We start from the raw sequence: 72,089 nt of genomic DNA, 5'->3' as shown, positions 1-72,089 counted from the left end.
GCGCATCGATCCAACATTGAGTGCAACCAGAGTGCGCATCGCAAGCTCGACTCGAGGTCAATTGTCAAGGGCGGGTGTTTAAGAGCAAGCGACAACGTGTAGGCTAGTGAAAAGTAAAAAAAGCCACATGTCACATTGCATGTGAGGGCATTGCAGAGGGGCAAAAAATAGCAGGAATGCCCATGGGTTTAACAACTAAAATAATTTGGTTACATTTATGAGCTACCATAATTAAATATCTGAAGAATTTGATAACTAATATATGTACAATCTGAAAAAAAATTCAGTTGTTAAAAACTACCTTTTAGCAACTAAAATTGATCATTTAGATTGTGTTTGATTTTAGAGTTGAGTTTAGTTGAGTTTTAGTTTTAATTGATTTATAATGATTGTGTTGTTAAATTATGAGAAAAAGTGTGAAAAAGTAATGAATAGTTGAGAGAAAGTAATGATTGTGTTGTTGAATTGTGGAAAAAGTAATGAAAAGTTAAGAGAAAGTAACGATTGTGTTGTTGAATTGTGGAAAATGTAGTGAGTAGTTCAAATAATTTAGTGTTAAAAATTGAATTGAATGATTAAAAAATTGAAAAAAAGGGAATAATTGTGTCCTTAAATTGAAGATAAGTTGAGTAGAGTTAAAAAATATTTTAAAACCAAACAAGCTTGGTTAACAAACAATTTTGTTGTAGTATAAGGATTTATTTATCTTAGAAACTCTTTGGTAATCCTACCTTACCACATAACATGAGGAAGTACCAATTAAATTACATTATGAGAATTGGTGCTAGTCACTCGAACATTTATCATAATTATTATACACTAAAAAAATTTTATTGGTTATTTCTCACCACGTTAATGTGAGGTAATATCATTTAACATTTTCTCCATTTATCTATTTAGTTGCCCCGTACCGCTAGTTAGGAGTTAAAACATCCTCTTGACCCCTGAATGATTTTCCCGAGTGCAACTTGTTTGTGATTGGCAGATCGTGGAAGATTGAGCAAACAGTTTTTTCTTTTTCTTTAGTTGAAGAGCAAAGAAATTCATCCAAGTAATGACTAGATATAATAATTTCCCGCTTTGCTTGACACTTTTTTTTTTCGAGTTATAAAAGAGTGTCAGTGCCTAACTTTGCTTGACACATCAATTCAATTAATTTGTATGTCTAAAAAGTTGCCAGTCTTATTCCTTAATTTCTTCCATCCATATGGTTTTGGCACTGATCAAATATCAATTCGCCCCTACACCGAAAAGAAGGTATCGTAACCAGCGTGGGTTGGTTCAAGCGATTCGGCACTTATTTTGCTTAAACAAGATCTCAAGTTCGAGTCACTATAAATACAGAAAATTCACGATGAGAGAGTTTTATCTCTTAGTTGGTCGAACTGGCTCGGTCGAATTAGTCGGGGTATAATTGGGCTTCCAGATAATAAGGTTCATACTGAAAAAAAAAATTTAATTGGCACCGACACCGGAAAAAAAAAATCAATTCGCACTAGCCTGTCACCTTATTAGGAACACAATCTATTTTCAAACTCTTTTGTATATTTTTCTCTTTTGGGTCACTAGAAATGCCAATGGATTTAGTAATTGGATAGAGAGAACATTCTCGTGATAGGACTATTTGTACCTCTTATAACCGAAAAAGTATATCATCACAAAACATTTTTAAGCTTGAGCTCTATTTCATTGTAATGGAGCTCTCTTGTAACCCAAATAAATAACTAAATAGAGAGGGCAAAAAATAAAATCATAGAAAAAGGCTCACTGTCAAGAATTACACTTGAAACTTCTACTTAAGCTTCATACGAGGGCCAGTGTGCATCATTGATCTGATGTGGACAACTATTCTCGCAATGGCATCTGTCTATATATGCTTTTATCATCTTGATTCTTTCCCATGACTAGCACTAGCGCTAGCCCTAACAGTTTCTCACGATAATTTTTGTTTTTCTTTTTGTGTGCGGCAAATATTTTAGAAATCCAACGAGCCCCAATTGATTCAGGTTCTAGTGGCTCATGTAAAGGGTAAAAATCTCCTGATCATGGATTTTTTTTTATTCGCAATACTTGAATCCAATATTTTATTTCGATATCTTATTCAAATGAATACAAGTGTCAAATCATTTGAATTAATTATGTTAGTTAGTTTCCCAATTTATTTAGGTTTCTTTCAATTTGAAATTTATATAAATACAGACATAAAGATTTATAATGCACAATTCCATTTTCAGGTAACTATTCTTGCCAACTGCATGTCATGATCTTGCTAGTCTGTTAGGTTTGCAGAATTTATGATATCAGTGATGAAAGACTTTATCGTACTTATGCCAATAATAGAGCTGGTTTATCATACTCACAGCAATAATAGATTTGTGGTACGATAGTTGGGAGAGGTTTACCATTTAGTGGGTGGATCCGATTCAAATTGTATTAATCGGAATATATATGTAAAAGAGAAAAATAATCGTGATCAAATTAAGCGTTGAAAAATTAATTCCAATATAAGGTCACTTGGATCTTCAATATAAGGAGTAATATTTACCAACGTGGGTTAATTCAAGCGATTTGGCTCCTGTTCCATTTAAGCAATGCCTCAGATTTGAGTCTTGTGAATAGAGAAAATTCATGTTGAGAGAACTTTATCCCTTAGTGGACTAACTCGGCTTGAACTAAATTACAGTCAAGACTATTATTATTGGACTTCTTGATGTTATGGTTAAAAAAAAAAAAGAGCAGCACATTTAGTTAGCAATATTTTGCTCTAATATATAAACATGTGCGGATGCACAATACCATTAACATGTAGTAAGTTTCTTTTTTTTGTGATATATGAGGTATCGCGAGATTATTGAGTGAGACTAATTTGGACGCGAATGCCAGTTTAATTTTGGGCACTTGATGTTAGCAATCAATGTCAAACCCCTACACCGTAAGTAAGATTCCCTTACTGTCATGGCAGTTTAATCACGGCACTACGCCTTGTGTTTACGAAGTGTGGGTTTTCTATATTAGAATTAACAAACCATACTATTGAAATGCACAAATGGGACACCTGAAACCTGAGGTGAGGTGGGGTATGAAGCACGACAATGAAACGTGTCTTTCACTCTCCCCGGATTCGAAGGTCATGCCCTTAGTGGGTATGCACTCTCCACGAATTCGAAGGTTATTAGGGTCGTCAAATGTCAGCTTTGGGTGAGCGATTAATACGATAGGGAAAAATCACAATATTTCTCAAGTTTAGAATCTGAATTTAAATTTCAAAGGAATAAGAAACGTCTAAATCTTATGAATACACACACCTAAATAGGCCACAAGATCGAGGATAACTCTCAGCTTTATCAAAACAATATTATCAATCTCGATTATCCATCATTCTTCCCGTTCACTTCGTGAGAATCATATTATTAATTTATTCAAAGTATACTTATTTGGACTTAACTTAATTATTTCAATTCAGCTTATAATTCCTCCGCTCTTCAGCGGCGGTGGTAGCGACTGGAGATCCACAGGAGATGATGGCATTGTAGCCACAAGAATATACAATCCATGCAGCGTCACGGGGCTAATAGGTCATCTTAAAACTGGGTCGAAATCAATGCGACACATAGCAACTCCATATCCTCATTTATCCTCATTTAAGTCGAATTTAGCTGGCCATCTAATCACGTGCCATACCAAACATTCCAATCCTCCATGCACCACATGTATAACTTAATCGGTAGGGTTGCAAGAAATCTTAAATCGTCCTATTTGATCATATTGATGTAGTGAGAAAAAATCAATAACATCATTATAATTAAGAATAATTAAAACAATTATTTGAGTGGTTTATATACTCATCCTCTTGTTGTTACAATATCATTGGTGCTTTTTCACACCATGTGATGAGATAGGAAATAAGATCACGGAAATAATTTTTTTTAATTGTTATAGATTTTAGCAATTATATTTCGCTCTTTAGTAACTAAAAAGTTTAGTTGTTAAGTTTATTAGTTGCTAAATAATTTTTTTAGCAACTAAAATTTTCACTTTATTTAAAAGTAAAATATAGTTATTCAAACCTATAAAAACTAAATAACTTAATAGTACATCAGCTGCTACAGCTCAGTAGCTAAAGAGTTTGACAACTAAATATTTGTATGATTGAAAAATTTTTTAGTTGTTAAAGGTGACTTTTTAGTAACTAAAATTGATTGTTTAGTTGTTAATTAACTATATTGTTGCAGTGAAATAATAATGTTATGATGCCATTTATAATGACCTTTTTCGACATTTTCTTTTTGTATTCAATAGCAATAATATCTTTTTTGGTGTGTATCATGGCATTTAGAAATCCAACAGGCCTTAATTAATTCAATTCGAGCCGAATCGGTCTACTAAGGGTTAAATTTCTCTCAATCAATGATTTTTTTCGTTTACAAAACTCGAACTCGAAATATTATTTAAGATAAATAAGTACTGAATCGCGTGAACTAATTATTATTGGTAATCGCAATAATAGTGTCCAGTGTACTTTTACTAACAGCCCTTGAAGAAATAGAAAGAAGAAAACAAATGAAAGTTTAAAAGTGGTCTGTCGGGGATACGAAAAGTCCACCTTTCTATTATGTTATCCCAGCCACCATCCATTTCTGGCCCTGTATTATTTAAAAAAATCTTAATTCATCATACCACATAAAGAGCCCTAGCTCGAAAAAAAAAATTATTGTGTAATTTTTTTAGTTACAAGGGAGGTCATGTGTCTAATATAATAAAATAAAAAATTAATGACTTATAAATAAGACGGATAGTCCCATCAAGTATCGAATCTAGAATCTTTTTATTGTCAGGCGAGTGTATGCACCATTACACTGCACCCTCTTTTGATAATTAATAGAATTATTATAATTAAGTACACTTATGCCAATTCATTGAATGATTAATAACCATTCTGTCATTTCTGACAATCTAGTTAGTCATTCGCACATCACATGGTGAAGCAAGATTACAAACAATGTTAATTTAAATTAATAAGGTACCTATTATTTTCTCTGTCATTGCAAGTTCTCTTAACTACATCTCTATATCATGCTTGTGATTGATGATGCTTTTTTTTCTTTTTTGGTTGAGGAAACGGGAAAAAAACCCAATAAAGGAGTTAGCTAATATAATAGTGCGGTATGGCGATCCCATAATTATCGCCCAACAGTAAAGGACCTAGAATATTGGGAACCATCGTGAGGGTATGTGCAGTCCCAAAGACATGAATAACTCTTCGGACAAGCCAGTCAGCCCAACAATTACCTTCTTATGCTCCACCAAGATATTCTAGCTTCTCGATAGAAATTGTTTTATGACTACCAGTATTAGACAGAATGGAGGGGCACCAGGATCTGACCCCATTATGAGTCCTCGAAGAATGGTCGAATCAACTTGGAGGATTAGTCTTCTGCAACCCATACTCCATGCTAGTTCACCCAACCAAACTCCCCATAATTCAGCAGTAATAGAAGAGGCAAAGCCGACTACTACTTTAGAACTAAAAGACTACTACTTTAGTTCAGAATTTGTTCTTGAGCATTTTATGATCAACAAAATTTATCCCTACTTTATGTTAAGCTTCTGCATATAAGCGGGTGCACAAAAAAAAAGGATGATAAATTGCAAACCACGAGATATTGTGCGGTTGACAAATTGAACTCCCATGGACAAATTTTGTCATGGGGTCAGGAGTTTGAACTCAATGGAAGCACTTCATAGTAAGGCTCAAGCAAACGGCTGCTCAAGATTAATCTCAAGTAAGAGATTGAGGATTAATTACAGATAATTTAATTTAATTTGTAATATACCTCTTTTGCTGTCAGTATTGATTCTTATGCCGTATGTGAGTTGATTGGCTATTTCGGTTATACAAAATTAACAAAAATTTACGTCCCAAATTGTGGGTATCAACTAGTTTATGTAATCTCACCATTTACATGATATATGGAAAGGCACGGGGGAGCAAAGTACAACAGAACAATTTATCAAAAGCAAAAAAAAAAAGTAAAATGCAGAAGAAAAGTAGAGAAACATCGTAGACACAATTGGTTCATGGTACATATTACGAGTACTTTTGTATTTTACGGGGTACTTATCTTGTACTTAAGTATTTCCTTGTAAATTAGTTCTAGCTGTCTTAGTTTTAGGCTACAGAATTTCCTTCCTGCTCTTGAGGGATTTACCTTCCCGTTTGATCAGTTTGTACAACGTATATTTACGCTTCTACAGATTCAGTGAAAGTTTAGCTCATTCAGCTCAATTCAGAATTGACAGTACAAGATCCATATTCTCACTAGAGAAAACATTACACCCAGGGACACCATCGAAGATGCGCAATCCCCTTAAGTCGATGCCCTGTGGACATGGGCATCGATATTCTGAATCTCGCTGACAACAAAATCCATGTAAAAGTACGAAGCAGAGCAAAAGCAGAGAAACATCGTAGACACAATAGGTTCATATCATGGTACAGCATCCTTATTCGTACTACAGAAAACATTGCACCCAGAAACATGATTGAAGATGTGCAATCCTCTTAAGTCGATGCCCCATGGACATGGGCATCGATATCCTGAACCACGCTGACAACCAAATCCATATACTTGTTGGGAATCGGCATATCCTCGTTCAGCCTCTCATACTCTATGACCAGCTTTGCCACGGAACCATTGTTCTTCGGGACAACCTTGATTGTGAGCTTGTAGAACTTTAACTCGTTGTAAAGGTCTCCCTCAATGCCGTGGCAGGTAATAGTCATGTTCGCATCGTTGAACTCCACCTTCTCCTTCCATACTTCTGGTTTCCCATCTGCATACATAGACATAATTGCTCAAAAAATAAGGCTATTCATCGTCTCAAGATGGAGATCCTTATGCATATTTTGGACGGAAGGCTAAATAAGTTCAACGGCGCTCTGCCATTACGGGGTTACATCCTATACGTGCCATATTGAAATATGCTTCTAGGAAAGTCGAACCCTATGTCTGACCTTATTTATGTTTTGCATACATATTAAGGATCCTACAATCTTATATGGGAAATATAACCCCCCAAAAAAAAAAAAATTTATAATACCACCACCACTTGGGAGTCTGAGTTTTTGGGTTGGATGGACCAACCATTTATAAGCTCAGCCCATCCGGTCGTGTCGGATACCACAATACAAGTGAGAGCAGGGGTTACGATTCCATGTCCCACACTGAAAATATACAAAGCGAAGCGTAGCCTACCGATGGTGTAGTTCCAGGTCTTGATAGCTCCATGTGTGTGCCAGTCACCTTCATGAAGAGCTACTGCCTGAACGTTTGGTGAGGAAGCAGTGGGGATCTTGTGGGTCTCCTTCCTCCACAGCTTATAATAATGGGCTGCACTCGATTTCAGGTCGATATCCTTCTGCAACTTCCCGAGGAGTGCCTCCGGCGACGCCATTTTAATTGTTCGTCTCTACTTATACAGAATGACCTGGGCTATATTTATGGTTTCTATATTTTTGTATACACGTACACCAATCACCTGATCTTGAGACGCATATTAACAGCAAAATTGCCCTTATATATAGATATATCCCACCCTTGGAGTATGTGTTTTACAAATAATTATTTCAATTTACGTTCAGGGCTTCCAAAAGTCATGATTAAGTGGTTTGACGCTTGTTTTGCTTAAGCAAGCTCTCGGGTTCAAGTCATTGTGAATGCAAAAAATCCACGCTAGGAGAGCTTTACCGCCCAGTGGGCCGACCCGGCTCGCTTGGATTAGTTGGAGCCTAATTGGATTTCCGGATACCTGGGTTTACATAAAAAAAAAATTGGTCGTAATCGGAAAAAAGGGGTTTAGTATTAATTGTACTTGCCGGTCTTACATGTCCCATAGGCTTGCAGGGTGTTCACGTCGACCGAGATATTAGTCGCGCGAAACTTAGATACCATATTTATAAAAAAAAAATGCTTAATTTAGAAGTAAGAGATTTTGGCTTCGATTCCTATGTTTCTATATGTATCCCTTTATTCCTCTTCTATCCCTTATTGGGAGTGCACTTTAGCTTCATTTGTAATTGAAAAAAATACTTCTAGTAATCTTACTTAATATCCTTTTTAGAAATAACGATTTTTTCTTAATAGGGGATTCATGGGCCTAGAAAGGTTAGGCAAAGAGAGAGGGAGCACAGGAATTTCAGTCAAATGAGACTCGGACTGAGCGCCTCTTATTATTTCAACTGATAGAGGAACATATTGCAACAGACTCTTTCCTGGACAACTACAGTTCTTTTCTCATTATTTTTACATCCATTCCATTCCAAACATTTGCTCCTAATTTTTTTGGGTTAATTGCGATATACACCTATAGTTTGAGGACAATTGATCTCACCTGTAGTTTGAGGACGAAGAGTGCTTTACGTTGCAGTAAAAGCGGAGGCGAAGAGTGCTCGACAAGTGAGGCAAGGGACAGATAGCTCTATTTCTAACACTGTGGATGATGTTCGACAGCAAGGAAGAGAAAATAAAGAGATCGAATCTTTTTCAGTCTTCCTCGAAGCAATAGAAATGAGATCTGATTCGAAGATTAAAAGATACGAAAATAGATGCAGGCTCTTAAAAAAACTATCTTTTTAATCTTTTGTTCAATATTGCCCTTATTAAGACTCATGTGAATTGCAGATGAAGCTCTTCCCATTCCAAACATCAACGTTTTCAGCTGTTTGGAGCATATTAAGACGATTTGACTATTCTTAGGGAGAATATTTTGAGACAAATTAAACTATGTTATGCAATTTAAGACCGTCTTCAAACTACAGGGAATATATTGAAATTAATTCTTTTATTTTTTCCCATTCGCTACGTGCAGTTGATTACGCACATGAACATTATTCTCCTTTAATTTCGCCGCAACTCCATCATGTAATTGCTGGATAGGCAAGTGCTAATGATGAAATTCCCACATATTTTGTAGGGATTACCGCCAAACTTTTGACACATTTTACATTCACTTGACAAAATTTGTGTAGTGGTGTACCGATAAAGGATGCCATGGAATTCCCGGAAAAACACATTTGATAACTGAACTAAGTCGTATTGTGCATTATCTATGCGGCTGAAAACCTCGACGTAGTTCGTATTAATAAGTTGCACAGGATATATTAATGCCTTACAATTTTGCTAGCTATTGCTCAATCAATAAAAAAGAATAAGCATAATAATCACCAGTTCATATTGATGCTATAGCTGGTGAGTTGGTGGCCCTGTGCTGTGGTTTTTCGGTGATGGCGCGGCGGTGCTATGGTAATTTCGTTTGTAACCGACTCCTGCTGATGGGCTTCAGCTTTATTTTTCTTTGGTCCGGCCCACTAGGGCCCAATTCCTTCAGCACATTTATCCTATTTTAGTCCTTGCTGGTATGACCTTTCTCAGTTTCATAGCGCTGTCAGCCACGACTATTGTCTTTAATCACAAGGCAATTCTATGGATATAGCACAAAAAATGGGAAGCTAGATAAAAAGGCACTCATAATCCCATTAGCAAGTATTGAACCTACCCGAGTGAAAGAATTTGTAATGAGAAATGCACCGGCAATTAATTTAATGCACGTGAGAGGACATGATGGGCCAGAGAAATAATGACGGAAGATATCAATTTTGTTGTAGTGTAAGGATTTATCTATCTTAGAAACTCTTTGGTGATCATATATCAACTTATAGCATGATGAAAAACCAATTAGATTACATGAAATATGGAAATGGTACTAGTCACTGTGCGCATCCGAATTTCAATCTCGTCGGGGTGCGTAATGCGCGCGCCTATGCAACGCTGCTTGGAAGTGTCCACCTTCCTGGGAACGCGCAACGGACATGCGTGAGAAGGAGTCACCACCTACCATTTTACGACTCAGAGATCGAGGGCCGGTAAGTTGCCCGGGTCTAGGAGTACGGGGTACACCTAATTTGTTAAGGCAATGGTCTGTACGAAATCGAAAATTTTGAATTTGGGGGTTCTATTACGTACGGGCCTATACCCCGCACGCCCTTTCGGTACTCTAGCTTGCTAGGCTTGCCATTTTATTTATTTACCGTGTGATTTAGGGTTGTACTTGACTCTCTCGTTTTGACATCTTAAATTCGGTGAAATGATCTCTTCGGGCCAAAGCCCTGAAAGAAGAGTAGGCTTGCATCTCGAGGAATCGGTTCACTATATTCGAGTTACAGTTCGTCGAACCGTGGTGGTTGATTCCCTGCGTGAACCGAGACCGCGAGTGTTTGGGCTGACTCATCTCTAGGTAGCAATAGACCGACTTGACCGGTTCGACACTCGGATTCTCGCTCGCCAATCGGGGATCCTTACAAATGAATGAATAAATGCACAAACGAGATCCTCGCAATGTACGCTCGAATAATTACAAAGTACAACTGAATAAAGTAAATGGATCCCGATCGGTTTGCATTGGGCCAATATTCCGCTCCAGCTCGCTGTGAGATTTTTGAGTGACCGACAAATAAATTAAAGCAACGCGGGGGTCGGGTCCGACTGGACCAACGGGTGACACGAGAATCAATCGATTATCACAATAACCATTGGACCGTTCGAGCTCCCGGGTGATGTCTAATCGCAATTCACACACTCGATCCGAGTCGTCTTCCACATAGACATTACTCAGAGTAGAGTGGTGACTCGGGGCTAGACCCCATTCCGCACTCGGGTTGCTCGCGCTCGCTGTACATGGGGTGTTGGACCCCGTGGTCGATGGTTTGGGGTGTTGGACTCCGTGATAAGCGTGACCTATGAGTTCGGGTTTGAACCACAACAAATCAGCAAGCAATAATAGAAAACAGAGAAAAACTGATAGAAACATATGAAAACAGGCAAAAACTGATAAATACAGACAAATACAGACAAGTTGTGTATTAAGCCGAGTTTACGTGATTTAATCAGTTATTAAATCGGGGTTATTTGGCAAACAATTTATTTACCCTAGACAAGCAAAAGGGATGTACTAGTATGCAGTTCTAGGTCAACTATGTGCATGGGTTTCCTTTAAGACTTTGTTCTGTTAATGACATTGCGGTTTCACTGAATACGCCAAACTTGTGTTTTGACTCTAGGTTTGGAACCTAGAGTTCTGCCTAAACATTGTCTAATGTTTATATAAGCCGAGTGAATGATTAGTCCGGTTTTACACGTTTTGTGACAGAAATAACATCGCTAATTACCGAATCTACGGTAAAATGACAGAAACACCGAAGGTGGATGAAACGGGTCATGCGAATAAGACTCGCACCCGAACGGGCTTCCCTTTCCTACCCATAGATCAAGGTGTTTCGACCTCCTTAACGCCTAGAATGTCGGCGAATCACGAAACCACGATTATGCCCTTTGGTTTGCGAAATGTGTAAGAGTTGGTGAAAAGTTGAGATTGCGTGACATGAAGGGGTCTAAAGGAGACTTGTGTGCTTCGACTTGAGCCGCCTCAAATCGGGCCCGGCCTCTAGTCAAAGTGCACAAGTCCACCCTAGACATCGACTCTATTCGTGTTACGTGTCTTGGCGTTTTGAAATTGTGAATTTTAAAAGGGCATTTCCGTCGGTTCATGATTCGTCGACGCGTTCATAAATTGATAGCCGGTTCATACAATTTTCTTTAAACCAAATGATTTAATTAACCAAATGATACGTCCCATTTCCCGTTTGTGGAGTGATTTAGTGATTGAGATTTTGAACCTCAATTGTTATGGATTAATGAGATGGTTGTTCGAAATTAACGCGCCTAACATGCAAACTAACGCGAAACTGATGACTAAAAGAAAAATGTAATTGCAATCAATTTCAAGAATCAGTTTTGATCGTTTCTTGCATGCATAAGACATCAAACACGATAATAACGCACATTTTGTAAAGTTGATGCTGCCATGATCTTAGGAATGCAATTGAGCATACAAACAAACACAAACATGATATTTAAGGAAATCGATAAAACGACACTAACTCATGGAAGCGGAAAAACGTAAAAAAAAAAAAACTCGAGAAACGACTTAAATCGGGGCAAGGAAACCACATACGGCCCTGGGAGAGTCAAGAGGAGCTCTCGGCCACCTCTCTTGAGATGAGGCCGAGAGGCTCCCTTGCTTGCCCGAGCCAATAAGGTTTCCTCGACTCCGATTCAAACCTTTTCTGGACATGCTAGCACGATATACGATGAAGACATGCACAATACGATGTAAAAACACATAAAAACATAAATTTGCATGCAAATCGATCATGGACCACCTTATTGCCCCCACAAATACAAATAAAATGCAAAAGTCCTAACTTTTCTAAGTCGGGAATGGTTATACCTAACCCCGGGATGTGGGAAAAGTAAAGGAAAGTCGGAAAAACGGGTTCGAGAAGTCGATTCTGCCCCCTGGAACGAACAGACTCAAATCAGTGAAGTCGGGTTGGTGGCAGACCCGACTGGCAGTCCGACTTGTCGGGGCTGTACCGGTTGATAGGGGTGGCCTTTTCGCGCAGGGTCGGTTGCATTGGATTCCCAAGAGACTAAGGATCACACTTGCACTGATTTTGTGAAGATTGCACGAGTAGATTTTCCGGAAATCAAAAGCAAAGTCGGATCAGTAAAAAATGACAAACCCAGTCGGGGCAAAATAGACCCGACGGGGCATCCGATGAAGAAACGGGTCTACAGGAGGTTCCCTGTGGTCTGTTGATACAAGGTCGGTGGCATTGGACTTCTAACTGATTGAGGATCACGCCTGCATTATTTTCGTGAAGATTGCATTCGTAGATTTTCCGGAAATCAAAAGCAAAGTTGGATCACTAACAAATGACAGACCCAGTCGGGGCAAAACAAACCCGACTGGCACCCGATGAAGAAACGGGTCTACAGGAGGCTCCCAGTGGTCTTTTGATGTGGTGGCATTAGACTCCTAACTGACTGAGGATCACGTCTGCGTTGGTTTCGTGAGGATTGCACGCGTAGATTTTCCTAGAAGATGCAAAGAAAACTGATAAAAAACTGGAAAAATCTGTGAAGGGAGAAAGGAGGGAAATGGTGGTGGTGCACGGTTGAACGACTCTCGGCACGCGACCACCTTGTCACGGGAGAGAGTAAGGGTTGTGAGGAACCCTTGAATGTTATGGCATGACTCGCCGAGGTCGTGGGAAGAAATGGCGCGTCTAAGAACCGGGTAAGACCCGAGAAGCACTAAGGATGTTGTTTCTTTGCAGAGCTGAAACGGTGTGTTGGAGGCCTCGAATGCTAAAACTAAGTTTGGAAATGGGCTTAGAAGGTCGAAAACATGTGGGGTATGAAGTTTGATTGAAGTTGGCTAAGGTCGGTTTAAAGGAACACGCCTAGGACCCGGGAATCGCCTAATGAGCCCGTTTCTGGACTGTTTCTGTTATCTGCTGAAACGCGGGGTTGGAGGCCTCAAATGATAAAACTAAGCTCGGAAACGGATTTAGGAAGGCAAAAACATGTGGGGTATGAAGTTTGGTCGAAGTTGGCTTGGGTCGGGGCGTGGTCGCCGGAAAACAGTTGAGTTTTCGGGCAATTTTGCCTTGGTTTCGGGTTGAGGGGTGGCTGGACGAAATCTGAAAAATGAGGGGAGTTTGGAGAGTGTTCTTGAGTGAGAAAGCTAGAGAGAGATTGTAAGAAGGGTTCTGATTAAAGTGTCTTGCAATTAGGCACTTATAGAATGCCTTAATGAGCCAAATTAATGAATTTAAGTGCAATTAAGGGGAGGATCAATGGGCATCCGAATTTTTTAGGAGAATTAGGGTGGGGAAGTTGTCTTGTTGAGTGTGGGGAAAGGAAGAGAAGGGAAATGGACTTGATGGATGGAAGGATGGATGGGAAAGGTGTAAATATTTTGAATTTGAGTGGTGGAGGCTCATTTGGCTTGTCTCTAGAGGAGAGCCATGGCTTACGGCTCGGCTTGGCTCGGCTAGCTCAAGAGTCCCACTTGACTAGGAGAAAAGCCGGAAGAAGCTCGGGGCTCGATCAATCGTGCATTCGATTTCCGTGGTTCGCTTGAACGACGAATTATCAATGTATGCGCGAATACGATTTTAATGAGCCTAATATTGACATGTTTCTTGTAAACGAATGCTCGGGTGACCCGGAAACTCGAAAGCCGGTTTTGCTCCGTTCGGATGATCGGAGAGAAGTTGTCCGTTTTTATTGCCCATTCGCGCCTCTGCGTGCTGTATTGCTCGTGTTGGTGTGCTTTGTGCCTTGGGCAGAACGATTGATTCGCCGACCCCGACTGTAGATCGATATCTGGAGACGTCCTAGGAATCCGCGAACGGGACTTTCTCAGTGTTTCCCGAGTGTTCTGATGCGTTCGGAGACTATTACGATATCTATTTGTTCAAAACGAGTCCCGAAAGCTTGCCGGGAGACGTTCGTGACCATTAAAACGTCACTCGGGAAACCGATATGCTTTGCTTGGTCCGACCCAAAATGATTTCCTAACCCCTGGGAGTTGTTCGGAGTGGGTAGTGTAGAGCTCGGACGTCAACATTTCCTCGAATGAGCTCTGAGCGCAAGATTCCGTGTGAAAGGGGCCCTTTTACTACCGGAATGGTACTCAATAACCCTAAATGGATTGTGCAATGTGATCAAAGTTTATCTCCCAAGCCCTTGAGGTCCCTGGGATTGATTGGCATAGATTTCGCGCACCACCGAATTGTTAAAAGGGTCTCTAGCTATATTTCTGTGTAGAAAGGGCCCCATTTCCCGGGTTAGGATCTACTCGGGAGGCCAAGATGAGTTCTGAAAGGTAGTCTGGAACCTGTTCCCTAGTCCTAGTGACCCTCGGGTGTGTGCAGACCTGTTTCCGGGTGCCGTTTATTGGTTTGTGGATCGGGTGTCCTGGGAGCCCCGTTAGGAAAGCGCCTGCAAATGTTTAGGGGGTGCTCCGTCTTAAGCATGAGACTTCTGAAATGCGTTCGGGGGTGCCATTGGTCACTTTGGTATCAAGAAGGATTTTTAGAGTCCCATATTGGATACATTTTGACGCTCCGGTGATCCAGTGATGAATAGTGCCACAGTGTCGATTTCTGTCATTTCGAGGTTCGCTGTCTGTTTGTTTCTCGATTGCTCTCTGTGCCTCCCTAGTGGCTTCTGCCTCTCTTTTGTAGTTCATGTCTCCGGGTCCACTCGTTCGCGTCCGTCGACCCGACCGTGAATAGTGACCCCGAGCTTTGGTTGGGTGTTCTCTGTTAGAGCCGGTGGATCAAAATGGGGTGCTGACAGTCACTCGAACATTTACCATAATTATTATATTTTGAAGAAATTTTACTGATTATTTCTCACCGGGTTAATGTGAAGTAATATCATTTAACATTTTCTCCATTTATCTATTTAGTTGCCCCGTACCGCAAGTTAGGAGTTAAAACATCCTCTTGACACTTGAATGATACTGCCGAGTGCAGCTTGTTTGTGATTGGTAGATCGTGAAAGATAGAGCAAACAGTTTTTTTTTTCTTTGGTTGAAGCGCAAACAAATTCATCCAAGTAATGACTAGATATAATAATTTTCCGCTTTGCTGACATTTTTTTTTGGGTTATAAAGGACTCCAAATGCCTAACTTTGCTTGACACATCAATTTAATTAATTTGTCTATCTAAATAGTTGCCATCCTTATCGCCTTAATTTCTTCCATCCGTATGGTTTTGGCACTGATCAAGTGTCAATTGGCACCTACACCAAAAAGAAGGGGTCGCAACCAACATGAATTGATTCAAACAGTTCGACATTTATTTCACTTAAGTAAGGTCTCAAATTCGAGTTCTTGTAAATGCAGAAAATCCACACTGTGAGAGTTTTACTTCCTAGTGGGCCGACCTGGCTCGACTGGATTAATCAGGGCTCAATTAGGCTTCCGGATACCAAGGTTCACCTTGAAAAAAAAAATTCAATTGGCACGTACACCGGAAAAAAAAAATCAATTGGCACCAGCCTATCACCTTATTAGGAAACAATCTATTTTCAAACTCTTGATTGTATATTTTTCTCTTTTGGGTCTCAAGAGATGCCAATGGATTTAGTAAATGGATAGAGAAAACACTCATGTGGTGGGACTATTTGTGACCCTTGTAACCGAAAAAAATATATCATCACAAAATATTTTTAAGCTTGAGCTCTATTTCATTGTAATGGAGCTCTCTTGCAACCCAAAAAAAAAATTAAATAAATAGAGAGAACAAAAAATAAAATCATAGAAAAGGCTCACAGTCAAGAATTATACTTTAAACTTCTAATTTTCATACGAGGGCTAGTGTGTATCATGGAATTGATGTGGAGAACTATTCTCGCAAATGCATCTGTCTATATATGCTTTTATCATCTTGATTCTTTCCCATGTCTAGCACTAGCACTAGCCCTAACAGTTTCTCGCGATAATTTTTGTTTTCTTTTTGTGTGGAGCAAATATTTAGAAATTCAATGAGCCCCAATTGATTCAGGTTCGAGCTGCCCATTCAAAGGGTAAAAATCTCATGATCATTGATTTTTTTTATTTGCAATACTTGGATCCAAGATCTTATTTCAAGATCTTATTAAAATGAATACAAACGTCGGATCATTTGAACTAATCATGTTAGTTGTTTCTCAATTTATTTGGGTTTTTTTCAATTTGAAATTTATATAAATACACACACAAAGATATAATGCATAATTCCATGTTCGGGTAACTATTCTTGCTAACTGCATGTCATGATCTTGCTAGTCTGTTAGGTTTGCAGAATTTATGATATCAATGATGAAAGACTTTATCGTACTTATGCCAATAATAGAGCTGGTTTATCATACTCACAGCAATAATAGAGTTGAGGTACGATAATTGGGAGAGCTTTAACATTTAGTAGGTGGACCCGATTCGAACTATATATGCTTTTATCATCTTCATTCTTTCCCATGTCTAGCACTAGCACTAGCCCTAACAGTTTCTCACAATAACTTTTGTTTTCTTTTTGTGTGCATCAAATATTTGGAAATCCAATGAGCTCCAATTGATTCAGGTTTGAGAGGCCATCTAAAGGTAAAAATCTCATGATTATGGATTTTTTTATTCGCAATACTTGAATCCAAGATCTTATTTCGAGATCTTATTTAAATAAATACAAACGTTGAATCATTTGAAATAATCACGTTAGTAGTTTCTCACTTTATTTAGGTTTCTTTCAATTTGAAATATATACAGACACACACATATATAATGCACAATTCCATGTTCAGGTAACTATTCTTGCCAACTGCATGTCATGATCTTGCTAGTCTGTTAGGTTTGCAGAATTTATGATATCAATGATGAAAGACTTTGTCGTACTTATGCCAATAATAGAGCTAGTTTATCATACTCACAGCAATAATAGAGTTGTGGTATGATAGTAGGGAGAGCTTTACCATTTAGTGGATGGACCCTGTTCGGACTGTATTAGTTGGGATCTATTGGGCTTTCGGATACTAAGATACTTACAGAAAAGAGAAAAATAATCGTGATCAAAATTTAGTGTTGAAAATTAATTCCAATATAAGGTCCCACGGATCTTCAATATAAGGAGTAATATTTAAGTGATTCGGCGCTTGTTCTATTTAAGTAAAGTCTTGGATTTGAGTCATGCGAATAAAGAAAATTCACGTTGGGAGATCTTTATCCTTTAGTGAGCTGACTTGGCTCGAACTAAATTACAGTCAGGACTATTATTATTGGACTTCTTGATACTATGGTTAAAAAAAAAAAGCAGCACATTTGTTAGCAATATTTTGCTCTAATATATGAAAATTTGCGGACGCACAATACCATTAACATGTAGTAAGTTTCTTTTTGTCGGTGATATATGAGGTATCGTGAGCTTATTGATTGGGACTAATTTTGACTCGACCATCTGTTTAGTTCTAGGCACTTGATGTTAGCAATGAATATCAAACCCCTACACTATAGTAAGATTCCCTTATTGACATCCCAGTTTAATAACTACACCTTGTGTTCACGTGGTATGCGTTTTCTATGTCAGAATTAACAAAACATGCTATTGAAATGCACAAATGGGAAACCTGAAACCTAAGGGAAGGTGGGGGGTATGAAGTACGACAATGAAACCGAAGGTCATACCTTAATGCGTATGCATTCTCCACGAATTCGAAGGTTATTAGAGTCGTCAAATGTCATTTTTTGGTAAGCGATTGATGCAATGGAAAAATCACAGCATTTCTCTAGTTTAGAGTCTGAATTTAAATTTCAAAGGAATAGAAAATGTCTAATTCTTATGAACAAACACACCTAAATAGGCCACACGATCGAGGGTAAAACTCTCAACTTTATCAAAACGATATTGTCAATCTCGATTATCCCTCATTCTTCCCTTGCACTTCGTGAGAATCATTTTATTAATTTATTCAAAGTATACTTATTTGGACTTGAACTTAATTCTTTCAATTCAGCTTATAATTCCTCCGCTCTTCAGCGGTGGTGATAGCGACTGGCGATCCACAGGAGATGATGGTATTGTAGCCACATGAAATGTACAATCCATGCGGCGCCACGGGCCTAATAGCTCATCTTAAAACTGTGTCAAAATCAATGCGACACATAACAAGTCCATGTCCTCATTTAGGTCAAATTTCTCTGTGACTCATTTAAGTCGAATTTAGTTGGCCATCTAATCTCTCACTGTTCCAAGCTTCCCAATCATCCATGCACCACATATATAACTTAACCAGTAGGTTTGAAAGAAATATTAAATCGTCCTATATGATCATAGTGATGTAGTGAGAAAAAAAATCAATAACATTGTTTTAATTAAGAACAATTAAAACAATTATTTGAGCGGTTAATATACTCATCCTCTTGTTTGTTACGATATCATTGGTGCTTTCTCACACCATGTGGGGAGATAGGAATTAGGATCACAGAAAATTTCTTGAAAGCATAGGCCGAGCAGATGTAGAGTAAAGGACTTGCCGGAGAAAGACATGCGGATGTTTGATTAAGGTTTCTTTTGGGATGATAAGTGAAAATTTTCTCCACTCGCTTCGAGTTGGCCAATGAAGTTGGTGGCAAATCACTCCTCCAGGATACACTAATTGCTAAGATTTATTTGATTGATAAATGTCAATTGCTCGTGAGTAAAGAGTACAAATATTTTTTTTTTGGATGAACTATTTTTGCTTTTTCATTATCATTTTCATCATCAGCTTATATTTCATAGGCAATAAGAAATTCAGTATCTCTTAATAAGAGTTAGCTAATATAATAGCGGGGTATGGCGACCCTAGATTTATTGCCGAACAATAAAGGACCTAAACCATTAAGAACCGTCGTAAGGATATATGCAGTCCCAAAGACATATGAATAACTCTTTGGGCAAGGCGGCCAGCGCAACAATTACCTTCTCAATACGTATGCAACACCAAGATATTCCAGCTTCTCCGTAGAAATTGTCTTATGTCAGTCAGTATTAGATAGAATGGAGGGGCACCAGGATCCGACCCCATTATGAGTCCTCGAAGAATGGTCGAATCAACTTCGAGGTTTAGTCTTCTGCAACCCATACTCCATGCTAGTTCACCCGACCAAACTCCATATAATTCAGCAATAACAGAAGGGGCAAAGCCGACTACTACTTTAGAACTAAAAAGACCACTACTTTAGGTCAGAATTTGTTCTTGAGCATTTTATGATCAACAAAATTTATCCCTTTGGTTTGCCAACATGACGAAAAATCTAGATTAGGTGGAACTGTTAAGCTTTCGCATATAAGCGGATGAACAAAAAAAAAATGAGAAAAGAAAAATGGATAATAGATTGCAAACCATGAAATATTATGTGGTTGGCAAACCGAGCTCTCACGGACGAATTTTCTCATGGGGTCAGGAGTTTGAACTCAATGGAAACACTTCGTGGTAAAGGTCAAGCCAACGACTGCTCAAGATTAATTGCTAGTAAGAGATGGAGGATTAATCACAAACAATTTAATTTAATTTTTCATATACCTTTTTTGCTGTCCATATCGATTCTTATGCCGTCTGCAAGTTGATTAGCTATTTCGGTTATACAAAAATTAACGAAAACTGACGGCCCAAATTGTGGGTATCAACTAGTTTATGTGATCTCACCATTTACATGATATATGAAAAGGCACGGGGAGACACAATTGGGTTTGTGGTAGATATTACGAGTATTTTCATATTTTACGGGGTACTTATCTTGTACTTAAGTATTTCCTTTAAATTAGTTCTAGTAGCTGTCTTCCTTAGTCTTAGGCTAGAATATGTTCTTTCTGCTTTCGAGGGCTTTACCTTCCCTTTGGATCAGTTTGTGCGACGTATATTTACGCTTCTACAGATTCAATGAAAGTTTAGCTTATTCAGCTCAATTCAGAACTGACAGTACCAGATCCATATTCACACTACAGAAAACATTGCACCCAGAGACACGATCGAAGATGCGCAATCCTCTTACGTCGATGCCCTGTGGACATGGGCATTGATATTTTGAATCACGCTGACCACAAAATCCATGTAAAAGTACGATGCAGAACAAAAGTAGAGAAACATCGTAGACACAATAGGTTCATATCATGGTACAACATCCTTATTCATACTACAGAAAACATTGCACCCAGAGACAAGATCGAAGATGCGCAATCCTCTTAAGTCGATGCCCCATGGACATGGGCATCGATATCCTGAACCACGCTGACAACCAAATCCATGTAATTGTTGGGAATCGGTATATCCTCGTTCAGCCTCTCATACTCTATGGCCAGCTTTGCCACGGAACCATTGTTCTTCGGAATAACCTTGATTGTGAGCCTGTAGAACTTTAACTCGCTGTAAAGGTCTCCCTCAATGCCGTGGAGGGTAATAGTCATGTTCGCATCATTGAACTCCACCTTCTCCTTGAATACTGCTTGTTTCCCATCTGCATACATAGACATAATGGCTCATAAAATATAAGGTTATTCATCGTCTCAAGATGGAGATCCTTATGCATATTTTGGACAGACTGCTAAATAGGTTCAACTGCGATCTGCCTTTACAGTGTTACATTCTATACATGCCATACTGAAATATACTTATTTATATTTTGCATATATATTAGGGATCCTACAATCTCATATCGAAAATATACAAAAAAGAAAAAGAAAAAAAAGCTTTATAATACCACCACCACTTGAGAGTCTGAGTTTTTGGGTTGGATAAACCAACCATTTATAAGCTCAGCCCATCTGGTCGTGATGGATACCACAATACGAGTGAGAGCAGGGGTCACTATTCCATGTCCCACACTGAAAATATGCAAAGCGAAGTGTAGCTTACCGATGGTGTAGTTCCAGGTCTTGATAGCTCCATGGGTGTGCCAGTCACCTTCATGAAGAGCTACTGCCTGAACGTTTGGTGACGAAGCAGTGGGGATCTTGTGGCTCTCCTTCCTCCACAACTTATAGTAATGGGCTGCACTTGATTTCAGGTCGATATCCTTTTGCAGCTTCCCGCAGAGTGCTTCCCGTGACGCCATTTTAATTGTTCGTCTCTACTTATACCGAATAAGCTAGGCTATATTTATGGTTTCTATATTTTTGTATTCACGTACACCGATCACCTGACCTTGAGACGCATATTAACTGCAAAATTCCCCTTATATATAGATATATGCCACCCCTGGAGTATGTATTTTACAAATAATTATTTCAATTTACGTTCCTGGCCTCCAAAAGTCATGATTCACGTGGTTTCATAGATGCAAATAATCCTAGGAAATGAAAAGAAGGGATAGTAACCGACGTGGGTTGATTTAAGCGGTTTGGCACTTGTTCCACTTAAGTTAGGTCTCAAGTTCGAGTCCTTGTGAATGCAAAAAATCCACGCTTGAGATCTTTACCCTTTAGTGGGTCGACCCGACTCGATTGGATTAGTTAGGGTCTAATTAAATTTATGGATACTAGAGTTCACACCGAAAAAAAAAAAGATCGTAACTGAGAAAAGGGGGGTTTGGTATTAATTGTACTTGCCGGACTTACATGTGCCGTGAGCTTGCAGGATATTCACGTGGACCGTGGGATTAGTCGGCGAAACCCGGACACTCTCGTCATAAAAAAAAAAAAAAAAACGAAAATTGTACTTGCCCTCAACTTAGAAGTAAGAGATTTTGGCTTCGATTCCTATATTTCTATTTATATCCCTTTATTCCTCTCCTTATTTGGCGTGCATTTTAACCTCTTTGTAATTGAAAAATTGTACATATGTTATGTTCTCTAATAAAATTTCAACACGTTGGGGTTCAAAAGAGAAAAGAAGAGACTTCTTTATGTTGTAATAAACGTGGAGGCGAAGAGTGCTCGAAACTATGCTCGGATTTGTATCCGAGCGAAAGAATTTGTAATTAGCAATGACCGTTAACTCATTTAATGCACGTGAGTTGACATGATGGGCCAGAGAAATAACGACGGAAGATAATGCTGGCCCCACCTTGGAGTGATCATTTAAATCAGCTGAAATTAAAAAATTATGTATTATGTCCCTACGTCTCTTTATGAGTAGGAGATTATTATATGAACCCAATCAATCACGACAGCGATGGACTGCACCTATCATTAGTGGACACACGTACAAAGTGTCGGGGGCTTACTGCAGGAGTACCCTCAATCTTTGGCATTTGAGATATGGAGCCTTGATATTCATTTGGAAAACTATATATATATATATATATATATTATTAATTAGCTAGTTATACTGGAGACTATCAAAACGTACAAAGTTTTTTTTAACCTATCAAAAAAAAATATATATGTTTTCAGTCTGAGGCATTTCTTTTAGCTGTATAAAGTTAGTAGTTCATATAATCTGCCAGCAAACATGTACATTTCAAAATTTATTGATAGTGATACTACAAGATTTCACTTACAGATACAACTCGACATGTTTGCATAAGTTAAGCTAGTATACCTCTTGAATCGGAAAATGGAAAAATTACTCAAATTCGAGAAGTTCCATAATAGGCACAAATCAGAAAGTCATCTCCTATATAATCTCATCGAGGCATATAGAGCAGCCAATTGAGATAAAGAAAAAGTGTAAGCCATCCCTAATGATCTAATTCATCAAAATTGGTTTGAAAAAGATAACTTCGCCCTCTAGTTCACCTCGAAATAGGCTATTAGATGGCACCTCTACTTTCTCGTAAGCCCCTCATGATCCAATGATCTCTTTCCCTGTAAATTAAACATAAGAATCATCAACTATGTCATATGATCGTAAAATATATATCTGATGTGATATTAAGACCAACCTTCTTCAAAACGTTCAAAATAATGGAATCCATCTCCCAAGGTGCTCGACTCAATTGACCAGCTAAACTCTTTGAGCATCAAAGAATCGATGCCTAAAATGGGGCCGAAGTTGAATGATGTAAAGTTACTCATTCTTCCTTCCTTTATTTAGTTTTTTTAATGACTCATGAATACCATTAACAATAAAAACAGTAGCCACATCGAAATCAAAGGGTTCGTAAGATGATACATATTATTATTACATGAAAATGATGAAGAGTATTTTACTGATTCTAACCGAATTATTCATCATATGTGATTTGTTAATATAACCATCCAACCTTTATCCTTATCTGTTTTTTTCCGCTGACATTTAGCCAGCAAATGTCATTTTTCGGTGAGGTGTTTGCATTCATTGGAGATTTGCTAATTTGTATCACTGGTCTTGAAGTCAGGGACAGGGCACATTATAGTGATTAATGAGGGGTTCAATTGTCAATTCCTCCTCCGACATTTCCAAGTCTATCTCTATATGTAATTAATGATCTATTTGATTTTGTCCGTAGATTTTCTTACATGTCTTAATAAAAGTCGAAAATTTTAACCAAACTCTATTAAAAAAGGAATTTGTTTTTAATTTTGGGTTTTGGAAATTTTATTTGATTATTTTTTAATTCAACAAAAAAATGTCCATTTTTTGGGAAAAAAAAACTATAATTACTGCTCTAAGGCATGCGTAACGGTGAAAGAGAATTATCAAAATTATAATTCATCGATATTCATTTCTAAAATTTCATTCATCGAAAAAAACTTTTATTTATAAGAAAGCTTTTAATTTTATTCAAGATTTACAATAGAACAACAAGCGTCATAATAATGTTACGATTAAAATAATTTAAAATTTCAAAGAACTTAGAGAGTTAAGAATTATCAAAATGGAGTCCGCATTGCGGCACTTAGAATTTATATATGATAAATGGTAGCTGATTAATATGTTGATTTTAGAAAAACTTTGATGATAAATTATCACATTTCTTTTAGAGCAATATTTCTTAATATATACATGTCAAAGGAAATCATGCTGCCGATATTCTAGTTTTATATACTTGTTTGCCGAATCTTATGTTAAAATAAAGTAACTTTTTTATTCAATGACTACATTTGGAAAGACAAGTCAAATTTTGCCACTCTAATAAGTGTAAAATTATATAATTCTTAAATTCATTTTTTTTTCTGTATATCTAATGTCCTTATTAATTCTTAAAATTATGTAATTCTTAAATTACATCTAATTCTTAATCATAAATGTATGTTTTGGTTGAAACGTGTATAAGTTCTAATGGTCCATCTTTTAAAAACAAATACTCTAACTTCAAAAGTAATACTTATTGTTATTTGATATTAGAAAATTTATCGTCGTTTCCGAAATCCTTCAGAAAGGCAAGTGGTTATGCTATCTATTTATAAAATGAGATTTTCCATATTTCGAAGTGAATTGTATATCACATGGGAATCGTACAAGTTTCTAAAAATTCTAATCTTTTTTTCCTTTTACATTTTCAGGAAGTGATTAATTATTTGAAAAATAAACTATATATATGTGGTGCCTTTCTCATCGCAATATTCAATTTATATATATATATATATATATATATAATACGGGGAGTTCGGGTTTCGCACGACTAATCTCACGATCCATGTGAACACCCTGTGGATCCACGGGACAAGCCAGTCCAGCTACAAGCTATGCAAGTAGCCCAACAGGGTATTGACGTAACGTACAACGCGAGTAACCGTTACAGACCTGTTGATTCGCGCACGAATACCGGAACTACGACCCTCTACACCTGTTGATTCTACGAATACCAGGAAATAGGCATCAAACTCGAATCGATCCGAGATTGGACAAAGCACGAAAACTCTGAATTTTATTGATAATCCAAAAGACGACTCCTTCAGCCCTATGGCTTACACAAAACTTAAATAGGGTTTAAGAAAACCTAAATTGCATAAAAAGAACTAAACTTTTCTAAAATTGCAAAAACACCCTAATTAACATAAATTGCCTGTTTGAGGCCCTAAACGATGAAATTTGCCTTAAATATCGAAAAATCACGGCGAGTGAGTGAGTTTTGCTCCGGATGCCATTTCCTTCAAAATAGGGTCGTCAGACCTAATTTTCTCCAGGTACCGACTAGCCGGGTCTTCTGCCGCATCATTCTCCCCTGGATGGAGAGAATTTGCCCTCGAATCATCATCGTCCGAGCTATCACCTGTGTAAGGAATCAGGTGCTTAACATTAAACACATCGGTAGTACAAATGTGGCTAGGAAGTTTAAGCCGATAAGAGTTCGAATTAATCTTCTCAACGACCTCCACAGGACCAATCTTCCTAGCAGCGGGTTTGTGGTAGTCACCAGCAGAAAATCGATCCTTCGTAAGGACAGCCTAAACAAAATCGCCAACTTCAAACTCCACATGCCTTCTCCTTCGGTCAGCAATAGCCTTGTATTTCATGGCAGCATTCTTGAAATTATTCTGCACATCTTCATGAATCTCTTGCAGCCCGTGAATGAAGTCAGCCGCCTTACCATGAACCCTGGTCTTATCCGGCACGGGTAACAAATCAAGGGGACCCCGGGGAGTGACAGAATATACCACTTGGAATGGACTGAAACCAGTGTTGCGATTAACAGTGTGGTTGTGCGCAAACTCCGCTGGACTTAACTTCTGATCCCAGCTCTTCACGTGCTCCCTTACTAAACCTCTCAACAGATTGCCCAATGACCTGTTAACCACTTTTGTTAGTCCATTTGTCTGCGGGTAATACGCTGTACTGAAGTTCAACTGGGTGTTCACCGTCTTCCAAAGGCTCCGCTAGAAATGACTCAAGAAGTGGGTGTCTCTATCGGACACAATAGAGACTGGCAGACCATGCAGACGGTATACTTCCCGAAAATACAACTGAGCAACTCGCACAATATCAGTGGTCTTCTTGCACGGAATAAAGTGTGCCATCTTGGAGAACCTGTCGACCACCACATATATAGAATCATTTTCTCTTTGGGTACGGGGTAGGCCGAGGACGAAATCCATACTGATATCCACCCATGGCTGCGAGGGAATCGGCAGGGGCATGTACAACCCCGCGTTAGTTGTTGTACCCTTGGACACTTGACAAACCTTACAGCACTGCACGTACTTCTCCACTTCTTTACGAATTGTAGGCCATAAATACGATGACTGGACAGCTGCAAGGTCTTGTCTCTCCCCACATGACCCTCACCATGTAGCTGCTGAATAATGTGGGCTCGCAAACTATAATTAGAAATACAGAGCCGATTTCCCCTGAAAAGAAAACCATCCTGCAACACGTATTATGTTCTTTCTCCAACCCGAACTTTAGCTAGCGTCACAGAAAAATAGGGTCGTCAGAACCTAATTTTTTCAGGTACCGAATAACCAGGTCTTCTGCCGCATCAGGTATTCTGCTACATAATTTCTACAGTGACTTGAATCTAGAACTTCTCATGAGAAGTCACATCATTTCCATTACGCCAATTCTATTGATTTAGCTTTTATATATTAATATTAATATTGATTGAGTCTCTTTTCAAAATATTTATCAGCAATCTTAAACTTGAATTTAATAGGAGAAGGAAATATTGGTAATTCAAATAAAATATACTTGTTTTATAAATAAGATTTGCGAGATATTGAGAATGCAAAACCCTTGTTGAATTCCCCTCCGCAAGCAACAGCTGCTCCCCACGGCGGCTGATACTCCAAAGCCCTCCACCTCTGCTAACCCTTCATCTGCGAGGCTATGGGATTTTTGTAGGGTTTTAAGTATAGCTGTGCTGGGACATGGGAGCTAAAACAAAAGGTCATACTTGTATAGGATTTAATGTAGTAGTAGTCATAGCGAGGCTATGGGCGGTCATGACTGAGGCCATTCCCCGGTCAATGCGAGCTCCTCAAATTGATGTTGTCATTAGATTGAAGGCCTCTTGGACCTTTCAAGATATGATACAGCTATTATTGTGACCCTTCAAAGATCCGAATTCGAAAGATGTGGAACAACGAAAAGCAAACGAAGGGAAAGGAAGGGGGAAAAAAAAAGGGACTAACGGTCCCATATTAGCAAAGGTTTCCAGTTATAATTTGTTTTTTTACTATAATTCAGAAACGAAGGGAAAAAAAAAAGGGAAAAAAAGGACTAACGGTCCCATATTAGCAAAGGTTTCCAGTTATAATGTCTTTTTTTACTATAATTCAGATATTGGAATAAATTTGAAATTGCCCGTAAATATTGGATGTTTTACGCTATTAGCCCTATAAAAAACTAATATGCACTTATTAGGAGACATATATGTCTCAAACGCTATCATCCTCAATGACCGTCCAATAAATGTAAGGTCTCTTTCTCGAGTGAGAACGACGTTTAAATAATCACTTCAACCATTATTGCTAGTGCACGGCTGCTCAATTTTTCAATCAAACAAAGAGAAAAACAAGAACTTTCACCATTAACTTTTTTGTTGAGACTACAAGGTAGTCATCATGTCTGTGACCGTCTCTTACACAAGGGCCGGCTAACCTCGTCATGAGGAACTTTTAACCATACACTGTACTTAAAAGTTCGTTAATGTGAACTGCTTTAGGCGACAGTTTGTCAATTAAAACCACACTTAAGATGGTGTCGGGCACGCAAGGAGACAGTGTCTCTCTCTCTCTCTCTCTCTCTCTCTCTATATATATATATATATATATATAGGTTGCATTATTAATTCACCTGAAAATGCAGAAATTATGTGTCCATATGTTTTTGTTTTGATAATATTTTTCTTTTTCTTCTATTTCATGCATTGTATTATTCTAATAATTGCAGAACCATGTGAATCACGTAAGATAAGGTTTAAGCATCGACAATGTTAGATAAGGTTTTGACAGCCCCATGAGAATCCCAGTCCCCTTCATGCAGATCAATGCCTTGAACAACATTGCTAGGATTGATGACTGACATCTTATGGGCTTCCTTCATTTTCTATCTCCAAGGAAAATCACTCTGATCTTCTATTAAAAAAATTTCCAACTCCTCCTTTGGGGCTTCAACTCCTACGTAAAGTTCTTGTTTCGGTAATTCAAAAATGGGAGCAGGTTTTTCCCTATTGCAATTGGTAGGGAAAAACCCGCAACCCCTTAGGTTATCCTGCACTTGAAAAAGTAGAAAAATGAATAATATAGTGATAATTTGATTCTTTGTCAGCATAATAAATGAATAGACAGGCTTTTTAGTGAGCACCGTTGTCGACAGCTGATTTCGGCTCCACTTCTCCTTCGACCCTTTCCAACTTCCCCTTTAGCCAGCATATATCAGTGCTAGTACTGTATCATAAATGTTGAATAGATTACTGTCCAGATTAATTTCCATCAATTCTTCTCTTGCCCAATAATGTAGATATTCTGTGCGGGACCCTTTTTCTTGGTATGGTGGTTAAGTGTACAATTTTTCACATAGGCTGTTACGATTTCACCTTGGGGTTATGCTATAGGAATTTATCATTGTGAATCCTTCGGATAGAGTTGGTTCAAGGAGACGGATTAGTTGAGATGGACAGAAGGTGTCTGGCCACAATCTGATTGTCATCCTACAAATCTAGTGAGGCATGCTTCAATACCGTGAGTTTTCAAGATTCTACACAAAAAATATATGAAGTCTGCAAACCACGTTTAGGAACCGTCATTTTTACCATGATATGCAAATTGGATTGGACCACAACAAAAGTAAAGCTCGGGACTACCACCAAAACAATAGGACCCACAAACATTCATTCAGTTTTTATTTATGCAAGAGCGTAGAAAGCTGCCGTAGAGAGCTTTCAGTCATTTTACAACTGCAGATACACTCCGGCGGGGTACAAGGTAGGTAGAGAAACATCATAGACACAATAGATACATTGTACAACATCGTCCTTTCAAGCAATATAGAAAACATTACACCCATAAATAAGGTTTGAAGCTGATTTGCCATCCTCTCATGTTGATGCTGCGCAGGCTTGGGCATCAATATCCTGAGTCGTGCTCTATAGAAAACATTGCACCCAGGGACACGATTGAAGATGCGCAATCCTCTTAAGTTGATGCCCTGTGGACATGGGCATCGATATTCTGAATCACACTGACCACAGAATCCATGTAAAAGTATGATGCAGAAAAAAAGTAGAGAAACATCGTAGATACAGTAGGTTCATATCATGGTACAACATCCTTATTCATACTACAGAAAACATTGCACCCACAGACATGACCGAAGATGCGCAATCCTCTTAAGTCGATGCCCTGTGGACATGGGCATCGGTATCCTGAACCACGCTGACAACTAAATCCATGTAATTGTTGGGAATCGGCATATCCTCGTTCAACCTCTCATACTCTATGGCCAGCTTTGCCACGGAACCATTGTTCTTCGGAATAACCTTGATTGTGAGCCTGAAGACCTTTAACTCGTTGTAAAGGTCTCCCTCAATGCCGTGGATGGTAATAGTCATGTTCGCATCATTGAACCCCACCTTCTCCTTGAGTACTGTTGGTTTCCCATCTGCATAAATAGACATAATTGCTCATAAAATATAAGGTTATTCATCGTCTCAAGATGGAGATCCTTATGCATATTTTGGACGGACAACTAAATACGTTCAACTGCGCTCTGCCATTGCAGTGTTACATCCTATGCGTGCCATATTGAAATATGCTTCTAGGAAAGTCGAACCCTATGTCAGAACTTATTTATATTTTGCATATTTATTAAGGATCCTACAATCTTATATCGGAAATATACCAAAAAAAAAAAAGGTTTATAATACCACCACCACTTGAGAGTCTAAGTTTTTGGGTTGGATGGACCAACCATTTATAAGCTCAGCCCATCCGGTCGTGTTGGATACCACAATACGAGTGAGAGCAGGGGTTACGATTCCAGGTCCCACACTGAAAATATACACAGCGAAGCGTAGCCTACCGATGGTGTAGTTCCAGGTCTTGATAGCTCCATGGGTGTGCCAGTCACCTTCATGAAGAGCTACTGCCTGAACGTTTGGTGACGAAGCAGTGGGGATCTTGTGGCTCTCCTTCCTCCACAACTTATAGTAATGGGCTGCACTCGATTTCAGGTCGATATCCTTCTGCAACTTCCCGCAGAGTGCCTCCCGTGACGCCATTTTAATTGTTCGTCTCTACTTATACCGAATGAGCTAGGCTATATTTATGGTTTCTATATTTTTGTATACACGTACACCGATCACCTGACCTTGAGACGCATATTAAATGCAAAATTCCCCTTATATATAGATATATGCCACCCCTGGAGTATGTATTTTACAAATAATTATTTCAATTTACGTTCATGGCCTCCAAAAGTCATGATTCACGTGGTTTCATAGATGCAAATAATCCTAGGAAATGAACAGAAGGGATCGTAACGAACCTGGGTTGATTCAAACGGCTCGGCACTTGTTCCGTTTAAGTTAGGTCTCAGGTTCAAGTTCTTGTGAATGCAGAAAATCTACGTTTGAGATCTTTACCCTTAGCGGGCCGGTCCGGCTCGATTGGATTAGTTAGAGTCTAATTGAGCTTCCGGATACCAGAGTTCACACCGAAAAAAAAAGGGTTGTAATCGAAAAAAGGGGGATTTGGTATTAATTGTACGTGTTGGACTTACATGTCGAGTGGGCTTGCAGGATATTCACGTGGACCGTGGGATTAATCGGCGAAACCCAGACACCCTCGTTATATAAAAAAAAAATTGTACTTGCCCTCAACTTAAAAGTAAGAGATTTTGGCTTCGATTCCTATGTTTTCATGTATATATCCCTTTATTCCTCTTCTATCCCTTATTGATGGTGCATTTTAGCTTTCTTTGTAATTGAAAAAAATACTTTCGGTAATCTTTATTAATATCTTTTTTAGAAATAACTATTTTTTTTAATAGGGGGACTCTTGGGCCTAGAAAGGTTAGGTAAAGGGACAAGGAGCATAGGAATTTCTGTCAAATGAGACTTGGACTGAGCGCCTCTTATTATTTCAGCTGATAGAGTAACATATTGCAGCAAACTCTTTCCTGGACAACTGTAGTTCTTTTCTCATTGTTGTTACATCCATTTCGTCGCAAACATTTGCTCCTAATATTTTTGGGTTAATTTCGATATACACCTGTAGTTTGAGGATGATTGATCTCACCAGTAGTTTGAGGAGGATCGATCTCAATATACACTCTGTAGTTTGATTTGTCCCAAATACTCCATAAAATATAGCCAAATTGTCTCAGTAGCCTACAAATTATTATCTCCGTAAGTAAATGCTTTGGATGGGATGAGATTCATATGCAATTCAGATGACTCTTACTCGTAAAATTGAAATTTAGGAAACATTGATATCTATCTAATGCACAAGAAAAGGTACTGAATTAACCCAAAAAAACATGTTTATTGTACATATGTTATGTTCTCTAATAATATTTCAACATGCTGGGGTTCAAAAGAAAAAAGAAGAGACTCCTTTGCGTTGCAGTAAAAGCAGAGGCGAAGAGTACTCGACAAATGAAGCAAGGGACAGATAGTTCTCTTACTAACATTGTGGATGATGTTCGACAGCAAGGAAGAGAAACTAAAGAGATCGAAGCTCTTTCAGTCTTCCTCGAAGCAATACGACACAGCGTACACGCGAGTAACTGTAACAGATCCGTTGATTCCGCAGAATACCGGAACTATGACCTTCAATCTCCTATTGATTTTTCGAATTCCTAGGAAACCGGCATCAAACTCGAATCAAATCCGAGAATGGGCAAAGAGCACAAAAGCTCCAATTTTTATTAATTGATCAAAAGACAACTCCTTTTAACACCAGGGCTTACAAAGCTTAAAAAGGGTTTAAAAAACTTAAATTGCATAAAAAGAAATAAACTTTTCTAAAATTATAAAAACGCCTAAATAACATAAAAATGTCTATTTAAATCCCTAAACGATGGAATTCTGTCAAAATTTTGTCTTTTCATAGCCAAAGGCTATGAGTTTTGCTCTGGAGACCGTTTTCCTCGAGATAGGGTCGTCAGAACCTATTTTTCTAAAGATACCGATTTGCTACATCTTCTGCCGCATCATTCTCTCCTGGGTGGAGAGAATTCGCCCTAGGAGTCCAGAGATAAAATTATCTATACAAACATACACATCTTTCATACTTGACCGGAAACCGATGTTGGCCCATGCATTAGAACGGATGATTGGAAAAAATTCGGACTTAAAATACTCTGCTGCAGTGATTGGTTCAATAGAGACATTTGACATCCTCGTCCTCATCTGTTGATTCGAGGCACAATACTTCTTAATTTCCTTCTTCAGCCTCGCCTCCCTCCTATCTTTTCTTTGCGAGTCCATCATCTTATCGATGGCCTCCCAGACCGCATTAGCCTCCTTGGCGTCCTCATCATACTTCACAGAAGCAAAGACACCCACATTATTCCTCTCAAATTAATCGAATTTCCAGTTCTTATCATAACCCTCATCCATCAACTGCCCATCATATCGTGCAATCAAATCATTATCATCAACCCTCTTATACACCTTACTCACTACCAGCCCAAGTGGGTCATCTGATGTTGTGACAGGTTCAACAATTTTCGACTGAAAATACTGCTCCCCTGAGAAATAAGAATCCTCCTCGGCAAAAGATTGATCATCAAATACAAATTCTACAACTTCTTCTTGATCTTCATCTGGATATATATAAAAAATTGGATCGGCTTCATCATATGATATGTCTTTGATCCTCCAATCTAATTCGTTCTCCTCCGCAGCACGACGTTGATTAACCGCTCTTCCAGGCGGCATCGCTGATCCAAGAGCGAACACGGCTCTGATACCAACTGACGCAGCGTACACGCGAGTAACTGTCACAGATCCGTTGATTCCGCAGAATACCGGAACTACGACCTTCAATCTCCTATTGATTCTTCAAATTCATAGGAAACCAGCATCAAACTCGAATCAAATCCGAGAATGGGCAAAGAGCACAAAACCTCCAATTTTTATTAATTGATTAAAAGACAACTCCCTTTAACCCTAGGGCTTACAAAGCTTAAATAGGGTTTAAAAAACCTAAATTGTACAAAAAAAATAAACTTTTCTAAAATTATAAAAACACGCAAATAATGTAAAAATGCTCGTTTGAAGCCCTAAACGATGGAATTCTGCCAAAATTTCGTCTTTTCGCAGTCAAAAGCTGTGAGTTTTTTTCCGGAGACCGTTTTCCTCGAGACAGGGTCCTCAAAACTTATTTTTCTTGAGATACCGATTTGCCACGTCTTCTGCCGCATTACAATAGAAATGAGATCTAATTCAAAGATTGAAAGATACGAAAGTAGATGCAGGCTTTTATTTTGGGTGGATAATAGATGCAGGCTCTTAAAAAAACTATCTTTTCAATCTTTTGTTCAATATTGCCCTTATTAAGACTCATGTGAATTGCAGATGAAGCTCTTCCCATTCCAAACATCAACGTTTTCAGCAGTTTGGAGCATATTAAGACGATTTGACTATTCTTAGGGAGAATATTTTGAGACAAATTAAACTATGTTATGCAATTTAAGACCGTCTTCAAACTACAGGGAATATATTGAAATTAATTATTTTATTTTTTCCCATTCGCTTCGTGCAGTTGATCACGCACATGAACATTATTCTCCTTTAATTTCGCCGCAACTCCATCATGTAATTGCTGGATAGGCAAGTGCTAATGATGAAATTCCCTTTGTAGGGATTACCGCCAAACTTTTGACACATTTTTTTCCCAAACAAAATTTGTGCAGTGGTGTACCAATAAAGGATGCCATGGAATTTCCCAAAAACCACATTTGATAACAGAACTTACTCGTACTGTGCATTATTTGTGCGGCTGAAAACCTCGACATAGTTCATATTAATATGTTTCACAGGATATATTCATACCGTAAAATTTTGCTAGCTTTTGCTCAATCAATAAAAAAGAATAAGCATTAATAATCACCAGTTCATATTGATGCTATAGCTGGTGAGTTGGTGGCCCTGTGCGGTGGTATTTCGGTGATGGCGCGGTGGTGCTGTGGTAATTTCGTTTGTCCCCGACTCCTGCCGATGGGCTTCAGCTTTATTTTTCTTTAGTCCGGCCCACTAAGGCCCAATTCCTTCAGCACATTTATCCTATTTTAGTCCTTGCTGGAATGACCTTTCTCAGTTTCATAGCGCTGTCAGCCATTACTATTGTCTTTAATTACAAGGCAATTCTATGGCCATAGCACAGAAAATGGGAAGCTAAATAAAAAGGCACTCGTAATCCCACTAGTAAGTATTAAATCTATAACAAACATACCAATCGAGATTTTAAATTGGAGATAGATCTATTCACTTATAGGTCCACTGAAAATGTTACAGCAAGGACCATAAATTGACTCTTCAAACCACGGACTAGAAGTTTCTTTTTCTTCTTGGGATAATCCACACGTCCATCCATCAATCATTCCGGTGTTATAGAACAAACGGATAGTCCTGCTTTAATCTCTAATGAAGAATATTATAATATGACTATATATATATATATATTTATTTAAACATATAATAATAAAATAAATAGATGATAATTTGGAAACATATATATCGGGTTTGGTATCATGATCCTAGAAATCCAACGCAACCCAACCAATAAAGTTTCACTCTCGAGTGGAGACAAGACGACCGACTGCATTTCCTAATTATATATTCCAAGTGGTCGAAACTATGCTCGGATTTGTATCCGAGTGAAAGAATTTGTAATTAGCAATGCACCGTTAACTTCATTTAATGCACGTGAGAAGACATGATGGGCCAGAGAAATAACGACGGAAGATAATGCTGGCCCCCCCTTGGAGTGATCATTTAAATCGGTTGAAATTAAAAAATTAAGTATTATGTCCCTACGTCTCTTTATGAGTAGGAGATTATTATATGAACCCAATCAATCACGACACCGATGGACTGCACCTATCATTAGTGGATACACGTACAAAGTGTCGGGGGCTTACTGCAGGAGTACCCTCAATCTTTGGCATTTGAGATATGGAGCCTTGATATTCATTTGGAAAACTATATATATATATATATATATATATTATTAATTAGCTAGTTATACTGGAGACTACCAAAACGTACAAAGTTTTTTTTTTAACCTATCAAAAAAAATATATGTTTTCAATCTGAGGCATTTCTTTTAGCTGTATAAAAGTTAGTAGTTCATATAATCTGCCAGCAAACACGCACATTTCAAAATTTATTGATAGTGACACTACAAAATTTCACTTACAGATACAACTCGACATGTTTGCATAAGTTAAGCTAATATACCTCTTGAATCGGAAAATGGGAAAATTACTCAAATTCGAGAAGTTCCATAGTAGGCACAAATAAGAAAGTCATCTCCTATATAATCTCATCGAGGCATATAGAGCAGCCAATTGAGATAAAGAAAAAGTGTAAGCCATCCCTAATGATCTAATTCATCAAAATTGGTTTGAAAAAGATAACTTCGCCCTCTAGTTCACCACGAAATAGGCTATTAGATGGCACCTCTACTTTCTCGTAAGCCCCTCATGATCCAATGATCTTTTTCCCTGTAAATTAAACATAAGAATCATCAACTATGTCGTAAAATATATATCTGATGTGATAATTACGACCAACCTTCTTCAAAACGTTCAAAATAATGGAGAATCCATCTCCCAAGGTGCTCGACTCAATCGACCAGCTAAACTCTTTGAGCATCAAAGAATTGATGCCGAAGTTGAATGATGTAAAGTTACTCAGAGTGCATTTGGATTTAGAGTTGAGTTGAGTTGAGTTTTGATTTTAATTGGTTTGTAATGATTGTATCGTTGAATTATGAGAAAAAGTGTGAAAAAGTAATGAATAGTTGAGAGAAAGTAATAATTAAGTAATGATTGTGTCATTGAATTGTGAAAAAGTATTGAATAGTTGAGAGAATTTAATATTAAAAATTCAATTAAATAATTAAAAAATTTTAAAAATTTAAAAAGTAATAATTATGTTGTTGAGTTGAAAATAAGTGGAGTTGAGTTGATTTGAGTTGAGTTAAAAAAATTTTAAAAAACAAACACACCCGCATGAAAATTCTTCCTTCTTTTATTTAGTGTTTTTAATGACTCATGAATACCATTAACAATAAAAACAGTAGCCACATCGAAATCAAAGAGTTCGTAAGATGATACATAGATAGGAGGTAATAGATATATATTATTATTACATGAAAATGATGAAGAGTTTTATTTTGGTGCGTTTGGTTTTAGAGTTAAAGTAATTTTAATTTTGATTGTGGAAAATGACAAATGATTGTGTAGAGTGTTGAGTTAAAATTAAAGTTAAAATTTTTTACTTGAAAAATGTGTATTTTTGTTGTGTAGTGTGTTGAGTTAAAGTTAAAATTAAAATTTTTATGATTTTTACTGCGAAATCAAAAGGAGGATACTGATTCTAACCGAATTATTCATCATATGTGATTTTTTAATATAACCATCCAACCTTTATCCTTATCTGTTTTTTTCCCGCTGACATTTAGCCTGCAAATGTCATTTTTCGGTGAGGTGTTTGCACTCATTGGAGATTTGCTAATTTGTATTACAGCTGGTCTTGGAGCCAGGGACAGGGCACCTATAGTGATTAATGAGGGGTTCAATTGTCAATTCCTCCTCCGACATTTCCAAGTCTTTCTCTATATGTAATTAATAATCTATTTGATTTTGTCCGTAGATTTTCTTACATGTCTTAATAAAAGTCGAAAATTTTAACCAAACTCTACTAAAAAAGGAATTTGTTTTTAATTTTGGGTTTTGGAAATTTTATTTGATTATTTTTTAATTCACCAAAAAAAATTGTCCTTTTTAGGGAGAAAAAACTATAGTTACTGTTCTAAGACATGCGCAACAGCGAAAGAGAATTATTAAAATTATAATTCATCGATATTCATTTCCAAAATTTCGTTCATCGACAAAAACTTTTATTTATAAAAAAAGCTTTTAATTTTATTCAAGATTAACAATAGAACAATAAGCGTCATAATAATGTTACGATTAAAATAATTTAAAATTTCAAAGAACTTAGAGAGTTAATAATTATCAAAATGGACTCCGCATTGCGACACTTAGAATTTATATATGATAAATGATAGCTGATTAATATGTTGATTTTAGAAAAACTTAGATGATAAATTATCACATTTCTTTTAGAGCAATATTTCTTAATATATACATGTCAAAGGAAATCATACTGCCGATATTCTAGTTTTATATACTTGTTTGCCGAATCTTATGTTAAAATAAAGTAACTTTTTTATTCAATGACTACATTTGGATATACAAATCAAATTTTGCCACTCTAATAAGTGTAAAATTATATAATTCTTAAATTCATTTTTTTCTGTATATCTAATGTCCTTATTAATTCTTAAAATTACGTAATTCTTAAATTACATCTAATTCTTAATCATAAATGTATGTTTTGGTTGAAACGTATATAAGTTCTAATGGTCCATTTTTTAAAAACAAATACTCTAACTTCAAAAGTAATACTTATTGTTATTTGATATTAGAAAATTTATCTTCGTTTCCGAAATCCTTCAGAAAGGCAAGTGGTTATGCTATCTATTTATAAAATGAGATTTTCCATATTTCGAAGTGAATTGTATATCACATGGGAATCGTAAAAGTTTCTAAAAATTCTAATTTTTTTTCCTTCTACATTTTCAGGAATAGATTAGTTATTTGAAAAATAAACTATATATATGTGGTGCCTTTCTCATCGCAATATTCAACTTTTATATATATATATATATATAATACGGGATGTTCGGTTTTCACACGACTAATCTCACGATCCACGTGAACACCTTGTGGATCCACGAGACAAACCAGTCTAGCTACAAGCTATGCAGGTAGCCCAACAAGGTATTATGCTACATAATTTCTACAGTGACTTAATCTAGAACTTCTCATGAGAAGTCACATCATTTCCATTAGGCCAATTCTATTGATTTAGCTTTTATATATTAATATTAATAATGATTGAGTCTCTTTTCAAAATATTTATCAGCAATCTTAAACTTGAATTTAATAGGAGAAGGAAATATTGGTAATTCAAGTATAATATACTTGTTTTATAAATAAGATTTACGAGATATTGAGAATGCAAAACCCTTGTTGAATTCCCCTCCACAAGCAACAGCTGCTCCCCACGGCGGCTGATACTCCAAAGCCCTCCAGCCCTGCTAACCCTTCATCTGCGAGGCTATGGGATTTTTGTAGGGTTTTAAGTAGAGCTGTGCTGGGACATGGGAGCTAAAACAAAAGGTCATACTTGTATAGGATTTAATGTAGTAGTAGTCATAGCGAGGCTATGGGCAGTCATGACAGAGGCCATTCCCCGGTCAATGCGAGCTCCTCAAATTGATGTTGTCATTAGATTAAAGGCCTCTTGGACCTTTCAAGATATGATACAGCTATTATTGTGACCCTTCAAAGATCCGAATTCGAAAGATGTGGAACAACGAAAAGCAAACGAAGGGAAAGGAAGGGGAAAAAAAAGGAAAAAAAAAAGGACTAACGGTCCCATATTAGCAAAGGTTTCCAGTTATAATTTGTTTTTTTACTATAATTCAGAAACGAAGGGAAAGGAAGGGGAAAAAAAGGGAAAAAAAAAAAAAGGACTAACGGTCCCATATTAGCAAAGGTTTCCAGTTATGATTTGTTTTTATACTATAATTCAGAAACGAAGGGAAAGGAAGGGGAAAAAAATGGAAAAAAAAGGACTAACGGTCCCATATTAGCAAAGGTTTCCAGTTATAATGTCTTTTTTTACAATAATTCAGATATTGGAATAAATTTGAAATTGCCCGTAAATATTGGATGTTTTACGCTATTAGCCCTATAAAAAATTAATATGCACTTATTAGGAGACATATATGTTTCAAACGCTATCATCCTCAATGACTGTCCAATAAATGTAACGTTTCTTTCTCGAGTGAGAACGACGTTTAAATAATCACTTCAACCATTATTGCTAGTGCGGCTGCTCAATTTTTCAATCAAACAAAGAGAAAAACAAGAACTTTCACCATTAACTTTTTTGTTGAGACTACAAGGTAGTCATCATGTCTGTGACCGTCTCTTACACAAGGGCCGGCTAACCTCGTCATGAGGAACTTTTAACCATACACTGTACTTAAAAGTTCGTTAATGTGAACTGCCTTAGGCGACAGTTTGTCAATTAAAACCACACTTAAGATGGTGTCGGGCACGCAAGGAGACAGTCTCTCTCTCTCTCTCTCTCTCTCTCTCTCTCTCTATATATATATATATAGGTTGCATTATTAATTCACCTGAAAATGCAGAAATTATGTGTCCATATGTTTTTGTTTTGATAATATTTTTCTTTTTCTTCTATTTCATGCATTGTATTATTCTAATAATTGCAGAACCATGTGAATCACGTGAACTTTTTTATGTTTTGTTCTCGCTGGTACACCTAATTAATGATCATATTCATTAGAAAAAAAAAAAACCAATGATCTGGTGTATCATTCACAATCAAAGAGGTGTAACACAAGTGCGCAAGCGGCGCACAGTTTTGACTGTAATGAAAATATCTCAAATTCGATATTTATTGAGAGATTATCCCTATCCGTTTATTAGTTATTAAGATTTCTATATTTTATATACTAGAAGTTCAAATGCATGATTTTTCTTGTAGTCCAAAAAAAAATCCAATAAGATAAATTATCCAGAATAACCCGTGATGTCTGCCTTTTCCATTTCAATCACGCTTTCTAAAACTTTTTCGTAAAAGTGCGTTATGTTTTTTTTTTCCAAATCTAGTACGTGATTTTTTTTTCTACATTTGCTTTTTCTCTAATAAAAAACCCCCAAATTCTACTTACATTTTCAAGACTACCCATCCACTCTGATCTCCTCTCTTCCTGTTGCCGCGACCAATTTCGAAAACTCCGTTCCTTTTGCTCAAACCTTCAACGAACGTATTCCAGGTGTCTATAGAAAGCTGACACGTAATAATATAATATAGGAAATAATAGAAGTTTGATAGTGAAGAAATTAATACCTAGAAGCTGTGAAAATTGAATCTTAAGAATATGGGATAGAAATTTCAAATAAAGATATCTATCAAAACTTTCAATAAAAATTGAGTACCGTAAAATTTCATAACTTCCTCTTAGTGATATATCTTAGAGTCAGTTTATGTATTTGAACAGTTTCTATATATGGTAATGACATTTATTCTATTATTCATATATTTTCTGGGTTTATTAAAATAAGTCCAAAAAATATTTGATAAATGCTTCATTCTTAATAGTTAAGAATATGAGTGACAGAGTAATTCGGTACAAATATCTAAAAATTGTTTAAGATCATCATATTTGTCTGTATCCATGATTAGTTTGAGATACTATTGAAAATGGAATAGTGAGTCTCACGCTATCTGATAACTGTTTACGGGACAGACAAGTGGATACTTATGAGATAAGTAAGTCAAACGTGACATGTAAATAATATTCACATGGTAACTTTACTAACATCAATGAATATTATCTAGATCATATTAATGCATATAATTCTTAGACCTGAAATGATACGATTATCTCGTGTATGAATAATTAGGATTTGCTAGTGTTTATATATTTGTGCTTAGCATCGATATCCAGTAGATGGTGGTCCTAGTTAGTTGTACACGGAGGTAGGTGTCGGATCAAGATGGAATTCCCTAACCTGAGTAAATAGGAAAAATAGTCCTACGAATATGAGTTAATTTTGGATCAAGGAATCTTTGGCGGGGGTAGTTAGACTTGAATAAAAAGGAGCTTCTATTTAAGTTCTACTAATCTAAGAAATGGAAACCAAAGACTGCATATGGTCGGCTATAGGATTTGACATTTACCATGATACTGGTTAGATCGGGATCTTGTAGTGACGGGATTCAGTGCATGGTACATATGGTCATAGGTTCATTAGAATGTCTTAATCGTACATTTGTTACTATTTGGATTGTCATGATATATTGTTAGGCGTCATTCATGAACTTGAAAGCTAAGTTTATTTCGTAAATTATGCCTTTGATTTCGGAAAAAAGTTTTCGGTAATATCAAGGAAGTTGATATTATAATCCTATTGTCACGTAGTGATGAACCTAGTTAGTCACACATAATAAGACATGATCGAGCCGAAAATGAATTAATTCTAATTAGGGAAGTTAATTAGGAATTAATTCTCAGATGAGGATTGCGATGTGGTTATAGGGGCGCTAGCACATCCTGAAGCCGAATCCCACATTAAGGTGAATTCAATTAAGGAAGTACGAGAGTTTCCTTATTTAGAAAGTTTTTATAAAGAGAAAGTCTATAAGTGGGAACTTAAGTCAAGGACAAAATAGTCTTTCTTACTTGAAGGATAAGTCATAAGATGACTTCAAGTGTGAGGACTACTTTATAATTGATTGATTAATTTAGATTAATTAATAATTGTAATTAGGTCCGTAGAGATAATTCAAGAAGTTATATATAGATATGGTATCTTACAATTATCCCTAAGTGTGACTATTATCTCAAGACCCGAATAGTGAGAGAGAGAGGAGGAGGCGCCCGACCGAGCATCACCAGCACAGCCACTACCTTTTGCTGCTGATTGGAGGCCTAGTTTGGTTGCCTGGAGTTGTCCAAGACCATCTAGATGCGTTCTTTTCCTTCCATGGTGATTCCGTTCGACCGTGAGTGACCTAGAATGGAGTAGACGGTTCAAGAGGAGGCAATCCTTGGCGAAGAACACGTTCGTGCAGGCAAACTAGAGACTGGACAATTGGACGGTTCCGTTGATTGATCGAACAGGCCGAATCCTTGATGGGACCAGCTCAGCACCGGAGGTCAATAGGAGTCAACGCTGAGCCCGTTCGAATCCGCGATACGCCAACTAGGCACTTATCCGTTTTTTTCGTATGTTTTGTTATTTTCTATTTTCGTAATAATTTCCTATCATTTAGGATTGACATTTGATCTTGCGATAAGATTTGATCTCGCAAGGATTTGGGTGCTTTGTTATCTTCTGTTACCATGCTAAACCTTCGAGTATATATCGGGAATTAGCACATCGTTGGAAGGGAAATAAAAAAACTAGTATTTCCTTCTTGTTCTTGATCGACAAGAGCGTTCGATACCGGGAAATCGCATCAATTAGTATCAGAACGAGGTCACGATCGTATCGGGACCCAACTCAAAACGAGGCGGAGATTGCATCAAGGTCTCGACAACGACGATGGCAATGAATCGGAACGATTCGAAAGGCACGAACAATATGTGGAGGAGATCGGAGGGGCGGCTCAACCAGCTTGTCGCAGTCGTGTCGTTACAGCAGTCCGGCTCTCGGCGTCGGTCGGGGAGGTCGGGAGGCCACTGCCGCAGAGGGAGCAGTTCATCATCATTAACGGCTACTACGAGTCACAAATCGAAGGTCGAGGACCGAGACTCGGATTCTGAGGCAGAGGGCTCGATTCGGAGCTATAGGTCGAGGCACGAGATGGAGAAGCTAAGGCGCGTGAAGATGGAGTTTCCACGATTTTCGGGGGAGGACTCGCGCGTTTGGTTGGACCGCGCAAGGCAGTACTTTGCGGTGCAAGATGTAGATAAGGAGGAACAGGTGAGGCTTGCAACATTCCACCTGAAAGGAGAGGCGAATCAATGGTGGCAATGGTTCAATCATGTGAACCGCCGAAAGAAGATGTTGTGGAGACGGTTCGAGAAGGGATTGCTGGTAAGGTTCGAGTCTTCGGAGTATGAAGATGCCAATGAGGCTATGAACAAGCTACGGCAGAATGGGACCTTTCGGGAGTACCTGGGGGAGCTTGAGCACCTAATGAACACTCTCCCTCATTGGCACCCGAGTGCGCTACTCAGTGCATTCATGGTCGGGTTAAAAGAGGAGATTGCGGGAGAGTTGTGGATGTGGAGGCCGAAGGATTTGCAAATCGCTATCGAGCTCGCAAAGAGGAAGGACGAGCAACTACAGCGTGCACGAAGAGCAGGGGCGGTTCAGCTCGGTCCAGCTTCAGAATCGCAACTGGAGGAACGGGCGCATAGGCAGTCCAGCCTCCACCACGAGCTAATCTTGGACCAACGCGTCGATTAACATGAGAGGAGATGCAGCAGCGTAGGGAGCAGAATTTGTGTTTTAATTGTAACGAGAAGTTCGTTCCTGGACATACGTGCAGTAGAATTAAGGCAATGTTAATCAAGGTTGTCGAAGAGGACGAGGGGAAGGCGGTCGAGGAGCCACTAACGGAAGAAACCGAGCACATATCGATTCATGCATTAACGGGGTAGGTAAACCACAAGACCATGCAGTTTGGTGGGCGAATCGAGCAACATAAGGTCCAGGTGCTTGTGGACAGCGGTGCAAGCCTAAATTTCATAGGCCCACAGGTGGAAGAGCGATTAAGGTTAGCTGAGACAGGGCAGCAGCCCTTTGCGGTGTGGGTAGCCAACGGCAAGCGGCTGGTATGTAGCCAGGGGGTTGAGTTTAAGGTGACTCTTTATGCCTTGCCGGTAATCGGAGTAGAGGCAGTTCTCGGGGTACCATGGCTAGAACAATTGGGCCCGACACTCATGAATTACAAAGAGATGATGATGGAATTCGGAACGGAGGGTAAGAGGCACATTTTGAGGGGAGCAGTTCCGAAGGGGACGAGGGCAGTGAAGGCCCGATCAGTAGTGCAAGAAGTGACGTTGGGGGCGCAGTTATTCATGGCTGTCGAAGCAATGGTGAATACAGTAGCTGAGGGAGGAGCGGGAAAGCGGATAGCCAAGGACATGGTTCGGTTGTTGGCCGAGTTTGTTGAGGTGGTGGCCGAACCAAAGGGCCTTCCCCCTGCCCGTGAATTCGACCATCGCATTTAGCTGGTGGATGAGTCGAAGCCGATGAATGTTGCCCCGTACCGCTATGCTAATTTTCAAAAGGACGAGATCGAGAGGCAAGTCGAGCAGATGTTGAAGACCAGGTTGATCCGGCGGAGTACAAGCCCATTCTCATCTCCGGTCCTCCTAGTCAAGAAGAAAGACGACACTTAGAGGTTTTGCACGGATTATCAGGCGCTCAATGAAGCTACCATTAAGGACCGATTTCCAATTCTCACTATTGACGACATGCTAGACGAGCTTCACGAGGCATCGTGGTTCACAAAACTAGACTTGAGGGCCGGGTACCATCAGACTCGGGTGCATCCCGATGACGTCGTTAAAACGGCTTTCGGAACTCACAACGGCCACTACAAATATTTGGTGATGCCATTCGGGTTGTGCAACGCGCCATCCATGTTTCAAGCTACCATGAATAACATTTTCCAGCCCTAATTGCGGAAGTTCGTGCTCGTCTTCTCTGACGACATTCTAATCTATAGTTCGGTGTGGGATGAGCACATGAGGCACCTACGGGAAATCCTTGAGGCACTGATAAAAATCAATTCGTAATTAAGCCTTCGAAATGTTTCTTTGGGCAGGAAGAGGTCGAGTGTCTTGGCCACTTTATTTCACGGCGAGGCGTGCGGGTCGACGATCGGAAAATTGAGGCCATGAGATCATGGCCTCCACCAAAATCAGTCACAGAATTACGAGGGTTTCTGGGACTAACGGGCTATTACTGCAAGTTCGTGAAGGGTTATGGCGGGATTGCACGACCCTTAACGAATCTCTTGAAGAATGGTCGTTTTGAGTGGAGCATCGAAGCTAAAGGAACCTTTAATGTGCTGAAGACCGCAATGATCGCAACCCTCATCTTTGCACTGCCCGACTTTGAGGATGAATTCATGATCGAGGCGGACGCTTCCGGCACTGGCATTGGCGCAGTCCTTTCACAGAAGGGCCGACCTCTCGCTTTCCTAAGCAAGGGCCTCAATGAATCGAAGAAGTCGTGGTCGACCTACGAGAAGGAGATGTTAGCGGACTTACTTGCTCGGGCGCCGATTTACTATCCGGACTGATCAAAGGAGCCTTCGATATCTCATTGAGTAGCGTATCGTCACGCCCGAACAACAAAAGTGGATCACCAAATTACTCGGATTCGACTATAGGATTGAGTACAAGCGGGAATCGAGAATAAAGCTGCCGATGCCCTTTCCCGAAGAGCGGAGGCGGCGATTGCTATGGCTGTTACAGTCCCCTATTCGAACCTGTGGGCTGAGATCTCGCAAGTAACCGAGGGCGATCCACGCCTAGGACCGATTTTACTGAATATTCGTCGAGGGGAGCTGTTGGAGGGGGAATTTAATATGAGAGGAGGCTGCCTTGTAAGGACCAGTCGAGTGGTGGTGCCCGACACACTCGAACTGAAGAGAAAAATATTGCATGAGTTCCACGATTCTGTCATAAGAGGGCACTTGAGAATTTTGCGGACTTACAAACGGATTGGACAACTTTTCTCATGGCCCGGGATGAAGACGGATGTGGTTCATTATGTGCAGGAATGTTATATGTGCCAAAGGAATAAGAGCGATTCACGGAGACCGGCCGGGTTACTCGAGCCACTACCGATCCCAAACAAGGTATGGTCCGATATTTCTATGGATTTTATTAAGGGGCTACTGAGGTCACAGGGAAGGACTCGATTATGATCGTGGTAGATCGATTATCGAAGTACGTGCACTTTATTGCACTTGGGCACCCCTATTCAGCCAAGGAAGTAGCCGAGGCATTCGTTCGGGGGATCGTGCGGCTACATGGCATTCTAGAGTCGATCGTCACGGACCGTGATCGCATCTTCATGAGTTTGTTTTGACGGGAGCTATTCAAGCTTCATGGCACAAAGCTGAAAATGAGCTCCGCCTATCACCCGCAAACCGATTGCCAGATGGAGGTAATTAATCGATGTCTCGAGCAATATTTGCATTGTTTTGTCTATCATCAACCGCGGTTGTGGGAGCGCTACTTGGCATGGGCAGAATATTGGTATAACACGACCTATCAAAGATCCATTTCCACGACGCCTTTTGAGGTGGTGTATGGAAGACCGGCGTCGGTGTTGGTGGGATATGAGCCCGGTTTCACGGCTTTCAATGAAGTAGAGAAGCAACTCCGTGCTCGGGATGCGATATTGCGAGAATTAAAGTCCAACCTCGCAGCAGCTCAAAACCGCATGAAGGCAGCCGCTGATAAACATCGCCGGGATGAGCAGTTCGAAGTCGGGGATTGGGTGTATTTGAAGCTCCAACCATACCGGCAACACTCAGTGTTCAAGAGAGCTAATCAAAAGCTCACTAGCCGGTACTTCGGGCCATTTCAGGTTATTGCGCGAGTCGGGGCAGCAGCCTATCGTTTAGACTTACCGGATTATGCAAAAATTCACCCTATGTTCCATGTTTCGCTGCTGAGGAGACGGGTAGGCGAGGGGCAAGCCGTACAGCCTACACTCCCTCCTTACGTGAGTGACTGCCTTCCTGACTTGGCAACTGTTGATGTTCGGGACTACCGATAGGTCGCACATAGCGGAGTGCGCACCTGTGAAGCTTTGGTTCGATGGAATGCCTTACCAGACGAGGACGCAACATGGGAGTCGGTTGAGGTCCTGAAGCTGCACTTTCCAACCTTGAACCTTGAGGACAGGTTCGACCTGAGGGGAGAGGAGTTGATGGGACCAGCTCAGCACCGGAGGTCAGGAGGAGTCAACGCCGAGCCCGTCCGAACCCGCGATACGCCAACTAGGCACTTATCCTTTTTATTCGTATTTTTTGTTATTTTCTATTTTCGTAATAATTTCCTATCATTTAGGATTAACAATTGATATTGCGGTAAGATTTGATCTCACAGGAATTTGGGTGCTTTGTTATCTTCTGATACCATGCTAAACCTTCGAGTATATACTGGGGATTAGCACATCGTTGGAAGGGAAATAAAAAAACTAGTATTTCCTTCTTGTTCTTGATCGACAAGAGCGTTCGATATGGTGAGATCGCATCAATCCTACAAGGGTAAGTGTGAACAGGTAGAAACTTTCTTGTAGAACTATTAGGCCTCGTTGTCTATTTCATTAGAAGGTGATGCCTTGATCCGATATACGATCTCAGGGGTTTTGATTTAATCGAGCACTTGATAAAAATTTAATTTTTATCAATTTTAAAACACTGCTGCACACGTGCTACGTTTTCTAATACTTCTTGATAGTCTCTAGAGTCTAATCATATTAACATAATCTAATCATACTACATAAAAATTACGGAGATACTTGGCAGTAATGTTCATTGTATATCATGCTAGAAAAGAAAGGTCGAGGTTCGCCGTCAATGATGATTCCTTGATATGCGAGTTTTGGCTTTAAAATCGATAGGATTTCGCTACACTCAATTTCATTGAATGGTTTAATGGATATCATTGTTTGAGATTTCTTCCTTATGATAAAATATGAATTTCGACCACAGTTTTTTATTTCATTTCTTCACCCGTGATTCGAACAAAAGAACGGAGTTTTCAAAGTTGGTTGCAACAGAAGGGAGAAGAGAGTAGAGTTTAAGGGGGGAAACAAGTCACATACTAGATTTAAAACAAAATTTAAATCACGTTATTTTACAGAAAATTTCCAAAGCACGGAATTGATTTGGAATAAAGGTAAATCGCTAGGTCTGTTTTTACCCAATTGATAAAAGAGATTATAATGTATTTAGGGTTTTGCTAATTTAAGCCGTGAGTACATAGGCTAAAAGCTAATTAATAAAGTGAATTTTGTAAAATTACGATTTTGTTTTGCAAATTTTACCATTTCAACACAAACATTTATTTCATTTTCAAAATTGATAAACACATTCATGGTAAGTATGAGTTCTTACCCTATGCTTTAGAAAAATCCATGCATTAAGTTGTGTCGGCAAAAAAATGTTCGTTCCGTCTCTCCACCCCAAGAAAGGAAAGACAAGAATTATAATTTAGCACAAAAACAGTATTTCTTTTGTGAAACGGTATGCACAAAATAACGTTTAATTTCTTTTTACAAACTCTAATTCATGACCCTCTTCAAATTTAAACTTTCATTCGAAGATACGAATATGACTGAAGTGAAACACAAAACTGTACATACAAATATATACAGGATATCTCTCATAGACATGGTACTGGAAAACCGAGCACGAGCACAGCGAAAATGTTAAAATCGGTAAAAATTAAATTTTTATCGCGTACTCCTTTAATAAAAAACCTCAAGATCAAATTTTGACATAAAAAATCACCTTTTAACAAATAGGTAACATCTTATATCGATTCCACAAGAAAAGTTAAGATCTTTAAACTTACATTGTCGAATTTGGGTCGTTTCGGTCGATCCAAACAGCTGTCCAAATGTCCTGCCTCTAGCTCGTCCACACGAGCGTGTCACCACTGAGTATAGCCTCCTCTCGACCCGTACACTCTGATCTAGGTCACCAAACTCGAACGGAATCGTCACGGAAGGAAATGACCACTTTAAGGACGTCTAGGACAACACCGGAATGCCGAACCGCAGTCGAGAAGACCTTCGATCAGCCTAGGGAAGTGGGCGGTTGAGCTACACCCCTCGGTCGACTCTCTCCTCTCTTCCTCGCAATTTTCGGGTCTAAAAGATAAAAGCGCTCTCAGGGTTAATTATATGATCATATCTATATATATTTACCCTAGGGACGTAATTGCAATTATTAATTAATCCACATTAATTAATAAATCACAAATTAGTCCTCGCACTTTAAGTCATCCAATGACATGCCCTCAAAATAAGAAAGAAAGATCAAACTAGTCATTGACACAATTTTTCATTAATAGATAATCTATTTATAGAAACTCTTCAAATAAGGAAACTCTCGTATTTCCTTAATTAGATTTATCATTGATATTGAATTCGGCTTTAGGATGTGCTAACACCCTTGTTACCACATTGCAAGCCTTGTTCGATAATTAAATCCTAATTAACTTCCTTAATTATAATTAATTCTTTTCTCGGTTTAGACATGCTCAATGTGTATGACTAAGTAGGTGCATCACCAAATTGCAATGCAATTATAACATTAACTCATTTGAGATTACCAGAAGCTCTTTCTGTAATAAAAAACATAATTCCCAAAATGACATTGGCTCCCACAGTTCACAAATGACACCTAGTAGCATATTATGACAATCTAAAAGGTGATGAATATGTAATTAAAATATTATAATGAACCTGTGATTGTATATGCCATGTACTGAGTTCCTTCACTACAAGATCTTAATCTAGCCAAGGTTACGGTAAATGTCAAACCCTATAGCTGATCATATGGATTCTCTGTTTTTATTCTTAAATCTGTAAAACTTAAATATAAATCATTTTCTATTTAAGTCTATCTACCGAGGCCGAGGATCTCTCGATCCAAAATAAAACTTATACCCATAGGACATTTTCCCTGTTTCATATTAGTGAATATCGTCTTGATAAGACACCTACTTTCAAGTATGACTAACTAGAACCACTATCTGCGGAATACTCATGCCAAGCACAAATACATTAGCAGTAGCAAATTCTAATTACTTATACATGAGATAGCGTTTCATCTCGGGTCTAAGGACTATATGCACTAATACGATCTAAATAATATTCATTGACATTAGTAAATTACCATATGAATATTATTTGTACGCCACGTTCGACTACTTATCTTATAGGTATCCACATGTCTATCATGACAATAGTTATCATATAGCATGAGACTCACTACTCCATTTTCATTAGTATCTATGTACTAATCATGGATACAGAATGAGGTGATACTCTATCCGAAGAAATAATGTCCCGTTAAATCTCTTACGATCGTGAACAGTTTAAAGATATTCTTACCGAATTATTCCTTCACTCATATTTTTAACTCCTTAAGAATGAAGTATTCAAAATATCTTAAGGACTTTATTCTAATAAATATAAATGATATATGAATAATAGAATAAACTTCATTGCCATAAAATGAATTATCCAAATACATAAACCGGCTCTAGGGCATATCACTAACACATGGGGCGATCCATCTCATTCGGATATCGACTTCACTATAATCACGAAATTCTTCCATGCAAAGGGCTTACTGCTCCCCGATGCGGATTAATGCTAACTGGCAAATACTGCTAGTGGACCGCAAATGATTTTGCTGGATCCAGGAGCTATGGTTATTCACCATTCATTAATTAATAGCATCTTCAATCATTGTCTATGCCTGTATATGTCCAAAAATTAATTGCAATTTCGGATATCGACTTGACCATATAGAAGCTTTCCTAGTGACTAAAGCATTATATTAACAATAAATCTTTGGGGAAGTATAAAATATTTTATGTAAATTTCTGCTTCAAGATATTGCCGTTGCTTCCGATATTTGGTCCCCTTTTAATTTCTCAGAAAGAAAGTTCCAAGTCTGAAATTTTAAACTAATTATTAACCATGCCAATCGCCACTCAACGTAATGGAGACATGAAATCATAGAAGTAACCTGCAATATCATCGGATCAGTACCAGAATCTTATCATTAATTATATTTTAAAAGATTTCTTGAAAGGAAAAGATCAGAAAGAGAAATCTAATTTGTACTTTTTCTTTGTTTGATCAATACGCTCCATTCCATTATATTCTCCAAAGAATCCTAAGAACAACGTGGTGGTCTGTGTCCCAAAATTTCCATTTATAAAATATACGTTATGATTGTCTTTATCAATTATATTTGTGTTAGTTCTATTGCAGTACATGTCATAATTTCTCACGAGCATTTCCAATTATTAACAACTAGATACTCTATGAACTATTAAAAAGAAAAGATAATATATATGAGTAGATGCGTGGGATTATTTATGACTGTAATTATTATGCTGTATTAACTAACCTGATTTTAAAAATTACTAACATATTGGGTTCTTTTTTAATTGTGAATATATATTGGAATTAAGAGTTATTATTATATATAATATTTATAGTTAATCAATATTAAAAGTTTTCATGAAATTAAAAAAAAATTACTATGCAATACATATCTATGATTAATTAATGTTAACTTCAAGTATTTATAAATATTTTAAAATATTTTAGCTTCAAATATACTAGTTTGTCGTCATTTCAATATGAAATATTTATTGATGATTTGCTTTTTATGTAAACTAAATTTTATTACTATTTAATCTAAATTATTTTGAAAAAATAACTGATTTCTCACCCTGTTCCAGTAGATGTGGGGAATTCTAATAAATCCTTCACTTATTATATGTGAAAGGTCGAAGAATGAGAAATTTGGAATTTGATCTTTTAGCACAAGTGGCGAATTGCGGTGAAATTTTCCAAGCATTATGTACTATATATGGATTAATTCATAGTTACATGCCCGTGTATTACACGAATGCCTACAAAAATTAATAAAATATAGTTATTTGATATTTATTAGGAAATTATTTAATTTCTTGAGAACGCTTTGTATTGAAAATCTTTTGATGCTTATTAACAAATTAATTTTTTTCATTTTCTCTAGAAAATTTTATTATCTATTTGCAATTTTTATGTAATATTTAATTGTCATAATTTTTTATATTAAAATATTTTTAAAAATGGGGATAAATTCGGGATGTAAGAATTATCTGAAAGGACATCCCGTTTTTTCGCGCTTTAGTTTTTATGTATTATAATTGATAATTGATATGCACCTTCGTGTATCATTATAATCTGGGGAATTTACCCCAAATGGTCCATGGTTTACCCGTTTTTTCAAATCGATCTATGCTTTTTTTTGTCAAATATATTCCATGATTTACTTTTTGCATCAAATCTATCTCGGCGTTATCTTTTCTGTCGACATCTAACGGTCGTGCTGACGTGGCGCTCACGCGGCAAGTGTGGCCCACTATCGCTCCACGTGCCACATCAGCACGGCCGTTAGATGTCGATGGAAAAAATAACGCCGTGATAGATTTGATATAAAAAAATTAAACCATGTGATATATTTGACAAAAAAAACATAGGATAGATTTGACAAACCGGATAAACCATGGGCCATTTGGAGTAAAAATCCCTTATAATCTTCCTATAGGCAATAAGTATACATAGATACGTAGATAACTTTATGTTAAAGATATATAGATATGTAGGCGCACAATGATATTAAAATTTAACTTTTGCGAGCATATATATATCAATTGAATTTTTTTTTTCAATATGTAAGTGTCGGTGTTGTTTTCTTTTTTTTGATGGGGGTGTGTTGGGGGGGAGCGCGGGGGTTGTGGTTTGTCGGTAATGAAGCAGGTGGAGTAAGCCATATGGGCCCGATATAATTTGATAAAATGTATTTATATACGAGAACTATTGGAACTTTAAGTAGAGACAAATGTGAAGTATATATCCATTTTATATGATAAACAAATATTTATTTTTATAAGATTGGAAAATCCACTAGCAATGGAGAACTCACGATTCATATAGAAATTATTAATATAGTGATGCTTGGTCTCGACACAAACCGATGTTTGGGTACCCCGGAGTGGAACTTACCACACTCCCGCTCTCGTTGCCCTATCTCCATGACCCATGAGCATCCATCGCAGCCAAAAGTAAAGGGAAAGCTTCATACGCATAGAACCCATCCCTTGTCATAACTCAGCATGCACCGTGAGGTCCAAGTTCCACTTCCATTGACTGTGTCCCTTCTGCTCATTTATTTCCTTGTAGGTTCATGGACTTTAGATGAGGAATTGTTTGATAAATCTACCTCATCGCACGGTAAAAGTGTGAAGAAACCAACTAAATTGCAGAAAACGAATGAACGGGTTTATAAACTCATGAGTAATGAACTATAAATTTATGTAATGAAAATTCTTTATTGATTTTTATCTCATCACGTCATTACGATGAAGGTCCATTTTTCTCCAATTATACATTGAAAATGCCTTACAACTAGAAACATTAATATAATTATGATGTGTCGTCAATTAATTTCTATATACAAGGGATATAGTCATATCTATCACGAAGGAAACTTCTATATATAGAAAAAGAAATGGTATCTAGTATAGTGCCATGCACGCGGTTTCTTCTAGAAATTAAGAGGTTTTAAGTTCACTTTTTACTAGAACTAGTTGTGCCTTTTCCTTTAACTTTTCATTTCCTATATTAGATTTTTAAACCTCTCTTGTAACAAAAAATAAATATAGTGTTGAAGATATTAGTTTATCAGATAATGAAATTGAGTATTTGAAAATAAGATTGTATCAATCAATTAAGTTGATTACATCTTATGAGTTTTCAATATCTGATCTAGATTTTATGCTGGTATTATATGTTTTCTAGTTCGGTTGCTTCCTATGTCTACGAATAGGCTAGTTAATTTTCAATATCTCTTATAATAATTTTTTATTCTTCAAATATTAAAAAGTTAGTAAAAGTATGTGAAAAAAAAAAATCATATCCCGACCCGATCAACTATAATATTTTTCTTTTTCTTTTTGTTGAACATATCGATTACAATAGTTCAATCTCTCTCTTTTTTCCTGCATGTACCTTTCACTCCAGAACGTTTGTTAGCGATATGAAATACACTTCTATAAAAAGCGCAAGCGGCCATACTTGTTTGCTCCACAGCCTTGTTTTCTTTATATTCTACCTCTTTTCATCATTCATCATATTACATTATAAACATATCTCAGAAGAACAAAGTCCTTTCATTAGGAAGGAAAAAAAAATGGCTCATGTAGTACATGGGAGGATGGAGATTGATGTCGGGATCAGATCTCCGCCGGATAAGTTCCACGATGTGTTCAGCTGCAGGCCTCACCACATCTCGAACGTGACCCCTGCGAAGATACAAGGTGTCAAGTTGCACGAAGGCAACTGGGGAAAAGTTGGCTCTATTCTCTGCTGGGATTACGTCCATGGTAAGGGATGCACATACTATAACATTACATCAACCTTTGATGTCCATTGAACAACTATTAAATTTCATATCCTGAAGAAGGGAGAAAGAAATTAAGAGACTATGTGATCGATTCGATGTACAACTCACGGAAGTAGAAAATATAAATAACAAGATTCCACGACTTGAGAATTATGTCACCTTAGTTATTTATATGCTAATTAGAAAATCTGACAACAGAAAAAATGTATAACTGATATGAATGGGATATAGAATAAAACCATAATATCTCAAATCCAATTTAAGATCTTTCCTAATTATCATAAGATAATATCTCCAACACCATCAGATGAGCATGTAGAGCCACGAAATGCTTACCCTGGACAATTGGACACCTTGATCCTCATTGCGTGATTATGATCCAATGAAAACTTCATTAACTTTCAAATCACTGGTCTATTGGATCGCAAATGCTTTGATGCCATATTAAAATTTTTAGTGGGCCTACAAGACGGTTGAGTCCAACTCCAATTCAAAAGTTCAAACTGATAAATTATGAGATACTCAATCTTTTCTAAACTCATAGAATTCTTCTAATCCGATGTGGAAATAACTCATACTCTGAGCTGTCAATACACGTCCTCGCCTAGCAACATGTGACATTTGATACTTCACCTACATATGCCACATGGATTTAAACACTGGCTCTCAAAATCGGACTACAAGTAGATTTCCTTTTCCGTGCTCGGAACGTACTTATCACAATACAATTAATATCTCCAACAATAACTATGGTTTCTTAAAACACGGGGGCTTTAATGTCAGGTGGATTTCATATAAATGATTCAATATAGACGGTAATTTTTTTTTCTTTTTCCTTCGGTTATAAGAAATACTCATAAGTTCAATATAAAAAAATATAAATCCTAATAAGTAATAAAGAAACACAGGTAATCCGATAATGGGTATCAAATCTGGGATCTTTCAGTTACCAAGCAAAGGCTTGCGCGGCACTCTCTTTCATACAATTACGTTAGTAAGTTAGTATCCCTCTTCCTATGCACTGTATTATTAATAACCCAAAAGGGAATTCCAGTTAGTATTAATATTCGAGAAGCCTATTAATATTCCAAAGATTCTTCTTATAATTAAGCCTATTAGTCTCACGCAGAGAAGCTTTGCTAGATTCGATTTGTTATCTGTATCAGCTCCCCCGAGTTTGAGGGTTTTAATTTTTTCCCCCCTTTCCTCCCTTTGTTTAAGTTATGTCGTAAGAATCGTTGAAGAAATCTTAAGCACTCGCAACTTTTTGTTTTGGGCAATTGAAATCTCTAAGATGGAGAGGCCAAGGTTGCGAAGGAGATAATCGAGGCCATAGATGATGAGAAGAATTCCACCACCTTCAGAGTGACCGAAGGTGATCTGATGAAACTGTACAAGAACTTTATTCTGATCGTTCAGGCCACTCCAAAGGAGGGAGGGACTGGGAGTGTCGTGCACTGGACACTGGAGTACGAGAAGCTGAGCGAGGAAACCCCAGAACCCTACTCTCTACTCGAGTTCTGCGTACATGTCACCAAGGACATTGACGCTCACCTGATTTCTGGGGCCTAAGGACCTTCACAAGCCTTTCAGTAATATATGGACGTTTCTGCATAATCACTTGTGTGTATGCTATGTTAAATAAGGAGCCGATGCTCTGCTATGTGCAAAAACGTGTGCGGTGTTACATCTCTATAAGCCATATGTGTGACATTTTTGATTCTGTAAGATCTACTAGACGTGAAATGGATATGTTACAGGTCTGGCCTTATATTAAAAGCCCGTCCAGAATGTTTCTGTAAGATTTCTGTTAGCCTGTTATTTAATAGAATACAGAATCAGTACTGGAAAGTAATTTCGGGATTCAGATCTATGGCCCCAAATTTCAATTGCATAACGGACGAATTACATGGGGGATCTTTTCCCCGGTAATCTCTTAAATTCTGGTAATGATCGCTTGGAGCTATGCTTTCCGAACCTCTGGTGTGATAGTTGTTTTTTTATGAGGATTAGTGCAAGCAGTAATCTATCGAATTGGTGGACGTAGTTCTTAATAACTAGTCAATCCATCCTCACAAAAATTGTTATTTATCAAAAAATTATTATATTTTATAATTTAAGTTGGTTTCGAACATTAATTATTTTGTTACTGTGAAATTTACTCTTTCAAAAGTCTTCCTGTCACTAAAGCAAGTACTACTATGTTACTGCTCTTAAATCAGCGTTATCCCCTGGTTTTACATCTCAGTATTGCTGCGATTTTTTTTTCCCATAATGAGATCAACTATTATCTGTTACTTAAAGCCTGGGAAGAGTGAGATTCTTGTGCGCTAATCAAATCCTGCTGCGGCTGAACTTTAGATTTGGTTTCTGTTCAATTAAAGAAAATTTTGATTTATTATTATGCTTTGTCCCAAGTTTTATGGTGATTACCGATAACTCATTGCATGTCTTTGATGAAATAAAGCGTGCGATTATATTAGACTTGACTGCTTTTTGCAGTTTTGAATCAAAATGAAAGGCATAATTTTGACAGCTTTCTTAAAGCCTTGTAAGAGTACATACATTTAGGCTTTTAGGTAGTTCAGGTACTATTGTGGTAGGGAAATTTTCTTACTGCACTTATGAAGTCCTGGATATCGAGCAGTTGAACTTATTGCTTGATTCCTACTCGCTTAACTTAGAAAAAAAAAATTGCTTTCTTTACGGTGTTCCACAAGTTACCGGTGGATATCAAGAGCTTATTGCAAATTCCATGCTAATAGCTACGGAGAGTTCGTAAACGATGTGAATTCTCAGCTTTGCATTAACATGTTTGTGGGTCCATTTATAACATTATAAGCTCAGCACTTGCAGTGTGTAGAAGAACTGGGTCGAGTGGAGCGCAGCTGTTCAGGTGATTTAGTACAGAAATAGCTGTATTGAAGCTAAAGAGGTAGGGGTGTTGGGGTCCGAGTACTCTGTTTTTTTTTTCATAATATCCAAACCTTATCATGTAAGGAACATGTTTCAAGATTTTTAAAACCGGATCCTACCATATTGAGTCATGGAACCGGAACTTGTATTATATACCACAGATTCCGGGTACCCTATTGGAACCTGTAAATTTTTTTGTCTCGCTAAATAAAACCAAAAATGTCTCGTCCATAATGCAAAACAGAATGTCAACATATATTTAGATTAATTCACAATATATCAACAACAAAGTGTAATATGTCTCATTAATTAATATATTCGCTTGCTCAGTTCACTCATCTCTAAAAAAATTAAGGAAGAATTAATTGAATGCACAATCAACTTCAGTTTATCGGGCATGTCTCCACAGCTCAAGATAAATCATTTTCTGATGCAAACTCATACTTATTCACTAATTAGCTTGCTCACAGTGAAGTCCAGTCCGCTCACCAATTGGACTTCAATAAAGAGATCAGTTATAATATATATGAATATAATATAACTAGAGAAAATTATTATCGAGTCCCGATACCAATTCCGGTTTCATACCCTATATGCAGGAACTAGAACCGATTTTTACCGGTTCTATATTTTAATACCCGGATCCTACCTTATTTTTAACACGAGCTACCCGAACTTTAAACCTAACAACTAGATTTTGACCGGTTCTGGGCGTACCCAGTATCCGTACACACTCCTATAAAAGAGGTATAGTGGTCTTACCTGCTCTTTTTAAAGTATCTGATGAAATGTAACATGTATTCTACCGAAAAAAATAAAACATGTATTCTTTGAGCCTTCGCTGCTTCATTTTTTTGTGCATTTATATGAGATGGTATATTTTTTAGCTCTTTCCTTTTCACCTTTGATTATATATATCATTTGATGGCAATAGGATGGACCACCATCCAGAATCCATCATGTTCATTCTTTAAATTGTACGCTTCTTTAATTATCCCTTCTTGTAGGAAAAAAGAAATACCTTGCGTCTACATGACTGCAATTGGTATCCTCAGCTTATGCCAAAAAAAAAACGATGATGAGAGTCATTGCTGATAATAACCGTCAGAACACGGTCCTGTCTAAGTGTTGTTGGCATAGGGTGCTTTCTGCAACAGCAGCAGCAGTCGCCATCTCCACCCATCATTTCTGGCTCCTCCTCTTCTTAACCGTGTTTGTATAAACTAAACATCTCCCCTGGTACATTCCGTTGTGATCTTTCCCTATGTTGTATTTAGATTAAGATTATACTTGCTCTATTTATAGTTACATATGTGTACGCAAATTTGCCCTTGCTTGTTATCTGCATTCCACTGTATCCTTTTCTCAATAGGATTCTACCTTACGATATGACCTTCTTTTTTGCTTTGCATTTTGCATTGCCCTTTTTCTCTCTTAAATTAGAATGGTATAGACTGTTATGCTTTATAGTACATATTGTTTTCTGTCGTACTCTTCTAGATTAAAATAAATGATCGGTACAGTTGCCAGACACATAACTATTACGATGCTCACTAAAAGAATTTTCAGCTTTAAGGAATGTTGCCTTACACTCAAATAATTGGAGGTTCGCTAGAAGAATTTCCTGCTTCATGAATTATAAATTTACTGACATAATTAATATATTGGCAATCCCATCTCGCCGAGTATTGTGGAAGATAATTGGAGATCATGTCTTCTTCGCCTGTGCGATCAGGCAAGCCTGGTGAAGTAATGTCTTATGCAGGTCTCGGATCTGCAAAGCAAGTTGAGTAACTCACTAGCTACATACTGTGGCAACATTTAGAGTGAGGCTGGATCCATTTTTTGTAATGAAGATAACCATTTTTTGTAATTAAGTTATCTTCATTATATGTTTACTTCCATCTTCTTATGTGCTTGTTTTGTGAGTTTGGATGAGAAAGAGATTTATTCAAGTACTAATAGATAGAATGCTGACACCTATACAAAGCAGCTAACGATTATTCATTTATCTTTTTGGGAAATTATGAAAATTATTTTGAATTGGAAGTATCAGATTTCGAAGCTGAATCCGCAGGTCATGTACTATCTACCTATTGCTCATTAATTCTCATTTTACTATTATTGGACCACTGCATTGTTCCTTGTAACTTAATTATATAAATAAACTATATTATTTTCATTTTAAGATATGTGATGACTCGATAATATAACAAGCACGTGCCACTAGTATTACTTATAGATGGATGGGAGTCAACAGTTGTTGTGGAAAGGTGGGCGCTTTGAGAACTGCTCACATCACAAACAATGATATTTTGGACGAAGAAAAGTATCGATACTAATATGTCCAAAGCACACGCAAAACTTAATCGAATAAACCCTCAACTGAAAGTATCGGTATTACCCAAGAAAAAACATCATCTTTACCCTTATCTTTTTTCGATTTTTTGTAAGAACCTTTTTCCGTTTACAAGGAAAATGCATCAATTATCGACTTTGTATCATGCTTGATACAGTGCTATGTTTCCCGTCTATTTTTAACCCCATATATATGCTGTGGTATGTTGAGGTGGCACTTGATTGTGCCACGTGGTGCACAATTAAGTGTCGAAGTGGGCTCCACTAAAATTTTTTAATTACCTTATAATAACGGTAGTGGCATCCAGCGAAGTCCCTGCTGCCCGAATTTAGAAGGAGCCTCAATTCCACTTGCTGAGGCCTCGCCGGCGGACCTCACCTCCCCCCCGCCCCTCTTTCCCGGTCGCAGGTCACTGTGGCTGTTGTCGACCCTTCATCTGTAGTCCTGAGCCAAAAGGCCCAAAATACTATGGGTTGGATATGATATAGCCATATAGAGTTCCCTAGTTAGGTGCATTGTCACTTCCAAGATACGACATGTTAAAGAATATCGATACCTTGATTTCAATGATTATTATCACTGGCCTACAACCTGTGCGATGCATGGGTTTTTGATATATTTATTCTATCCAAATTTGTACTGATATTACAATTAAAGAGCTTATTTTTGATAAATTTATATTCCGATAGTTCTAATAAAAATTAATTTTTTTTGCGCCATAAAATTAATGTAGGGAGAACACAATTACATTTCAAAAAATTACTTGTAATTCATTTACCAATTGATGTTTTAAATGAACATACACTATTTCCGATTGGAAATTAAGCATGCTTGCACAACTGAATCAATTATAATCATTTAATTCAATTTTTAGATAAATATTATAATTAGTACATAAACATACATAATAAACTGATATGAATTAATCTGTTGCAATCATTTTTTACATTAAGATGAAATATAAATGCAATTAAAATTTAGAAATACATATAGGAGATTATAATGAAAATTATAGTTCTAATTCAAACAAGCTTCCGTTTGATAATGTTCTACTAAAATTTCAATTTAAAGATAAATATCATATAAATCCATAAACATACATAATAAACTGATTTGAAATAATCTCTTGCAATCATTGTTTACACTAAAATGAAACATAAATGTAATTAAAATTTAGAAATACATATAGGAAACTATAATGAAAATTATAGTTGACATTCAAACAAGCTTCCATTTGATAATGTGCTACTAAAATTATTAATGTTATAAATTTTCTATAATGAATTAAATAGAATTAAATAAATTATAATATAAATGAATTTCTTCACTATTTCTCTATTGATGTAAAATATATATATATATATATATATACATACTTAAATTGCTGAGACACTAATAAAAACAAAAACCACATACAACATCTCTTTAAAACCTTTTAGTGACATTCCTATAACCAAAATTCATATTTATTAATTGAAAAAAAAATTCAAGATTCTTTTATTATGAAATTAAAATTAGCTATTTTTACGTAAAATAAAATTAATTATTTATATTAATAGATTTAATATATGATGAAAGTACCAATTTTACTTTACATTATGTACTAGTTTATCATACTCATGCATTGCACCAATTCTATAAAACTTATTTTATAACAAAAATTTAAATAGGGAATTCATGTAATATATATATGTCATTGTAATTACCAATTTAATTTTCAAGAAAATTAATTTTAAATTTGAATACTTTTCGATAAAATTGTTCATTTTATTTTATAAAGGAATGCTTTTAGAGCCTATCAAAACCTTTAAACTACACTATTTGCTCGTTCTTTATAATAATTGATCATTCATATATTAATTTTTATGAATTTGAATATTTTTGGATAAAATTACCAAGTCACTTGAATGAGAAATTTACTTAATTGAGTTTTTATAAGCTTAGTAATTCTTAAACTTTGTAAATTGATTTTAAGTTTAAATAATTATAAATGATTCTTTTTCATTAATTATAAATATATTTATATAATAATGAAATGATAATAATTGATTGAAAATTCAACATATGTATCAATATTTTCTTTATATTCATATCCATATATATTTTTATTAATTATAATATTAACTATTACCATTTAATTTCTATATAGCATATGTTAACATATGAATATATAATGAATTTACTGTTTTGCCCCTATTAGGGTGTTGTCAACCATACATATATATATATATCTATATTGATGCAGATGAATTATTATTATTATTATTATTTAATTTCTAGTTATTTATTTTATATATTGCATATTAATTTATTAGGACATTTACTATTCTACCTCTATACAAGTATATAATTTTTAATTTTTGTAATTATTATAAGTTCTTATATTATAATAACAATCTTAGAGTAGAAACATTCATGTAAGTACTTATTTGTCACTTATTTTTTGAAGTTGGGCTTTCTTTAATAGGTCGAGAAGATACTGATTTTCATCAAACGGTTGTAATTAACATGTTTAAATCAATTCTCTTAACCTTTTTCCTAAATTATTTTAATAATTTTATTACTATAGGAGTGAGTTTTACTTATATATGAATTATTATTACTATTAATTTTTATATTGCACATTAATTTATTAACACATTTACTATTCTACCCCTATTTATTAGTGGACACAACTTTATTTATATACTAGCTTTTTGCCCGTGTTATGCATGGATTATTTTTATTGGTTAAACATTTTATAATAAAAAATATTGTCGTGAGATTCTATTTGAATAAAAAAAATTTTGTACAAATTAAAAAATAAAAATTACAAAGAACAATAAAAAAAAAATGAGAGGGAGAGCAGGTGGGTGGTAGTGTCCTCACTGATGGCTACCACCACCCCAGCAAGGATATCGGTCATGTCATGGAGCGATCTTAGTTCGAAAAGAAAATTTTTATTTTTAATTCTTATTTGTTTGAATCTTAACAAATTCGTGAGTTTCAAAGTGGGAAAAATAAATTCGTAAGTAGTTTGCTAATGGTAATGAGTAGCACGCGGAGTTTCCGGGGGGGGAAAATTCGTAAGTGTTCTGCTAATGGCAATAAGTAGCAGGCGGGGAAAACTCTTTTGCTTGAGGGTGTGATAAATAAATACACTTAATGGCATAAACTCGTTTGAGGAAAAAAAAAAAAAAGCAAAAACTGGTAAGAAAGAAGAAAGAGAGAGACGGTAAGTCATTAAATGCTTCTGAGAGCAATTTGACTGACACGTGGCAAAGATTCTTTCCTCGGAGGAATTTTCGGCACAATGAGGAGGAAATGGCATTTCCCACAATCCCTCTAATTAATTTATTCTTCATATCTTTTCTTTGTAGAAGAGTTTTAATACTTTTCTTTAGGAATCATATGAGGAAGAAAAAAACAAAAAAGAGAGAGAGGGAGGGGAAGTTGTTAGAGAGCTCTCAATTCGATGGTCATGCCAACTCATGACCTTTAATAATATTTTGTTAGTATCTGATCGATGCCCGAGCATGGACGAAATTTCTACTTTTGACTGAAATTAATATGTTCTATTAATAATAAGTAATTAAAATTTTTATTTAAAAAGTACTAATATATTGAGTTCTTCTGTTTTCGAATTAAAATTATTGTTCGATAATAAATATTTAAAATTTAATCAATTTTAAAAATTTCTGTAGATAATCAATATATAATATATATAATACTTGGAACACTTAACCATGTGACGACAAGTATGATCTTTGGCTTCTTTAGCTTTCGCCATGTGTCATCGCGTATACAAGTTCCCATGTGATTTTCGATAGGTGTTGCCATGTAATGTTTCATAATTACATAATTAGAAAAAAATTAATAATAAAAAATATATTATTTATAATACTACACCAATTCAATAAAAAAAAGATGTATTAATAATCTATAGAATTATTTATCGTTGTGTTAGAAAAATCTAATTTAAATAAAAATAATTATACGGATTTTACCAATTCGAATCAAAATATAATATATAATGTCTGAAACAATTAACCAGATGACGACACATGTGATCTTTGGCCTCTTTAACTTTCGCCATGTGTCGTCGCCTATGCAAGTTCCCATGTGATTTCCACCTTGTGTCGCCATGTAATGTTTCTTAATTACATAATTACTATTTCAAAATAAAAAAAATTAATTATAATAAACATATTATTTTTTAATACTACACCAATTAAAAATAGATGTATTAATAATCTATATAGAATTATATATCGTTGTGTTAGTAAAAAAAATCTATAATTTAAATAAAAATAATTACACGAATTTTATCAGTTTGAATTGGTAAAATTACAATGTCATATTAATAAAAAAAACATGTAATAAGAGGAGAAAATTCACGTTTGAGAGATCTTTACCCATTAATGGGCTGCCCAGCTCGGCTGGATTAGTTGGGGCCCATTGGACTACCGTATTAGGATTCACACAAAAAAAATGTATTAAGAATTGGTAAAATTACAATGCAGTATTAATAAAAAATTACACAGGTTTTATCTATTCAATTTGGTAGAAGGTATATATTATTTAACAATAAAAGATTTTGTGAAATTCAAAATATGACGTACTATTTTAATATGAATTGCAAGACTTATTAATATTATATTAAAACATTACATGGGTTTTTGCAAATGGAATAGGTAGAATTACCTCGCCATCATAACAAAAAGATCTTACTTTTTTTCCATGTGATTTCCCATGTTCATATTCGTCATTGAAAATTACTACTGTTCATAATCCAAAAATCTTGATTTTTCCATTAGCGAAGACTTGTAATCAACTCGTGCAACAAATGTCTAGTATGATCCGAACATTACCCCAAGTTCCACCATTTGTACTCTATGGCTGAAATGGGAGCTTCTCATTGCGTGACTTTTAATATTCCTTTAAAATAGTGAGTTTGCTAATTCTTTTCCTCAATCTTTCACCCAAAAAATATTTTATATATCCAATTACTTCACCAAATAAAAAAAATTTTCCCGATTCAGACATCGCCCTCCTGGCGACATTTTCCTAATCCCATTTTTTCATTTTCCCTCTTCATTTTCCCATTTGTCTTTCCCAAATCAGAACCGGCTCTTTAAAAATATAAAAAAAAAAGATATTCATTAAATTCGTTTTACAGTAGAATTCTGCCAGTTCTTGGCCAATTAATTCTAATTTTGTGTTTAATCGCTTGTCTTTGGGATCAATCGCTGGTAAATAGTTGACTGAGGGGCTGCGATATAGATGTTGCTCTACTGGCGGTAGATAATAATTTTTTAAGTTAAAAATACAATTGTTTAATTAACTTTTATTAATATTAAATTTGACGCTACGAGTTAATTCTTTTCATATTTTGTGAAGGAATAACAAATTTCATGATCCAAAGCTGCAATAAAATCATATTCATAAAAAATTAATAACCGAAACTTTCAAAAGTAAGAGGTTATCTTACTATTAGTGACCTGTAATTTTTTTTAACTAGAATAGCATACATTAACTTGAATTAAGGAATATTTTTTTTGAAAGAAAAATCAATAAAAAAAATTGAGAAATTGCGTGGAAAGAAAAATTGTTGGGAAATTTAAAATAACATATATTAATATATGTGATAAGTAAACCGCACAATCCATCGCTAACGAAGAAGTAAATTTAATAAAAAAATATTAAGTATATTCTTATTATTTTAAGTTCAAAGATTTAAATTGCCGGACTGATTTATTATTATTTAGAAGATGTAAACTTTAGAAACTCAAAAGTGTTTTCTACAATCTTAACGTTGAAAATTGAAAAGTCCATTTCAAAGTTAAAGAAGAAATCTATTTTTTACCTTAATTTTATATTAAAGTATTATTTATTGAATTTTTTATCTTATGTAGAAAATGCATATATTCATTGATTTTTATGTAGTTTATGTACTTTAGTATAGAACTCAATGGAATGAATTCATTATTTTCTCATCTTTAACTTGAAGATTATCAAAGAATTTTCAATAACAAACTTTTTTTTAAAATAATGTATTTTAGTAGAGTTAACTCAATAGAATGAATTCACTATTTCTTACTAATATTTGAATTGAAGATTATGAAAGAGTTAATTCCACAATAACAAATTAATTATTATTTTTGAAAACCAAGTTAAATTATATAATATAATATTTTCTTAATAAATAACAATCTCGGGCAAAACGGGTAAAGTGGCTAGTAGAATAGAATAGAGAAGAAGAGAAGAGGAGACATTACATTGGTAAAGGGGTGTGTTAAGATGTTTCTGTTCCTTTTATTTTATTTAATTTGTTTTTGACCATCTGATTATATATATACTAGTTATGGACAGCGTATTGCATGGAGAATTAATTAAATATGATTATGTAATATATATCTAGAAAATATTTTAATTTCTTCACATTTGGTTTATGAAACGCTTTTGATTCTTTGCTTATGCATGCAGAAAGAAAGTGGAATAGTCTTGTAATGATAAATGTTTTCAATCGATATATATATATATATACACATATATATATATAAGCCTTCTCCACCTCGCTTCAGGTCAAGTCACTTTATGGATATGGAAGTTCTTACCATATGCAAACAACACCATGTTTAAGCCTTTCATTGGGATACAGGCGATTGAATGTTTAAGCGATTTGGTCCATCTTTAATTCAAAAACTCGAATAAGTAGGTTGTGGTACCCAATAATTTATAAACGTAATGATTTCTTTGTAAATTTTCTAATGTGGGATTGATTAGAGTCCCTTCAAGTTTCTCTGCTGCGAGGAAAATGAAAAGGAAAAGAAAGAAACTAGATTAAGTTTGTGGTCCTAAAATGCAAAGAACTACAGACTGATCCAAAATATTGAGGCTGGATATAATATTGGATTCCCAAGTTAGATCCGTTTTCACTTCTAAGATATGACGTGACAATGAATGATACCCCGATTTTTAACTCTTCTACCTCATTATTATTTTTGTTACACCAAAATAAATAAACAAATAAAGCAACATTAAATAGTTTTTAACTGTCTCGATTAGCGAACAACCAAAAGCAAACTTCAAGAGGCCAAACTCCAAGTGATTTAGACTAATAATTAAGGAGAAACTCATATATTCAATTCGATTACGGGATCAAAATCTCTTATAGTCACCGGAACTTTTTTGACGTGATTATCTACTATGTGTGCCGCCGGGATTCACAGAGCCTAGAAATTAATAGAGTGAAGCCCAGTCATGCCGGGTCAAAAAAAAAATTCAAGGGGCGGCCAATCCCTTTAGCCTCGGCTTGGCGTTCCTAAAACCCCCACCTTCCTCAGTTAACCAGTAAATAATCCCTCTAATTAATTTATTCTTCATATCTATCCTTACAAAATATATAAATTTATACTTTTTTAACGTAAATCAAGTATTTCAGCAATCCTAGGAGGAAAAAAAGCTCCCGATTCGATGGTAACCCAAGGTGCTGCTTTATTAGTTTTGCATGATCTGTAATAATATTTTGTTAGTATCTTACTTATACTCGCACGTGACTGAAATTGATATGTTTTAGTAACTAGTTTAATTAAAAAATCAAAGCATGTTGAGGTTTTTTAATAACTGTAAGTATATAATAATGATATTGAGATGATATAAGTATTTATATTTAGGAATCCTTTTTATTTTTGAAAAATTAATTAGTAACTTATAAAGTTAGAAATTCTAATATGAATAAAAATTATTGTTAGAAAATAAATTTTAAAGTTAATTATTTTAAAAATTTTCTTGAAACTAAAAATGTTATAAGGTAATGCATATCTGTAATTAAGTAATGCGAAACTCAAGTATATTAAATATTACATGTCAATATACTACTTTGTCGTCATTTGGATATTTTTATTTCTTTTTCGTTCATTATACAATTAAAATTTTATTAATACCATATCTAAATTAGTTTCGAGAAAATAACTAAATTTTCACATTGTTTGAAAACACTTTTGTATTTAACCTAGATTTATCAATTAGGTATTTTTTTGAAACCAAAAAGGCCCGTTAAATCCTTTAGTTATATATACTATACATACATAGATTATAAAATAATAATTTTTAAGCTCGATACCCAGTAAAATTACCCATACTCCTTTCTATTAGAATTTTTGTTTCATTGCACAAAGCCTACAAGCCTCTCTTCTAACTGAAAAAAATAACACCATTATTAAGCCTTCAACTAAGGATATAAGTGATTAGATCTTTAAACGATTTGGTCCATCTATAATCCAAAAACTCAATCGAATAGGTCGTAATACCCAGTATTTTATAAAATAATGATTTCTTTCTAGTTTTTCTAATGTGGAATTGATTAGAGTCCCTTCTCTGCAACGGGGGAAAATGGAAAGAAAAAGGAAGAAACATTGAATGATATTGAGGGCTGGATATGATATAGGATTCTCAAACCAGATACGTTTTCACTTCTACAATACGCATGACAATGAATGATACCTTGACTTTTAACTATTCTACCTTATTATTATTATTATTTCGGTTACAAAAGATGCCTATGAGATTAGTACATTGAAATAAAAATCTTAAATATCTAATAAAATGACACATTTAGTCTCACTGGGTATCGAATCTGTGACCTATTGATCACCACGCGAGAGATGCGCTACTGCGCTATATCCTTTTTGATGCCTTATTATTATTTTTTTGTTACACCAAAATTGAACAAAATAAATAAAGCAATAGTGATTTATTAAAGAATTTTAACAACCCAAAGCAAACTTCAGGGGGCCAATCCCTCTAATTAATTTATTATTCACATCTCTTCTTACAAATTATATAAATTAGTACTTTTGAAAGTAAATCAAGTATTTTAGCAATCCTTAAAAAAAAAAAACAGAGAGAGAGAGAGAGAGAGTTGTAAAAGAGCTCCCGATTCGACGGTCATGCCAACTCTAGATCTTCTCTAAGTAGTAACCCGAGTTGTTGCTTTATTAGTTTTGCATGATCTTTAATAGTATTTTGGTAGTATCTGACTCATACTCGCTCGTGACTGAAATTAATATGTTTTAAAAAATGAAATTGTTGGGGTCGTGAAAAATTGGATCTTGATCACGCACAAGCCACAACCTCGACCTTCCACGAATCACCACATGAACAACCTATAAAAGGGGAGATCAAGAGGGAATGTTGATTTTCCTCTCCGATACTTAAATGAAAGTATGTACGAGAAAGAATAGAGAATTGAACTTAAAATTTAGGGATACCTGGAGAGATATTTATAGAGATATACGAGTTATTTGTATCGAAATATTGTAATATGTATTAAAATATTTAGTTGCATACAATAAGTAGATATACTTGTCAAATATAATATTAGAAATAATATAATATCTTATAAAAGTAATGATAGAACATTTTAGAAATATATCAAGGATATTGATAGACGTACAAGAGATATATACATAAAAATATCGTTAATATGATTTAATTACTACTTTGGGTGTATCAAGGTGGACCCATAGTGGTAAGACAAACCGGATGGGTCGGGTCGATTTTTCAATCCCTTATATAGCCCCCCACTCCTGTGAGTTTGAGAGATCACGAGAAGTGGATCAATTCACAACTGCTGTCATCGCATCGTAAACGATGATATGGTGCGAGGATAGACTTTGTATCACTTGTTCAATCCTATGAAAAGAAAACCTGCCCTTAGTTATCGGACGTTGTCGCTTCTGCGAAGGAAGACTCCGCTCTTGGTTATTGAGTGCTTTTACTTCCGCGAAGGAAGAGTGTTCGCTTTTCACTGGACTTGTTATCATGAGGATCTTTTCGTATTTTACCCACGTGCTCTTTCTTCTTCCATGTCGAGATGGACTCCTTGATGGTCATGCACTTCCGTGCACTAGCAGAGATGTAAGCGAAGCTGCTTCGTGGTGTGATGACCAAGCTCTTGGGGAGTTCCTCATTCCTCAAGCCACAAACATCGAGCTTCCACGAATCACCACACGAACTGCATACAAAAGGGAGATCGAGAGGAATCTCGATTTCCCTCTTCGATACTTAAATGAGAGTGTGTACAAGAAAGAATAGAGAATTGAACTTAGGATTTAAGGGTACCTGAAGAGGTATTTATAGAGATATATGGGATATTTGTGTCGGGGTATTATAATTTGTATCAAATATTTAATTGCATACAACTATATATTCTCGCCACATATAAAGCTAGAGATAGTATAATATCGCATACATATATTGATAGAACATTTTAGAGATATATCAAAGATATCAATAGTTATACAAGAGATATAGATAGAGACACCGGACAGGTCGGACTGATTTTCTAATCCCTAACAAAAACATATTGAATTTTTTTGACAAACTGTTAGTATATAATACTGATATTGAGATAGTATAAGTATTTAAATTTTAGGAACATTTTTCATTTTTGAAAAATTAATTAGTAACTTATAAAGTTTGAAATTCTAATATAAATAAAATTTATTGTTGGAAAATAAATTTTTTAAGTTAATTATTTTAAAAAATTTTCTTGAAATTAAAAATGTTTTAAGGTAATGCATATCTGTAATTAAGTAATGTGAAACTCAAGTATATTAAATATTACATGTCAATATACTACTTTGTTGTCGTCATTTGGATATGAAATTTTTATTTCTCTTTCATTCATTATACAATTAATATTTGATTAACACTATATCTAAATTACTTGCGAGAAAATAACTAAATTTTCACTTTGTTTGAAAACACTTTCGTATTTAACCTAAATTTATTAATTAATTAGTTTTTTTTTTTAACCAAAAAGGTCCGTTAATGAGAAAATCATGATTATGTTTTCGATATATGTGGCAAATTCTAATAATCCTTTAGTTATATATACTATATATACACATATTATAAAAAATAATTTTTAGGTTCAATACCTAATGGGACTACCCATATTCCTTTATTAGCTAATATAATTTTTATTTCATTGCACGAAGTCTACGGGCCTCTTTTCTAACCGAAAAAATAACACCATTTTTAAGCCTTCAACTAGGGATATAAGTGATTAGATCTTACTTATCAAAAAAAAGTGATTAGATCTTTAAGCGATATAGTCCATCTATAGTCCAAAAACTCGAACGAATAGGTCTTGATACCCAATATTTTATAAAATAATGATTTCTTTCTAATTTTTCTAATGTTAAATTTATTAGAGTCCCTTCTCTACGACGGGGAAAATGGAAAGAAAAAGGAAGAAACGATGAATGATGTAGGATTGAGGGCTGATCCTAAAATGCCAAGAACTACAAACTGATCCAAAATATTGAGGGCTGGATATGATATAAGTTCCCAAGCCAGATCCGTTTTCATGTCTACGATACGCATGACAATGAATAATACCCCGACTTTTAACTGTTCTACCTATTATTATTATTATATTATTATTATTTCGATTACAAAGGAGACCTATGAGTTTAGTACGTTGAAATAAAAATCATAAATCCTAAATATCTAATAAAGGGGCATATATAGTCTCTCTAGGTATCGAACTTGAGATCTCTTGGTTATCAGACGAGATGTACGTCACTGTGTTATATTCTCTTTTGATACCTTATTATTATTTTTTGTTACACCAAAAATGAACAAAATGAATAAAGTGACGTTAAATAGTAATTAACCGTCTCGATTAGCGAATTTTAACAGCCCAAAGCAAACTTCAAGGGACCAATCCCTCTAATTAATTTATTCTTCGCATCTCTTCTTACAAAATATATAAATTTACACTTTTGAACGTAAATAAAGTATTTTAGCAATCCTACAAAAAAAAACCAGAGAGAGAGAGAGAGAGAGAGTTTTAAAAGAGCTCCCGATTCGATGGTCATGCCAACTCAAGCTCTGCCCTATGTAGTAACCCGAGGTGTTGCTTTGTTAGTTTTGCATGATCTTTAATAATATTTTATTAAGATTTAGGGGTATCTAGAGAGGTATATGTAGAGATAAAAGGATATTTGTATTGAAATATTACAATCTGTATTAAATATTTAATTGCATATAACAAGTAGATATACCAGTCAAATATAAGGTTAAAAATAGTATAGTATCTCATAAAAATATTGATAGAATATTCTAGAGATATATCAAGAATATCGATAGACGTACAATAGATATATATATATATATAAATATAAATATCGTTAATAAGATTTAAGTACCAACTTGGGTATATCAAGATGGACCTAGAGTGGTAAGACAAACCCGACTCTGTATTCCCGCGGAGTTCGTTGCTTCCTCCCTCACTCACCTCTCTTATTTTATTTTTCTTTATGTTTTAATTTCGCCTTCAAATGAGTAGAAGAGCGCATAGTTTGAGAATTTGGGATATTTGCTTCTAAATTTGTCTTTCACTCGACCATTTGAAGGCGAAATTAAATATTACACCCATGAGGTTTTTGCATGGTGAAATTTTTATATTTAATATCTTAAATATTTTATATTTCACCATGCATACCATGGGTG

At 36.2% G+C, this 72,089-nt stretch overlaps 5 protein-coding genes across 6 annotated transcripts; 2 read left to right on the top strand and 3 right to left on the bottom strand.

Moving 5' to 3' along the window:
* Positions 1-6,256: 6,256 nt before the first annotated feature.
* On the bottom strand, positions 6,257-7,558 carry LOC116210088 (MLP-like protein 328). Its single transcript, XM_031543899.1, has 2 exons — positions 7,257-7,558; positions 6,257-6,834 (listed from the first exon to the last, which is right to left on the bottom strand). The coding sequence occupies exons 1-2, from the start codon at positions 7,453-7,455 to the stop codon at positions 6,563-6,565; spliced, it is 471 nt and encodes a 156-aa protein (XP_031399759.1). The 5' UTR covers positions 7,456-7,558; the 3' UTR covers positions 6,257-6,562.
* A 12,903-nt stretch (positions 7,559-20,461) lies between these two features.
* LOC116209877 (MLP-like protein 328) lies at positions 20,462-21,654 on the bottom strand. Its single transcript, XM_031543620.1, has 2 exons — positions 21,340-21,654; positions 20,462-20,941 (listed from the first exon to the last, which is right to left on the bottom strand). The coding sequence occupies exons 1-2, from the start codon at positions 21,536-21,538 to the stop codon at positions 20,670-20,672; spliced, it is 471 nt and encodes a 156-aa protein (XP_031399480.1). The 5' UTR covers positions 21,539-21,654; the 3' UTR covers positions 20,462-20,669.
* Positions 21,655-29,103: 7,449 nt separating this feature from the next.
* LOC116210087 (MLP-like protein 328) lies at positions 29,104-30,615 on the bottom strand. 2 transcript variants are annotated; one of them, XM_031543898.1, is made up of 2 exons: positions 30,310-30,615; positions 29,104-29,889 (listed from the first exon to the last, which is right to left on the bottom strand). In XM_031543898.1, the coding sequence occupies exons 1-2, from the start codon at positions 30,506-30,508 to the stop codon at positions 29,618-29,620; spliced, it is 471 nt and encodes a 156-aa protein (XP_031399758.1). In that variant the 5' UTR covers positions 30,509-30,615; the 3' UTR covers positions 29,104-29,617. The 2 variants fall into 2 exon arrangements, with proteins under 2 accessions (XP_031399758.1, XP_031399757.1); XM_031543897.1 differs by having other exon boundaries at positions 30,199-30,612.
* A 13,139-nt stretch (positions 30,616-43,754) lies between these two features.
* Positions 43,755-45,391, top strand: LOC116212221. Its single transcript, XM_031546788.1, has 3 exons — positions 43,755-44,289; positions 44,373-44,485; positions 44,912-45,391. Exons 1-3 carry the CDS (start codon positions 43,755-43,757, stop codon positions 45,389-45,391), a joined length of 1,128 nt encoding a protein of 375 aa, XP_031402648.1.
* An 8,593-nt stretch (positions 45,392-53,984) lies between these two features.
* On the top strand, positions 53,985-56,177 carry LOC116212333 (MLP-like protein 31). The gene is made up of 2 exons (XM_031546884.1): positions 53,985-54,290; positions 55,605-56,177. The coding sequence occupies exons 1-2, from the start codon at positions 54,098-54,100 to the stop codon at positions 55,880-55,882; spliced, it is 471 nt and encodes a 156-aa protein (XP_031402744.1). The 5' UTR covers positions 53,985-54,097; the 3' UTR covers positions 55,883-56,177.
* The last annotated feature ends 15,912 nt before the right edge of the window (positions 56,178-72,089 follow it).

Source organism: Punica granatum, chromosome 6 (assembly GCF_007655135.1).
Source record: "Punica granatum isolate Tunisia-2019 chromosome 6, ASM765513v2, whole genome shotgun sequence".
Lineage (NCBI taxonomy): Eukaryota > Viridiplantae > Streptophyta > Magnoliopsida > Myrtales > Lythraceae > Punica > Punica granatum.
Note: the sequence above shows the minus strand (reverse complement) of the source record. Positions and strands in the feature narration are given on the sequence as shown.

What these genes read in the sequence shown, in the direction of transcription:
- LOC116212221 (XM_031546788.1), top strand. Translation starts at nt 43,755, where the DNA reads ATGCAGTTTGGTGGGCGAATCGAGCAACATAAGGTCCAGGTGCTTGTG. An exon ending in AAAGGGCCTTCCCCCTGCCC is followed by an intron (nt 44,290 to 44,372) that starts GTGAATTCGACC and finishes AATTTTCAAAAG; the next exon opens with GACGAGATCGAGAGGCAAGT. An exon ending in AAGAAAGACGACACTTAGAG is followed by an intron (nt 44,486 to 44,911) that starts GTTTTGCACGGA and finishes TTCTTTGGGCAG; the next exon opens with GAAGAGGTCGAGTGTCTTGG.
- LOC116209877 (XM_031543620.1), bottom strand. Translation starts at nt 21,538, where the DNA reads ATGGCGTCACGGGAAGCACTCTGCGGGAAGCTGCAAAAGGATATCGAC. An exon ending in GACCTGGAACTACACCATCG is followed by an intron (nt 20,942 to 21,339) that starts GTAAGCTACACT and finishes CTATGTATGCAG; the next exon opens with ATGGGAAACAAGCAGTATTC.
- LOC116212333 (XM_031546884.1), top strand. Translation starts at nt 54,098, where the DNA reads ATGGCTCATGTAGTACATGGGAGGATGGAGATTGATGTCGGGATCAGA. An exon ending in CTGCTGGGATTACGTCCATG is followed by an intron (nt 54,291 to 55,604) that starts GTAAGGGATGCA and finishes GAAATCTCTAAG; the next exon opens with ATGGAGAGGCCAAGGTTGCG.
- LOC116210088 (XM_031543899.1), bottom strand. Translation starts at nt 7,455, where the DNA reads ATGGCGTCGCCGGAGGCACTCCTCGGGAAGTTGCAGAAGGATATCGAC. An exon ending in GACCTGGAACTACACCATCG is followed by an intron (nt 6,835 to 7,256) that starts GTAGGCTACGCT and finishes CTATGTATGCAG; the next exon opens with ATGGGAAACCAGAAGTATGG.
- LOC116210087 (XM_031543897.1), bottom strand. Translation starts at nt 30,508, where the DNA reads ATGGCGTCACGGGAGGCACTCTGCGGGAAGTTGCAGAAGGATATCGAC. An exon ending in ATGGGCTGAGCTTATAAATG is followed by an intron (nt 29,890 to 30,198) that starts GTTGGTCCATCC and finishes CTATTTATGCAG; the next exon opens with ATGGGAAACCAACAGTACTC.